We start from the raw sequence: 72089 nt of genomic DNA, 5'->3' as shown, positions 1-72089 counted from the left end.
GCAAAGCAGAAATTCATCTAAGAACACAGGTAATCCAAATTACCATGCATTGTTAGGATCGTCATCTTTGCAAAATGCAGGAGTCGGTTTTTGACGAGAACGATAACATGAGGAATTCGTGGGTTTGACCCAAACAGCTGTTTTATCTTCAGTAGTGACCTTTACATAACACATGTCTTCAGTTATAAGTTCCTGCAGAGCCTCAAACTCTTTCTCTTTGCCATCAAAATTGACTGGAGGGCCTGATAATACAAAATATCCACCAGGTCGCAATAGCCGATCCATCTCAATAAAGTAAGAACCATCTGCCCAAATTTGTTTGTTAGTAATCTGCAGTAATTCTAACATATCAAAACACCCATCTATAAAGTTCTGGTAGGAGCAAACATATCAGTCAGCTGAGGCTGCTCTTCACATGATTTGGACAATTATAACAAGAATTTCTTTCAAATAAAAGAATGATGGCACCAAAAATAGACAAAACAATCACAAGCACAAGGTTGTAATTGACTTGGGGATAAATTGAGTAAACGTTGAAAATGCCACACATGCAAAACAAAAGGTAAGACAGGGAGACATACTGAAGGAAGAAAATGAAATTCGGCAACGCGAGCAGTGGATAAGGTCAAATGATGAGGCAGGAAAGGGAAGACGTTGTGTCCCGAGCATGCCAACGAATGCTGGTAAGCCTCTTTCTAGAGCAAACTGAATTTGCGCTTTATATGAATCACGTGGAGCAACCGACATTGTAAGAACCTCCTTATCAAGCAAATAAGCTCCAAAGCTAGCCACCTGCATATTGACAACCTTGTTTTATGAATGAAGTGAAGAAAGTACAACCGAATAACAGAAGATGTTTCCGAACTAGTGGTACTGCACACACGATTTAGTGCTTCAGGAAGGGAACTGCTAACTAGTACACATGAGCAATCAGCTTCATAACTGCACACAAGATTACTGCGTAGATATCGAGTCACACGAGACCAAGCAGAACCTAGCACGTTAAGGACTAAGATGCAATGTTCGCAACCAACCGTGGTTACTTGTACATTTTTCGGTGTAGCAACATTGACGGCCCGAGTTAATTATGCTATCTTTTTAAAGTTGTGTCAAACGTGAAAAAGAGAGAGATGATAAAAAGACCATACCCCGCAGCCTAGATCCAACGCAGTGCGAATGGCACTAGTCCCAAAAGGAATGTGCTTTTCCAGCTTCTGCACGTAACCTTCCGCTCCTTCTGGAAACATGGTCCCACCACCTGGAAACACGAAATAATCACCCTCTTGTATCATCCAGCCTTGATCTGATTTAAGCTCCGCTATCTTGTTGTGTGGCGTATTATTGAACCAGATCTGACAAAAAACCAACAGAGGACAATTCTTTCAGTTGCTGCAATCTGCACCGATACTTCATAAAACGCTCTTGTCTGAACTAAGAAGACACACCGATAGCCCTGAGTTCAGCAGATGCATCAATGCACAAATTAATCACAAGATGAACTAGAACCTTACTCTATGTAGACTTTCCGGCCATCTGACAGGGATTTGGTAGTCAGGGGGAGGAGGGATAAGGCATCTCAATCTTTCTTCAGCAGGAGGACAGTGGCGCTCCCTATAATGGTTACGCTCCTTTGTGAAAGCTCTTGCTCGCTTAGGGTCATGACAGGGCATGATATCGGCAAGTCGAACGGGACAGGATTCAACTAAAAGACCGGTTTCCACCTGCTGCCAAAAACCTGAATGTAAAACATCAGTCAAGGGAATTGGTTACTACGTTTTAAATTTCTGAAACGCCAAAACAACCGAAGCAAGTGATTTCATCTGGTAAACGTTTGCGTAGCCCATCTCATGATGGATATGTAATGTACGTGTGGTGGTGATAACAATCCACGTTAGAGAGTGGTGAATCTTAAATAGCATACTGACTACGCTTTCGATCTCACATGGACCTAGACTACTCTGAATGGATGAATTTGCGATTAAAACATTGAAGATTCCGTGGAAATGCTGACATCCCAAAATGTTTTCCACCACAACCAGATGTCTTGATGCGTCACCAGAAAGCTAGGAATTGCTGGTTGTGTGTCAGGAAAAAGAGCTTTCGCCAATGCAGATACTCTAATGAGCTTTGATTCTAATATCTTGTCCGAGACGGATGAATTCGGGAAATAAAGCTCGGGTTTAAACAAAGCTCACCAGAGCTGGTAGGGTCAGCTCGTAATGCGGCATCCAGATATTGCTGCCCCCCAGCGGCTAAGGAGTCTCCAAGGGATGTGAAGATGAGAAGGAAAAGAAGAATCAACGAGGCCATCATTGCGAAGCTGACAATATCTAGTAACGTCCATTGCTGTCCCAACGGTTTCTCCTTCTTCTCATACTCAGTGGTACCCATATTCCGACGTCACGAAATTTACTCTTCTCAATGTTACCACGCCAATCCAGGTGATTCACCCTCGTAGCTTACTATGGGTCCAACGATTGAAATACATGCTGGATCCCCCAGTTTATCCACCTACACGGTAAGCAGCACGCTTGATTCACCTCAACTTTACACTTGCCACTCCTATCTTTTCGGCAGCTTACGACTTATTCCCCGCGCAACGTGATCCACCTTATTGATGTCAGAAGACAAAAGCCACCATGTCAGAATAGCCTTACAAAGATGGCTTCTGCCAGAGTAAGTTTGTGTGAGTGAAGCCAAATCTGTGCAAGTACGCAACAGTCATCTACCACAAAAATGCATTGCCTCACCCATGAAGGCAGCTATGAGCACTTCCTGTACCCTACTAATTTCTTATGTTCGTGACAAAGAGAATGGCCAGAAATGGGTAGCAAGAATGAACCTCCGGGACCAACATACCATGAAGTCAGAGAAAAAAAAGACAGCAATTCACAACCCCCTGAACATTCGCAACGCCCATTCCCTCCAAACAGCAAAGAAATAACAACTTCAAGTCCACAATCTGCAACCGAAATGACCAGAGTCAAGAAACAACCCAGGAGCTTGATGTCCCTCGGAGTCACTCTCAAACCACGCCACAGAAAAATAAAAATAAAAATAAAAAATGCACTTCAGTGTCACACACACACACACATCTCGACAGACCCATTGTCGACGACCAAATTAAAACCAGCGGAACCCATACGACCCACATTACCTGCAAAACCCACAGATCCTCCTCCTACTCCAACACTCCAGCCCAAAAAGAAACATACACCCCAACAAACTACCCACGAATCCACCCAATCCAAGCTACCCCTCACGCAGCCAATCAGAACACAACCCACACACATTCTATCACACATCATCCAACCCGCGATCCGTGGACACCAAACTCTCCACCACGACTTAGGGTTCCTAATCACGCACCTCACCACAGGCAAAAAGCTTTGAAGATCACCTGCAAAAGCACAAGTCAACGTCACCTCGACAACAACAACAGCCCCGAGTCCTCGCCATGAGGCTGAAACTACCCTTCACGGCGTCCAAAAATGGACTGAAAATACCCCCCTCACAGACTCACGAACTTTCCACACCGACGCAGCACAAGCTCAAAGTTCGAAGAGATGGGTCCCAATGCACTGAGATGTGATCACAAACATCACACTCTGAGGAAAACCCACCTGAGAAGAAGAGCAGCAACAGCATCAGAGAGGTCGGTGATGCCACTACGGGAGTGGGCATCGGCAGCAGCAGCAGCTTGGCATATAATTCCAAGAGCAAAAGCAACGACTGACTAACTGACTCGCTCAACTGATGAATGATTGCGGATTCACAGCGCCCAGGTGGAGATTGGGTGCCCTCAAAGTTGACGCCGCACGCTGGATGTCTATCTATCTATCTATCTCCCTGGTGATGTGGGTTTCACTGCTGTTGTTTTTTTCTTTTTCGATTTTCTCATATGCATATGTATATATATATATATATATATATATATGTATAGAAATGTGTGTATGATTTTGAGATCTGTTATGCTGATATATGCCACCATGTTTCAAGCTTTCTTCACATCTGGCACCACCGTGTCAGAGTCTTCGGCGTTTCTCCAAACATGGCCTTGAATTCCGTTGAGGTGGTCAGTTTTTAGAAATGTCTCAGAGAACGATCTTCGAAGTTTCTATTTGACTGTGGGATGAGTGACTTGTTTTTGGGTTTCAACCAGGTGCTGCTTGTGTTGTTGTTTTATTTATTTATTTATTTATTTGTGTGTGTGAGTATATTAATATATGTGTATATAGATAGTTAGTTAGTTGTTTGTTTGGTTGGACCTCTTTTTGGGTGCAGGGTTTGTTCGCTTGAGAATATGTTTGAAATATATGTTTGGTTTTAAGGTTGTGGAACATGCTTCATTTATAGGTTTTTGTTTTGTTTTGTTTTTGCACATGTATGTATGTATGTATGTATGTATATTTATTTATTTATTTTACAGTGCAGTGTTGATTTTGCTTGTTATATCTTATTTCAGGTGATGTTTGTGACTTAGTTCGTTTTGATTGATTAGAAAAAAAACATCCTTAGATATTTGAAAGTCTTTGTAATTGGTCTTGTATTTTTGGTGTGGTGATCATGCATTTATTGACCAGATTTGTATGGTGTATTTTTCTTGCTTTAGGTTTTTAGAACAAATCACCTCCATTACATACTTGAGTTAAGTCACAAATTAATATGTAATTGTTGATTCTGAATTGTTAAGTGGTTTAGAGAAAAAATAAGTAAAAAAATGAAAGAAACAATTCAAAGTGCTATCAGTTTTTTGATATACTTATATTTTAAAAATAAAAATAGCGACCTTAGTGAATTAAAAAAATTGTAGGACATGGTTTATCATATTGCTCAATAAGCATCACCAGTACATTAATAATATTCAGTTGAATATATATATATATATATATATATATATACTTAACGTTACAAAACAACTAATCAATCTCACGAATAATATCTATGAAAAGATAGAATATTTATTTCTCAAACACCATTATTTAACAAAGTTTCAGAATAATTTTAATAAATACTGTCTTTTTAGGTATGTCATAATATATGTATATATATATATATATATATATATATTAATAATAAAATCAAGATGTAAATAAACGTTTTATCTAATAAATAAAATATATATCAAGAGACTAATTTATTTTATGGCTCTAAGCTAATTTTTATATGTTATACCATTTTACGTTACAATAGCGCACAATTGTGTTGCTAGTCTTTACATGCACAATTATCACCAATTGTTCATCATGCTCATAAAAGATATTTGTCTACTCTTGCACAAATTGTGGTTTGGTGACTTGTTGTTAGATAGAACAAGACAAGAACATTTATTAGCAAGTGTTTTTGTTTGCATAAAGCGTTTTCATTTACATGGTGGATTTTTTTCCACTCTTTGTTCTTTTTTTCTTCCCTTCTTTGTTTTTTTGTGTTTTCATTATTCTTTTGATTTTCTTCGTTAGTAAATTTTCAACATGAGCATTAAGCTTCTTAAGTTGGATACACTTGCTTTAGTAATGAATCTTGGATAGGGTTTTCTTTAAGGTCTTTCAATGGGACAATCTTTCGGTTTGGATGGTGATGTTTAGAAGGTTGTAGATAGTGAATATGTAGATTGTTATAACTTGGGGTTGCATCTTTTGGTAAAAATATACATATTACATAAGATGGTTGTTATATTATAGATTGGAATTCTTTCATTGTTTGAGCATCATGTATTTATTTATATACATTGTTAGCTTTGACTTATGATTTTTTTATTTTTGGTTTTGTTTGAATTGTCAAGATTGTGCTGAAGCTTATCATTTAAGCATTGTGGAAGGTTTAAATTAAAGATTGAACTAAAAGAGGTGGTAAAGTTGTAATCTCCATGATTTAAGATTTTTCATTGTTGTTGAAGAATAATAAATCTATCATATTTTAATTTTGATAGAATAAAGATGTATCAAGTTAAAGCAAAACTAGACTAAGTCATTATAGTAGTGTGGACAAACCTTCTTCTTAAAAGAAATTGCATATTGCACTTCTTCTTCTTCTTCTTTTTTGTTTGTTTGTTTGTTTGTTTGTTTGTTTCTTTCTTTCTTTCAAGAAACAAATGTTGCATTATTTTGTATTTTGAAATGTGCAGAACTATAAATTGGAACTCAAATTATAAAATTATATATATATATATATATATATATATATTCTCAAGAATCATGAGCAAATGCTTGTATTAAAATATGTTGTAGATATGGTTAGAAACAAATGTGCCAAATAAAAATCCTTGAAGTAATAATTATGATTGAGTGACTTTTTAAATATTAATGCTATGTGTTTTTATTATTTTATATTGTTATAAGAGGGAAGTAAAAATACTGTTATTTAATAGAATAACTTTCATCTAGTTAGAATGATAATATTTCTAATATTTTAGATAAAATCAGAATACTGCTAATGTTAATTTGAATGAAATTAGGCAATTATCTTAAATATGAATCATTACTATTATCAATAATAAAAATATGATGTATTGTTGATTATATAGTTTTGGTATTATAAAAAGAAAAAAACTGAGTTCATAAAGTAGAATGGTAATTATGATGTTTTTAGTGGTTTCAAATTGTACTGATATTGTTTCAGTTTGATTGCTCAGGTTTTATAATTTGTCAATATTGGAAGGATACAGAGTGTTATTGTGATAATATATTATATGTTGAACTGCAAAATAAACTTTAGATACTTTTAAAGAATCCATCATGGTCAATCTTATGGAATTATTCATAAAATACATATCAATAATTTGGTGGACTTTGGTTGGTTATGGAACAAATAGATTTTATACATTGCTGTGATGCAACAATCTTATTTAAGGTATTGAAGTAGCATCACAAACTAAAAATGTTTGATATATCAAACATATTTTGGATCAAATCTACATCAACAATATGGAGGTCTTATTGAAAATTAAAAACATATTAAAAAGAAATCAATGTATAGAACTTTGCAAAGATGTTTTATATGTTATATAAATATTTCAAAATTTAATGACCAATAGTAATAATTATGCAAAACGGAAGATTTTATTTATTTTTAATTCTATTTTATAATGAGGAAAGTTTATGCATTTGTAAGATATTGTGGAAGAAATAATTAGTGTCATGCAGCCATCTTTTAGTTGAAAAACAAAGAAGTACTTTTAGAATTAAGTTTAGGTTTAAAGTATTGTTATGCTGTAGCATACATCATTTGTTCAATATATTATTCAACTAACTTTGAAGTTAGTACATATATTATTTTTACCGTTGCTAAAATTGAAAAAGTTAAAGTTAATGATCAGATTTTACATAAAAGATTAAATAATATGATTTGAGATATGCATTGTAAAGAATATAAATTAGCAAATTATCTAGTAAAAAAAATTAAAAGACTTGTGTTGTTGAGAAGGTAGAAAGAATTTGTTTTTAGTGCCATTGCATGATATTAAAGCTTGCAACTTTTAGTAGTAATAAAATCTTACATTAGATCCAATAAGCGGAGAATTTTATTTGACAATGGAATTGATGTAAATAATTTTAAATTATATTTTTAAAGAAAAAAATCAATGTTATATTAATCTGAGTATTTTTTAATAGTTAAAAATAATATTTAAAAGTTAAATTATTATGTTTCCAGAAGTATATAATACTAAAATATTATCTTTTTTAGTCACAAAAAATAATTTTTTAACATTAAAGATTATTACACTTAATTATAATGACATTCTAATTTAAACATCATGATATTCTATTTATAATAGTATAATAAATCAATAAGTTTTATGAAAAAATCAATATCTTAAAAAAATTAATTGCAATATATTTTATCAGTATTGTTTTAGATGAAGATAGTTCAAATTAATATTCTTTTAAAAATTCTATTAAAAATAAATTTATTAAATATAATTATCTAATTAAATAAATAGAATAAAAAACTTTAAGTCAATTGTATAATCTTATTTTGGTTTTCCTATATAAAAAAATTGTGGTCTAAATATTATATTATATTATTTTTATTATAGATTACTAAATATATCATAGTTTAATAAAAATCATCTTATAGTATATTAAATTAAAAAAATCTTGTTTTTAATAGAAGTATTTTAAATTCTAATTCTTAGTAAAATTATCTAAATTAATAAATTATAATAATAGAAAATTATATATATATATATATATATATATCTAGTGGATGATTTATGTTAAACTTATATGTGGATTCATAATATGATTTATTTATAAAGAAAAACAAATTTATCAAAATTTTTAAAAACCATTTGATTAGAAAGATAATATAATTGAAATAAAATTAGAATTATTTATGTTATTATTTTAATAAATATATATCTATATTTAAGAACTATTATTATTAATTTTAGTTTCTATATTCAAATAAAGAAAAATAAACTTCTATAATATAAACATAAAATACTAAAGCATATTTCAAAAAATTTGATTTAAAAAAATATATTTTTAAGTTCTAAAATTACAGTTGCATCATCATTTGAAACATATACTACTTGATGCATTCTTAGAAGATGAATGGCCAAACAAATAACATTTGGGATTTCTTCATGGATCTATATGCCAAAAAATCTCCAAACAGCCTTAGAAGCTCTTATGTATCTTGCATCTAATTATTATTTGATTTCATCTTGTTAGTTTTTGAATTACATTATAATGCAATCATAGCCCTTATAGGTGTACTAGTGGATATACTTCACAATAAAAATAGATGCACACATCTTAATATTTATATGACAATTATACTTTCAAGATAATTTTGTACAAAATAAAACAACATCACTGTTGTCAACAACCATTTGTCAAACATCAAATATTCTTTTCTTATTTCTTTTTTAATATTAGAGATATTCATTGGCATCTATTGTTATTTTTTTCACAAACACCTTTGGATATTTTTTTGTACAATGATTGTCTTCCATGTAAGGTGCTTGAGGATACTACATTTTGCATGGATTATATATCATGCATTGTGAAATAACTTCAAATAGCTCTCAATTATTATCTTTATCAAGAAATTTTGTAGAAACCATATAATCTATATTTAAAATGCATTTAATTTTTCTTTTTCTATCCAAAAAAATAAAGATAAGTATAGTGATTTAAAAAATTATTTCAATATTGGCATATTTTGGAAAGAATGGTATATTTACAGATGAATTGTAGTGAATAATGATACGTGGTTTGTATAGAAAATACAATATACTTTTACAACTACCAAATGAGCCTATGTTGAAAAGAATCCATCACGTAATTGTGGAGCTATGACCAATCTAATTTGAAACAATACTGAAATATTTTTTTGAGTGTAGTATCCAATTACATATCAATACTTTGTAGGACCTCTTCTGCCCTTGATAATTGCTTCCAACCTCCTAGGCATACTTTCTATTAACTTTTGGTATAAAATTTCTTCAATATTATTCTATTTTGTAGCTATTTTTTTCTATAATTTCTAAACTTCTTTTGGTTTTATCTTCTAAGTGTTGAATTGGCATTTGAGGTGCTTCCAAAGATGTTCAATGGGATTAAGCTTAGCAGACTAAGCAGGCCAATCTATTACTTTAATTCCATGATGATCAAATGACATCCATGCTAGTTTTGAATTATGCTTGAGATTGTTATTTTGCTGAAAAATCATGTCCTTAGAAATACCAGATTCTTCAATGTTAGGAAGTAGGTTTTTTTCAAGAATTTCTACAAATTGTTTGGCATCTATTTTTCCTTCAATCTCTACCATCCTCTTAATCCCATTCAATTCCATATAATCTCATACTATTATATTTCTACTTCCATGCTTAATTGTTTCTTAGATCATCTTGTTAAATGAGGATTGACCCTTTTGTTTCTACACCTGTTTTTTGCCATCTGATCCAAATCTATTGATTTTTTTCTCATTTGTCTAAATAGCCCTCTTTCAATTCTCTACAATTCATTCCTTCTATTTTATAGCAAAATCTAAGTATTATTTCAAATGACAAGTCAATAGTAGAGACTTTTTCTTTTTCACCATGACTTTCATATTTCATTTCTTAAGAACTTTTTGAATGTTTTGAGTTGACAAAATATTATTGATAATATTGTTAAGGTTTTTAGCAACCTCAACAATTTTTTTAGCCTTCTTAGTGTTGATTTGGTAAATAATTATCATTTCATCTACTATAGTGAGCTTCTTTGATCTACCTAATTTAAGATTCTTTTAATTTAAAGTAAGCTTTCTTACTTGCTTAGAGATAGTAGCTTTACTACAACCAAGTTTAGAAGCAATTTTGCCATAAGATTTTTAAGAATAAAGAAGAGTAGAAGTGATGTTATTTTGGAGAAAGTGAGGAAATGGATCTCATAGTTGTTCAAGGAATTGTCAAGAATATAAGAATCTAATAAAGAAATATGTCAAGATTAAAAACAAAGAATGAAATTAATAGAAAAAGTAGTTCCAAAGATATTTATACTATAATGAAGGTTATAGAAGTCTATGGTACTTTCTATGGAAGTTTCTAGAAGTCTATAGAACTTTCTAAAAGATTATAGAAGATTCTATAAATATCTAGAAGGTTCTAAAAATTTGTAGAAGATTCTAGAAGGTCCTAAAATGTGATAATTTGGAATATGTCCATGCCAAGAATTGTGATTAAGAATGGTACTTTTACAGCTACTAGTAAAAATTAATGATATTATTAGATTAGAAATAATATTGTTATAGTAAATTTGATGATAATAAAATATTATAATGTTGAGTAATTAATAGAATCCAAAAACTAGACACCACATTCAAAAAAATTGTTTCAATACTACTTCAAATTAGATTGGTCATAGCTGTGCAATTACTTAATAGATTCTTTTCAACTTGGGCTCATTCGGTAGGTGTAAAGAAATAATTTATTTGCTATATAAACCATGTGCCATTATTGACTACAATTCATCTATTATACACCATTCTTTTCAAAATATGTCAACATTGAATTAGTTTTTTTAATCACTGTATATGAAGTAGACCTCTCTTTTGAAACTCAATGGTATAAATATGTGCAATATGATTAAAGACAATTCTTTTCTTTATATCCTCCATAATTGCATGTCTTTTTATGTCAAATATATGAGCAATCAAATCTGGTTGGTTACTTGTTTATTGTCTTTAAAACAGTTCATTCTAAATTTGAGACCATTGTGGATTTATTGTCATTGTCATGTAGATTTATTATCATTGTCAAATATCAAAATATTCATAAAACCTTGTGATTGCCATAGAAGCCTAAAGTATCTCTATCATATGTCTTGCACTTTCAATATATAATGATGGAAGTAAGATCATGTATCTTAGATTACTTAATTTGTAATGTCCTTCTTTAAGCCAAATACTTTGATGAGTTACAATAGCATCCACCAATCCTTGGTACAAATCAGAATATAGATTTTTTTTAATTATAATATAGATATCAGAAACATGATAACTTAGTTGTTGCCAATTTGTCAATTATAAATTCTTGCAATAGCTTTCTTCCATGCAAAAGTGTAAAATATTTGGTAGACCTTAAAAAAAAATTAATAAGAAAAATAATCTATTTGTATAAGACTATTGCTTCTCTAATCCTCTTGTCCAACATCTTCTTTTTCTTTAATAATATCCATCATTATATTTTGTATTCTTAGGCCAAGATACCATTCAAAGGTTCTATGTAGAAAAAAGAGAACATAGTGATCTAATAAGTAGGATGAGTTTTATGAATTCTTTCCAATAGTCCATTACTACATAGGCAAATACTAATATTGCAAAGTAAATTAGGCTTTGATCCAACTCCAAGCAATATAATAGCAATTTCTTCAAAAGCAATGGAAAGATTATATCAACATTTATCTTTTTTATTCATGAAGTATAAAGAAACTGCAAGATTCACTTCTATTATTCTTTTATTTTATGTTAGAGATAGTATTTCATGTATATGTTTATATAATCCAATTAACAAATTATTCTCTCTCCAAACTTCTCCAATTTCTCACATATTTTGGCTCAATAAATCACAATTATATGTCATTTTTCTATCTTGTGCAAATAATGTATCATGGATGTAGAATTGGACTTAAGTTAGGTTGATACCTTCTTCTGGCAATAATGTTTTTGCCAAATGATACAATTCTCTATTTACTCTAAAATTGTATAGAGCATTTTTCTTAAACATAGATTATTTGAATCTAAGGATACAAATGGATGTGCAACATTCTACTAATAGATATTTTATTGGAACTTCCTTGCTCTTATATCTTGGTCTTCAAATAAGTCTCTCAAAAGTAATAGTAGAGAAAATAGAAATGATAGAAAAATATTTCGTTAAGAACAACAATGTCCAAATAATTATAAATCCCTTGAAGACTGAGTGAAGCATTTGTCAAACTAATATAATGCGTTACAATGAAAATAAAAAATATTTATCCTTCTTAGATTATGTATGGCTTCAGTACTTGTCATTACAACCTCTTTTTGATCCCTTTTCCTTTAATTATTTGTAATTGTTTCAACTTATCTTTGTACTCTTTCATGTTTCCTATATAGTCGTTGAACAATCATTCTTTGATTCTTTCCAATCATTGCTAAAGCTGGACTATTCACAATGGTATGGATTTTACCAAATAATTGGAATCAACTTGTAAGTATCAAAATTGTAGGTCCATAAAATTCTAATAAAATCTTGTTACTCAAGTATTTTAGGAAGATTATATAATTCCTATAAAATAAAAATGAGTGCATACATCTTAATTAGTGAAAATATAATGACACAATGCTTCAAATTTTTTTTGTATCTATACATTCCTATTAATTATGATTATACATGTTTTTACAATGACTTGCTACAACAAAAAGCTCAATTTTTTCAAAGCATTATATTTTATAAATCAAAATGAATAAATAAAATAATAATTATTAATTTCATTATTTATTTAAAAATATATTAATATTTATTTATTATTTATATATAAAAAATATATATATATATTTATACATATGAAGTTGAATATAAAAAATTTCACATAAAAGCAAAAAAATGAAATTCTTACAACTAAACTTTTACACAATAGTTCTTATTGTGGTTGACAATATTTTTTAAATTCCAGTAAAACTTTATTGTTCAATAATTTTATTTATAATGAAGATATAAAAAATATAAAAATAAATAAATTTAATAAATTTAATATGAAAACTATAAAAATATAAAAATTATAAATATTACTATAAATATAAAACTATAAATTGATAAAGTAATTTTATTTCTTATAAAATTCTATTTCTTTTAAAATTTTAAATTTATAAAACCATAAAACTATAAAATGATTTTATTTCTTATAAAATTCTATCTCTTATAAAACTTTAAAACTATAAAAATATAAAGATTGAAAAAGAAAATTAAAACTAATTTCTTCATCTGAATTTCTTCAACAGATTCTAATTCCAGGTCTTAGGAGGCTGATAGCAAGTGCAAAGGAATTTTCTGGATTATACAATAAGTCCCCGAAAAAGCTACAGAATAAGAACCTAATCGGAACCCAATGAGTGAATGAATCGGAACCCAAAGAAAATCGACGTCAATAGTAATAAAATGAATTTGAGTAGGCTGTCTTCCCAAGTAGGTATTTCAAATCAAAATAACTGTTTTTTTAAAAAATATTTGTCACCGAAAGATCACTATCAAAGTAGGATTTCTTTTTATTCCAAAACTTCAATACAATACTGCAAATCGTCTGGCTCGAAGTTTGTTCAATTGTAAGCCTGGATCAATTAGAACCCGTGTTGGTCCGAAAATGTATGTCCAAAAACAAATGGAATGAGTGTCCCAAATTCACTAGGCAAAGACCGCGAGAACATCACCCTCCTTGAGACCAAAAGAGAGTCCACCGACGTAGATATACACAGAATCCCTCAATGCATGCCCTTCTTGACGCTCCAATGTGAAAGTCTTTGTGATTAACTGTGATCGCCTTGTGATCAACGGTAAAACACCTTGTAGACTCCAAACAATGTTAAGTTTTTCGATGGAAACAAAGATCCATGAATTGTAAAATGGGTTGTGAATTCCACAAAACGTACACTTTTTAGATAAAAACAAAGACAGATTCATGCAACAAATGAGAACCACTACTTTTTTGCATTGAGCATTCTTAAATTTATAGATTCACATGTCTGAATTAAGGTTAACAAATGCGATTGGATGAAGGATTCTAAAAATGGATATATTCTAAAAATGAATATATCTTTGGATTAATGAATGAAAAGCCATGAGTTATGTTGCTGCTCCAACTCATTCTTTGTTGCACAGGCATCTCTCAGAACTAAAGTTCGAGCACTGGAACTCTGCCCTATTGCCACCCAAAATGGAAGCATGTGTAAATAGAACAACTTCTCACAGCAAGAGAAAGAAAGAAAGAGAGAGGGCATAGGATCCAATATTTTGTAGTCTTACTACCAGAACAAGAGCCAAAATTCTTAGCTACGCCGTCCAAGCGTCCGCTTTCCACAGCGAAACAAGAAACAAAATCCGAAATGAAGGAACCAATCTACGACTGCAATACACTCCAAACAAGAACAATATACATATACAGACACATATGTATACACATACTAGCAAGGAGTCTAGCTCTCCACTGGAAGCTCACTGATAAAACCACACACAAGAGAGCGGTTACTTAAGTTTTTAATATTTGCACAGGCTTTTTCTTTTGGCCCAGTTGTGTGCAGCATGTAAGTACTTGTTTTTCTGTTCTTGCCAGTTCTATCTTATTTTGCTATACGGAGTTTGCCGACGCTCCTACAAGACAACGTAATTATAGATCCAACAAATTTGTATTTTGTGTGATTATACTCTAGAATCGTCCGAGCGTTGCTGAAGATGAAGTCAGCATTGCTCTTGATGTAGCAGTCCTAAAAATACTGCCAAAATATGTTGTGTCATGCCAAGCAAAGAAGCGACACTTATAGATTTCCACACTTGTTGGATATGATATTTATTGCCTAGGCTTTGCCAGAGGCTTCAGGTGCAACATTCTCAAAGAGATTGTTGTGAGCAATGAAATCTCCTTCTTTTCAAAGTTTTGGTACCAGATCAATTGCCTTTCCACCGAGAATATTAGTCATACCGGGGAATATTAGATCTACCCGAAGAGGGAAGTGCATCCAAGCATGAATCTAACGAGAGTCACAAGAGTGGTGAGGATCATTTTCGTTGTCTAGAATATCCGATGCTAATTGTTTTACTGCATATGGCTTAAGCTTGTTTGTTCTTTCACTGCCAATCCTGCATCTATGCTGCGCTTTGAACGTGGATCTCTATTGCGAATCCGATTTTATTTAAAAGAAGAAATTTTCATGTCAGTCTTGGGGATGGACAGTACCTGCACATTGCGCAGACTCAAACCAGCTGTTCTTCCAGTTCTCAAGTGTTGATCCTTTTCCTGTGGGTATTGGAGAATGGAAATGCCAACTTTGTTGTCGACAATCATCGTAATCTAAGCACAGATGAAAGGAGACTTGGCTTTCCAACTTGTGTGTCAGAAAGATTGTGCTGGTGACACCGCCATTGTCATCAACTGAAGCGCCAGCTTGAACAGTTAGGCGCTACTGCAATTCCTCAGCTACTGCAAAGGGTTCAAAAAAAGCTCGGTGACTGGACTCATGCGGCCTGTTTACTTACATTGAGGCCTTGCTGCATTATTTCTCTAGTAGTCAAATTTTCTGCCAGAGATGTCAACCTCTGTAGTAATGTTCTACTTGACTGACATGGACAGCTACAAGACCTTACGTTGAAGAGACAAGGTTTCGCTAAATAATCAACTAGGAGCCCATAACATCCCATTTGGCTATATAAATCAATATAATTGACTATAAAGTCAGAATATGTCCTCCTCCGGGTCCATCTTAGAGTTGATTCACGATTCAACAAGGTAAACAAAGAACTGACACAGATTACTCTTCTTCAGGTCAACAGAAGTTCGACACTGTTAGTTTGACATTATACTTTTGACTATTCCGTCTTCTTAACGAAAAAGGTTGGATAAATCAAAAGGGAGTACAAGTTTTGCCGTGGTGATCTATTGCATTTCAGTTTAGATTGATAATAATTCATGCATGGACATTTCACTGTTGTGTTCTTTGTATCTTGGCTTGACTTCACGATTGCATTGACAAATCGATGCCATTCCAGCGGCTATGAAGACCTGTAGCTTAAACATGATTGTTAGTCTTCTACTGTCGAGCACTTGCACGTCAGATTGGGATCACATGACTCTGGAAGAAATGTGTTCGAGTGTTGGGGTATCTTGATTGAGTTTATGCTGACTTGAAGGCATTTTTTTTATTCTGCTATCCATGGCCCTTGCCTGTAATGGGCCTGGTTGGTTCCTAATTTCGCTTCAGACTGTTCGAAGATCTTCAAACAACTTCGGGCAGTGTTATACCCGTGTTCTGGAAAAAAAATCGCATGAGTCTGCTACTGATCTAGGATGGATTTAAACAAACAGCCTTGTCAACCACACACAATTCCGTATCAATCTTTGGCCCTGCCTTGGCTTCTGGATGGTAGGTCAGGCTCGTGCAATTTAAAGTAGCCGTCTTTGCTATGTAATCACAAAACAATAGTGCCGGGAAATTTCAGATGAACTGCTGATCCCTATCTCTTGACCAGTCGGAGCAATTGCAATTGGTTGCCAATTTCTGTGGCGCTGATGTGGTTCAATTGATCACTCCCGTTGAGTTTTGAAAGTTCCTCAGAGGATCTTTCCGGTGAGACAAGACATCATCTTGGGCGAATGTTATATTGTACACCCTAAGAATTATGCACACAACCTTTGCTCAAGCTGCAAAAGCATGCAGCAGTGCAAAACCTCCAAAAACATATGCTTGTGCTAGTTCAAACCGAGGTAACGGCTGCTGCTTTGAGCGGTCTTCAACTCTAATGTGCATTCGTCTGCAGAAGTTCGAATCCATCCAAGCCTAAGTTCGTTTCATTGACTGGACTCGGTAAACACAGGTTTCGGAACGCTTAGAATAATGGATCCACCACTTATGATCCTATAATCGCATGCACAATTCTATCAATTCCACCACAGGTCTATACTGTAGACCAACTTAGCTTAGGGTAATGCATCATGACATCCTACAGTCCATGCAACCATAGATTCAACCGTGGTATGTTGCATCGAATCGCACTGAATTCCCATATAGTTTCGAGCTCATCAACTCGAATGCAGCTCTCCTAGCAGCGTGACATTGAGTAGCTGGGTTCATCCCGTCTTGTACCACTTGACCTTAATCCTGCACCGCTATCAAGCAACAACTTAGGACGGACTGCAGAAGGGTGCTTCGGGAGTCACAACCATCCACGTAGTTCTTTTCGATGACTAGACCTTTTCGGCTTCTGACAGATGCGATGGGGAGTTGTCGCAATTTGAGTCAATGCGTGGGGTCGCATGTGCGAGGATATCATTCCCGTGGACAACACAACTGTAACTGCACACTTTTGTCGGTGCAGCTTTGGCGGCTTCTCGGCGTTCTTCATGGTGGGGCTTGACCGTCGACGTTGCATAGTGTCCGACTGCAACACTTCGACGCAGCCTCTAGCCATGTCAGACACAGTTTCAATTCATCTTCAGTTTGTAGACATGAAGATGATGGTGTATTATGCCAAATCAAATCTGCAGCGCCGACACACCTATCATAGAGCCGATGTACTGATTTCCTTCAAGTGAGAGATCATGAAGACAATAAGTTGTTAGTGTCCAGTGTATTAGAATTCAACTGATTCCACCCACAACCAAACTATTAGGAGCCTGTTGTTGTTGTTGTTGTTGTTATTTTATTTTATTTTTGTTTTCACTTCTGTGTAGTATTTGTAGGAATGTTATGTAGGGTATGTTCCACTGAAGGCTATGTGATTCAGTTTTAGAGCACCAATTCTTGATTTTATTCTGTATTTTTAAAGGATGTGCATTTCTCGTAGTTTTTAAGTTCTAATTGCATGTTTGTAATCTTTTTGGAAGGAATTGGTTGATATAACCTTCAAAAGTTGAATTTTATATTACTACATCTTTTTAGAAACTATTAATTAAATGCTTAATAAACAAAAATAGTTTATTTTCAACCAATAAATTAAATTTGTATTTTAAGTAATTAAAAAGAATATATATTTTTATAAAGAAATTTTATACTTTAATATAAACAAAGTGCAATAAATATTTTTAAGTACATGAAGATTAAAGAATCTTTAAGCAAGAACAAAAAAGAATGAATACACTAAAGAAACAAAGAAATGACATTTCTTACAACTTCACATTTATCTTTTTACACATATTATAACTTATAAAAATATATAAAAACTTCTTAAAAGGTAAAATACTTATGAAATAAAATTTTATAATTTATTTATAATTTATTTTCAATCCTATAATTATGATTTTAAATTTTTTTAAGATAATTTTATTATTATATTTATATATTTTTTTAAATAAAAAATATATTATAACTAATTCAATTATAAAATAATTTTAAAATTAAAATTTGTCAAAAATTTAAGTTGTATAACTTCTTTAGCAATGATTTATTATTAAGTATTTATTGACAAAAAATTTTAAAATAAAATATTACCTATTTTTATCAAAAATATTATTAAAAAAAATTAGCAATAATTTAAATTAAAACTTATCAAAATTTTAATATTTCTTGATTTTTTTAAATATAAATTAATCTTAAGTACTTATTTGTATCAAATAATGCCAAAGATGTAAGGTTGTTTAATTCTTTTGGCAATTATATCAAGCTTAAATAATCCATTATAAAAACTATGTCAAGAATATAAGATTGTTTAATTCTATTTCTATGTCTTTCAAGCTTGTGCATCTATTTATATTATAAAAAAAATTAAAGTTACAAATTTTTCTAATTTCTTTAGTATTGATGTTAAATTTGAGCAACCATTTATATAAAGTATGAATATTTAAGATATAGTCTTTTTAAATTTTTCAGTAATAATGTAAAATTTGATTATAGATTTATAATAAAATATGATAAGAATTATAAATTGTCTAAAATATTTTGGCAATAATGTCAAACTATTGCAATAATGAATATTAAAATATATAAAAAATATAAGTTTGTAAAATTCTTGTGGCAATGATAGCAAGTTTGTATATCCATTCATATATAAATATATCAAAGATATAAGATTATTTAATTCTTTAATAATAATATAAATTTTAACTAATTATTCAAATATAAATATATCAAAGATATAAGATTATTTAATTCTTTAATAATAATATAAATTTTAACTAATTATTCAAATAAAAATATATCAAAGGTTTAAGATTTTTAATTCTTTGGCAATTAAGTCAAATTTAAGCAATCACATATATCAAATTGTATCAAAAATTTGAAATTATCCAAAGTTATTTTCTATTGATGTCAAGCTTGAAGATCTACTTACATTAAAATTAGACTATATTCAATCAACATTGGCAATCTCCTATCACCATTTACTATCAAGACAGAGAGGTACAAGAACAAGGTGTTGTCAATATCAACAAAAGAGAGGTGCATCTACTATGACTACTTTGCTTCTAAGCATTACTTAGTATTAATAAGAACAGTTGAGCAATATCATATTGTAACATGGCCATTAGATAAAAGAAAAAAAGAAAGATTATATTATAGAGGAATTTAAATGAAAATATTTTTAAAAATTATCTTAAAAATATATATAATAGAAAAGGAAGTAGTAAAAATTAATAAGTATTAATGTTGCTTTCTTTTGAAAGAGGCTTCTACTTACTTTGTAAGACCATAAATAATTCAAAATAAATTAAAATAAGAAAATAAATCATATAATCATCTTTAAAAAAGAGTTAAGAATATGATTTAGTAAAAATTATCCCAAAATACTAAGAATTGATACTCAAAGAGGACCGGTTGTGAACCATGGTCAAAATCAAACCCTCAAGCATAAAACCATACATCTATAGCAATTCCAAGTTTTTTTTTCATTGATCAAAGAATAGAATTTGAGAGCAGAGGAGTAAGAGGTTTTTTGAGAGTTAGATTTATATGATTTGAAGACATATTGAACAATTCAACAAGAAGAAATTGCTCCTGAACGATCAATATCTAGGTTAGAAAAAGAGAGCAACTAACATCTAAGAGGTTTACGAGCTTTTTCTTTTGATTAGTGGTTTTAATTTTTCTCAATTTTTTGTGCTTTTTAATTACTTGTGAATTGAAATGTGGAAGAAATTTGAGTTGAGATCAATGTTCAATTAGTATTTATTGATATTTTAAAATAATTATAGGAATTGCTTAAATTTTATTTTAAATTTTTTAAGATTTCGCTAGGATTGGATTAGAGTTTTATTAAGATTTTTTTAAGATTGGTTTATAATTATATTAGGATTTGGTTAAGATTTGATTAAGATTGGTTTAGAATTTCATTAAAATTTGATTAGAATTTGATTACAATTGGTTTAGGATTTTATTAAGATTTGTTTATGATTGATTTAGGATTATATTAGCATTTGGCTAGAATTGATTTAGCATTATATTAGAAATTTTTTAGGATTGGTTTAGAATTATATTAAGATTTGGCTAGTATTGTTTTAGAATTTCATTAGAATTTGGCTAGGATTGGTTTAGAGTTTCATAGAATTTGGCTAAGATTAGTTAAAAATTTGGTTAAGATTTAAAATTTGATTAGGATTTAATTAGGATTTAATTTAAGTTTCATTAGGATTTGTTTAAGATTATATTAAAATATGGTTAAGATTAATTTAAGTTTTTTATTTTTTGTATTTTTAAAATATTTCTTTGATATTTCTTTAGATTTTTTTATTATATATATTATTTTAAGATTAATATATAATTTCTTTATTTTTCTTTTATAATTTTTTAAAGACTTCTTTTGGATTTGATTAAAGATAGATTAACATTGTTAAGATTTAATAAAAAAAAATTAAGATTCTATTAGAGTTGTTAGGACTTTCTGGATCCAAATTCTATTTTATATTTGATAGCTAGGTGCCCAATGCATCCTAAAGCACATTTCATGGTATACAACAATAATTATTGTTCATGTCATGTGCATTAAAGAACATCATTTTGTTATGAAGAAGTATGTACATGAAGTCATATAATTGTCTAATTATTAAGAATTCCAGAATATTAATCCAAATCAAAAGCAACAAAACAAAATGACAACATTATTTGTTGAATGAAAAGATTACTATGTGCATGTTAGTTAAAGAAGTAGATGTACTAGCAACCATGCATGAGTACACATTTGTAATGTTGGGGCATTTATATGAATCATATTGAATAGACAAACCAACTTATATAAATTGGTTAAAATCTCCAAATTTATGGCTAATTTAAGAATTAAACTTATTATAATAAATATATTTGTAAAAATAAAAACATAAGATTTAAGGATGTTTTAAAAGGTTTCCAAATTACTTTGACAATTATGTCACTCTTGACCAATCACTTATATCAAAGTATATTAAAAATACAAGGTTGTATAATTCTTGTAGCAATGATGTCAAACTTCAACATCTACTCATATAAAAATATATCAAAGATTTAATGTTACTCAATTCCTTTAGCAATGATTTTAAATTTGAACGTCTACTGATAATAGACTAAACAACCACTTTTATTCCTTGATATTCTAAATTTCCTAATACACAATCAATAAATAAATAATTATACATATATATAACAATCTTTGTTAGAAACAATACAACTAGAGAGAGAGATGGATGAAGACTGTTTTCTTAGTTGGAATGGTAGCTCTTGTAACTGAAAAAATCAAACCCAGGCAGTTATCTGAATGGTTTATATCTGCCAAAACACGTAACTGCGGAAGTTCCAGGGAGCAATGAAACCACGAAGCAATAATCAGTTTTACTCTAAAATATGCAGCATCATACAATGGTCGTGCCAACACCTTGTGTAACACTTACACATTACAATTAGCTTGTCATGGAGGCTTCAAAATGTGAGGTTTACACATCTCTTGTTCAGCCCTCAATTAGAACAATCCATAGTGATCATATCAAAATTTTAACGCAGCTATTCCCTACAACTAGGGAGGAAATTGGACCAAAACATGAACTTAACAAGGTAATTACTCTTCGATACGATGAACACCTGATTATCAGTAGAGTATGGACAACCAAATCAAAACTGCTGGAAAACGTTCTCGATTGTAAAAGAAAATACCTCTAAAAGATGAAATGGAACTCGGTCAGAATACGAAAGTGTTTACAAGTTGCAACAAATTACCTCACTGTAGGATGCAGTCCGTTCGATGAATGTCACAAGGTTCAAGTCAAGTTGGCCAAGTGGCACGACCTTCATAAGAAAATTGTTCGGGCAGAGGAGATTGAAAATAACGGGGTATTACCATTCAGATCAATTAGAGGACAGCAGATGAGCAGCCTAATGACAATTGTAGACATCGGGTGCCCTTCTGGCTGAAGTTGCTCTAAACAGGAGTTTAATCTGGCTTTCCCTCTTCCTCCACACTTTGAGATGAGGTATTACCCAAAGATGTTACAGCAAAGACGTTGTGATGCCGGCTTCGAGTCGATGATGCTTATCCAAACCTGAATAACAAGACGGATTGTTCTCACGCACAAAATTAGCAGTTTCACCAGTCAGATGGACCTCGGTTTGATTATATCTGAATTGACATCGTATATTTTTGGTGACATTGTCAGCGACAAGGAGAGGGAGAGTGCTGGGTCAAATTGCACGGCTGGTGAGCATTGTTCTGGATTTCTGGCTGTACTTATGCTGATCCTTGCAGCCGGCACGGTTCCCATGGTCATGAGAGGCAGAATAGGCAATGAAAGATGTGGGGGTTCGGTGACCTTAATTTCGGGCTTCTGCTGCAGGGAATTGAGAGTCAAGCGACAAGTGGGACTGACTGAGGTTGCTTTTTGCAATTTTGTTTCCTGGGATTGATCGATATGTAAACGACTCCAAGATTCTGGAGATGCGCTCAAGTCTACTCCAGTGCTTCCCGAATGGCCGCTGGTTAAAACTTTGCAGCTTGATTGCTGTGAACCTTGACATATCGAGTAAGGAGCCGGATTGATGGCTTTGACAGTGTCTAGAGGTCCTTGCATTTCCAGCTTGGCAACTTCGTGAACCGCCGTGTGCCCAAGCATTCCCGCCATAGTCGCAGCTATTTGAGACTCCGTAATAGACTTAGGAGAATAGATCAGATTCTTCACAGAGACCATGTGTGGAGAGAGTAGTTCTCCCGATATTGAACTATGACCAGCTTCATCTTCAACGCGCACCTCTGCATCCTCTTGCATGGTCATTGTAGGAAAGGTGCTAGGAAATCTAGTGTAACTCAACATGCTAGGCCAAATGAGACTACCTGGTGGGCGACAGATTCTGAATCCGGTCGATTTGCTTTGAAGCATCGGTTGGAAATTCTGTGCGTTGAAAACATTAACTCTTTTCTCCTTGTTATCCCCCATCAAAGATAAGGAATCTTGTGTAGTCACGATGCTTCCCGTGGAATTCTCCTCTTGATTAAATTGAACATGAACCCCTGGTTTACCAGATTGTTCCACAAGTTTGTAGCAGGTGACAGCCTGCGAAAGCCCCTCTGTGTGAGGTTCAACATTGTTCGCTGTGTTACAGCCACTACTGCTGCTGAGCGCACCGTCCAAAGTTGTGCACTGTCTTATTGGAGCATCGAGCTTTGGGATTACGTCAAAGTCGTAAAGCACTGGCCCCGAAGTTCCTGGAGATTGAGGTCGAGCTTTTACATGTTTGACAGAGGTATCTTCACTCCTTGAGAGTACTAAGGACAAGGCGTTTTCAGGTGCACTTGGTTCGAAAGGATATCTTATGGGTTGCACGATACCGAGGATGTTCATGATGCAGCTGACATCTGCCTGCAGTTAATCCACCAGCCACACGAGAATGTGTTTAACGGAAACACTGAACGCTTCAGATAATCCTCGGTTGCATTGGTTCTTGATGTCAGGTTAGTTATAACACTGAAAATATTATTGAAGGATCTTGTCCACTATTTTTCTTACTGGCAGAGACCTCCTTTACTGGTTGGAAATAGAATAGGCGACCAAAACTGGCAGTAAAACAACAAATACCTGCATCACCGCAACGGTCCTGCGAACATCTTGTAGCTGCCCTTCAAGATCAAGTTGGTTGTCACATGGAATATCTTCTTGTGCTTTTCGACTCTGCTGACATGGTGGTGTAGTCATTACCATGTCACGAATACTAAGGTAAATTTTTAGTTCTAAATTTTCTGAAACTTTGGGTATTACCAGAAACTGTTGCTCCGATAATTTTCACTTTGTACGTATACTGAGAAGGTCAAGGCGAGGAATTGTACATTGACCCACCTTGAACATCTGTAGCGATTCATTTTCAAGTTTTTGAAATCTGTGCGAGGAAATGGTTGGATTGGCGCTGCTATATTTCGATAACAAAAAAATTTACATGGTGTATCAGGATACAATACAGTGAGTGAGGTAAGCATATTTTAAACGAAACACGTTGCAGCTCTATCAAGCGATTGCTCAAAATCAAGGATTTACGACCAAAATTCATGGAAGAGTAATCAAAATCAAGGAAGAGTAAACAAAATCTCGAGGCTTCCTGATGAAGATAGCACACCGATTCATGGATTCAGTGCAACTTTTTGTACTCATCACTAACATCTTGCAGTTGGTGCCTCTTCTACAAACTATATACGAAGTTCGACATATCTTACCATGATTTGTGTTCCTCGTGAAATTGCTGTTGTATATTAGTCAATTCGGTTTTAAAATGAGTCATGTCCTTTCTAATGCCCTGCCAAGAAATTAGATGATGACGATGTCATTTCATCTCAGCATGAACATGGAATCTGGGAACTAGTGTTATCTACAAGGACGATACATTTTTCTACAATATTTAATAAATTGAAGCTATCTTATTTGAAATAGCTAACAGATTCAAGCTTGTCGAAAGAGATTTTACTGCACAATGTTATTGGTCAAGATAAACGAAATCTGATGCGAAACTATTGCTCACAGAGTAGAACAAAAAAACCAGGGTATGAAGCAAGAGTAACATTCAATTAGTGCTACTGGGATTAACAAGATCACCTTTATCGAATCATCTTCAGTTTCTGTTCCGAAAGGTACACTTTCCAACCTTTTTTCGTGAAACAGACTTGGACAGATCAACGTACCATGTTGGTTGGACACTTTGATGCTCCCACATAAAATCTTCATTTCACTGGTAATAACACGTCATCAGTATATTCGAAGTTCAAATATTCATTTGGAACGATATGCAGATGTAGATTTTGGAAAAATTTAGAGCAGGCTCAACAGATGTTCAGGGTTGCAAAAATGTAATAGCCCAGTCCAGGAGAAAAGCTTCACCAAAGGAAATCAAGATTGCAGAGTGGAAATTGAGCCATCTCACAAGATCTAAAAGTAATGCGTCATGATCCCTGAAACAGTCGGTGCGTCTAACAGAAGACATGATTAGTAAGCTTTTCTATTAATTCTGGCAACACTTGGGGGAAAATACGTTCAAGGCTCGAGTACCTATTCAGCCTCTCAACCGTCTCTTTCAGGCTTCTCATCTCAGCAGCTTCGGATGAAGTCATGCCATGATTTATTCTCCAATTCCTGTTAAGGAGCTTATCACCAGGCTTCCACTCTGGTGGAGGAATCCATGACGGATCTTCAACACCAGCTTCTTTTCTCAATTCCATCAGGCTTGCATGCTCCAGCCAATATTCCATTGCTCCCTCTGAGTTGTGCCTGCGACGGAATCGTTCACCTGTACTCACTATCGTATCTGTCATGTGTTTCAGCAGGTGGTCAAGCAGTCCAGTGTCGCCAATATGTTTTCTGGCTTCCTCCCGTAGTACAGGCCTCAGAATAGGTTTCCCCGGTACAGCTTTTCGAGCATGCATAATATCAATGAGCTTAAGCTGAGCCGACTTGTACCTGCGAATTTGCATGGTTAAAGAAAATCTAAGTCGAAACTCAAAGTCAGGTTGTCCTGGTGAAGATTGGGCTCAACGGTGCAGCAAATATTGTTATGGAACGTAATTTCACAGAAACCTTTGAGTAATATTTTCAATGGAGGGATTATTTTAAGAGAAAGATAATTCTTTCCGAACGTTAATAAGAGTCACGATCTCAACATTCGGAGAAGATACGTAGGTGAACCTCCTGTGATAATGTCCACATCGCAATACTATGTTCTCTTCTATAGACGGAAGGTATAGAGAATCATCTCAAACACGCTACTATTGATGAAGTCGTACAACACGTCTCGAGGCAAACGACAAGAAAACCTAAGAAACGCACAAAATGATTGACGTAAGGCACACTTAGACATTTCACGAACCTCTCACTGGACCACCGGCCCTGCATTTCTTTAGGTAACTTAAGAATATTTCCTGAGACTGTCCGGCTAGTCAAAGATGTTTTGTTCTGCTGCTGATCTCTTGCGACTTGAGTAGCCCCCGAAAGCAAATTGAGCGCTGAATTCGATATATTCTGATCTCCTGATGGCTCCAACCGTCTGTTATGCCGTGAAGAGACTAGAGAATTTGGAGAGGACTGCATCCATTTTTTTGCAGAACTATTTGAGTTTTGATTCCGGCAGTAGAATTTTTTCTCGAATTTCTGGTCGGGTCCGGCATGACCTGGAGGAACAGAAGTAGCCTTCTCCTCATCGGGCACATTGTTTGTCAAGCCGGTGCACAAGCCAAGATCGCAAGAGTCCATGCTTCTTCTGGTCTCATACGATACCTTCTTCTTGACTCCCCATCGAATTGGTTGATCCGAAGATTTCCCAGTGTACGGTGAATACGTGAGACAGGATGTAGCTTCTGTAGACTGACGATTTGTGTCCATATTTCGACCGCATGTGAGCTGCGTCAACAGCTCAGCCGCAGTTATAACAGTAGCTAAAGCAGAGTCGTTTGGAGCGTTACCTTCGTCATCTTCTTCAGAAGTGAAACCGCTCCGGTGCATATTCATCCTATCCGAGGAATTACTGGTACTCCTCCGAGGCACGACGTCAGAATTAGGAAGTTCTGTTGATTCTTCGTTCTGGAACGTGTGATAAAGATCCCTTGTGACTTGCTCTTCTCCTTTCATTCCTCCTCCCTGAAGGCCATAAATTTTCCTTTTCTTGCGAACTGGTTCGTTGAAGGCTTCAGAATCCTGTCTCGATGAACAATCCAAAGCCACTGCAGCAACTTCGTAAAGTGTACTCAAGCAGTTCGACGCAGAATCTGGTGTTGTATGCCAGTATCTCTCCTTCGGATGTCGTATCTGCTGCCGCAGGGTGCCTTTACTCCAAACTGACCCTTCCAACAACCTTCTCGAGCTTCTTGGACTCATTGCAAGGTTTTCAACGGACTTTGGCCTTGTCTTCCACAGCGCTTCCACAAACTCTAGTTGCAACGTCGTACACCTCACTTGATATCCTTGAATTGAACATGCCCCATTCATAGCGTTATATTCGTGCAATCTGCACATAGCAACTGGGACGAACATACCAGGACAGAGAGCCAGAGGATCTAGCTTGCTCTGAAACAACACTACAAATGGAAGAGAGTGGCCAGCACGAAGGCTCTCCAACGTGTGACGGAAGATCACTGTATATCTTTGGTTCCAAAACTAACGAGCCAAAGCTTTCTTAACACAACGAAATCATGATTGCATAGTGAACCAGCATTGCTAAAACTAAATACAACCTCAGATGATCTTTAGTAAATGTACAGCACTACGCAGGCTACAGAAGCCATTGTCAAGTTTGCGAAGCCACGACTCCGATAACGTTAGTGCGAAACAGAGGCGTGCGGAGAGTTAAGACAAATCTCACTACCCTCTGCCAATCAAATCAGGTTTCAGTAAATCAAAAATCTCAATCCAACTGTCTGCAAACAGGTAGGTGAAAGCAGACCTCCCGCGTCTGCCGCCAGAAACAGCTGCGGAAGAGTCTCCTACGGTAGGTCCGTGGAACTGCTCCTGGCTGGGGATCCAACCCCAGTGCTCCGATTCTCGCAAGGACGACGACATCAACGACGGCGACAACGGCAGAGGATTGTCTCAAAAACATCCCAGGAACTAAATGGAAGGGGTTTCTCAGATATAGTTTGGTTTGTATGTCATATCATCCTGACATGAACATTTCAGAGTGAATAAGTTTTGAGGAAGCTGCATGCCATGGATGAACGTGGATGAATATTGGGATCCTTGGGCCCCTCCAGAAGTACTCTCTATTTCTAGACGTGAAGCATTTGTCATTGTCATTTGAATCTTTAAGTTTCAAGCAACTATACCCAAGAGTAGATTTCATGTCGTTACATGTAACGGCCAGCGACATCTTCAGATACGAAGGTGCACTCTGAAACCATAGAAAATTAGGCAATCCGAACACGTTATTTCGCCAGGAACTTCATGAAAACCTTTGAAAAGGAAAAATAAAAAATATACTTCATAAAACCCTGTTGTAAAATGGAACGTCCATGTGGCATGATTCTGCTTGATACAGGATAACTGTGAACTAAATTTTGAAATGAATATTGTAATTATTACTCAATTGGTGTTGAATTATAAATGGTTACTCTCTTCTTCTGTGTTTATGTGTGTTTGAACACACACACACACACACACACACACACATATATATATATATATATATATATTTGTTTATGTAAAACTTTGATAATGCACACAAAAATGTATATGCTTCAAATTTGTACTTAAAATTACACCAAATAAAGGTGTTAAAAAAAAGTATATGTATATTCATATACTGAAAGGTAAAACAAGTTCTCAAGTAACAACCAATTCTCAATGTAGATGAGTTTTCTACATGCTACAAACCACTACAGTTTCATCAGCCCACAATTTCGAAGAGCTCATGGCTCATTCGAATGATAAAATCTTAGTATCTAATTTCCAATTGCCACATGGCAATTTTGGCAACCTTTGACTATTTAAATACATCAACAACATTTGTTTTGGCAAAAGTACATCCACCAATCAGATTCTCCCTTTGAGTCACCAGAGCACAATAACAATATAGTTATTATTATTATTATTATTATTATGTATATTATTATTTATTCCCATTCTTAAGTTATTTATTGTGCTGACAGAAAAATAACCATAACACTGTGGTGAGCAAGTTGGGGCCACAGTTGGGGTCTGTGGGGGGAGGGGGGGGGACAATTTGGTGTACAGACAAAGCACATCCAGGTGGTGTAGATTTGTTGCCCTCACTATTCAATATAACAACTTTCAGTACAACTAAATCAATTCTAGCTTAGAAATGTAATGTAGAGACCACTGTGGGAGCAGTTGACACAGAAGGGCTTGACGATGACTTGCCTTTACTTAACTCCTGCTTTTTCTCTAAACCCAGTGTATCATTTTATTTGTTTGGAAATGCAAAACAAAGAATAGTAATAAATAAGTCGAGGGAAAGTCCAAAAAGTTTATGTGCATGTACATGAAATAGTGTGGGGGAAGGCAACTCAGGAAAATCTACATATCCTCAACAATACAGATATGCTCTGATATGGGCCAAGTCCTTGCTGATCAAGATATGCCAACAAACTCCCATCATCACCAACAGCTTTTGGCTGCTGCTGAGGTTTCTCTATGCTCATTGCAGGGTCTATGACCATTTTGTGCATATCTCATGTTGAAGTTTTACTGTTTTGTGCAAGTGGAATATTGAAGCTTGCAGCAAAGCATGAATGAGCTGAGCTTTTGATTGAATGGGATGTAATATTTGAGAATTTAGAACAGTGCCACTTGTATTATGGAGACATTTAGTCTCATTCATTTTATACACTACGACACAACAAAACTTAAAGTATACCTTGAAAGAAAATCACAATGTCAGCAAGAAAAGTATGCTAACAAGGGAATAATACTCGGTAGATACAACAAAACTATATATTTAAGAATGAACAAAAACTATGATGAAATATAGTTGATGTACTTAATTAGTAATTGGATAAGAATATAAAAATATGAAAATAAGCCATAAAAATTGATTTTGATGTTTGAAAATAGTTTTTGAAATAATGTACTAGTTTGCTGATTGATGATTTTTATATTTCAAAACCATGGAGTAAATTAATCAGAGTAACCAACAAAGGATAAAAAATAAATTCAATTAAATTTGGATCAATATATAATCAAATAAATAAATTTATGTCAGATAAACATGAATAGGGTTCTTATGATCACCAAAGGGTACTGTTGTGTGATATCAACATTTGGCAAAGAACTATATCCAATGCACAACGAAATATGCCACTTGAAATTTCTTGCTCTGCACTTGTCTACATGAAGTATCAAGTATATGAAATTTGTTGAACATTTAGTGAGACTCAAATTTTGTTTTGGCAAAATTGGCACTTACTGTAATGTCATTGTTGGTTAATCCATCTGGGCGACCTTGAACCCTAAGTTGCAAATTTTGTAAGTAAACATAAAATAAAAATTGTTAAAATTGCCTGTTGTTCATTTTTGGATGAATAAAAAAATTACCATAGTATGAGCTCAACCCCCCTTTCCTCCCTGGCAGGAAATTTATTCAATTCCACAAATATTAAAATTTGAAACAAGATATGTTAAATGCGGTTTTCAAATTATAAAGTGAAGAATTGGTGCAATTTAAGAACATGTTCATGCAAGTAGATTTGTAAATGAGAATATCACACAAAAGAAACGACCCAGAATATTCATCCTTAATTCTACACACACACACACAGAGAGAGACATATATATATATATATATATATTTATATTCTTTGATTGAAAATTAAAGGACAAACAATTTCAGACCACACAACCATCAATTAAATTGTACTCTCCTCTGAAATTCCACATCATGTGATCACGACATCAAAACTTTGAATTCAATGAGCCAAATAACAAAAGGAGGTAAAAACATGATTTTATTATTGATATCCAATACAATAGATAATAACCTGGTTAACAAATAAGAAAATAATTGTGTAAAAGATATTTTTTAACTTGAAGAATTTTGAATATTAATTGGTGCTTTACCACAGTACTACATACTAACCTTCAAATATATTCTATTCTATTTCTACAACTATTACATCAATCTGCAAACATCAAGAATACCTCATTTTGTGTTCACTTAACATTCCAGTGTCCGCATGCCTACTCCTGCTTCATACAAGCATAATATTAAATAATTTGCACTGTCTATTTCTAACACTTAGTTTTTTTACTACAAAAAATACTTCAATAAAAAGATGAATGAGGATGTTTCGAAGGCACTGTTGAACGTTAACCTGAAACCCCAAGTTTTATTCAGACAAGACATGGGCATCCGTGTATAAAATAGGGTTTCATCCGATAATTGAGAGAGGGAGAGATAATTATGTGCGTAGATCTCCCTTCCCACCCACCCACGCACCCTTTGAAAGATGCCGTCTGCAGGTTGGGTTTGAACTCATGATCAGTCAGATTGGGTACAAACTCTCCTTCGGTGTAAATAAGCCCACAACCTCCGTTAAAAACCTTAGCTCTCACTTTACCTCATGGCTGTACACACACACATCCTTTGCCCCAGTACAACACACTTACTTATGCTGAAAGGATACCAATTTGACTGCGAATAAGAGCCAAAGTTGTCAAGGTTGCCACGTTGGACAGAATCCGTAGATGAATGTTCCTCCGGTGGGTACGCCATCCATCACCTCAAGTGGCGGCCGTCTAGTTGGGATTTATTGTTGGGCAAGGACCTCACACTTTTGGGGCTTGGTAGACTAAGTTAACACTCTCGGTTTTAGCAGGAAATTCAGCTTCAATCGACGCCTTTGTTGTTGTACTAGATGCTTGGATGATCATTTGGGGGTTGAATGTGTCCTGCTTTCATTCTTATTTATTTTGAAGGTGAGTAATTGTAAAAATTTAGAAGCACCCATGTCATGTTAAATCCATCATGTGGGTATTGTATTATATCATATTTTTAACATTATTGGTTTTGGAATTATTTTGATAATTTGATTTGCTAATTTCTAAGATATTTGTGGTAATGAACAGGTTATATTTATTTGATTATAAAGACTAATAAAAGAAACCAGTACTTGAGAGAAGATATAAATATTATTGTCATGATTATTGCTTTAGCAATAAATAAATAAATAAAAAGTAGTTATAATTTCCTACATTTGGAAACGGATTAAATAATTGTAAGAATGTAGATGTGTACATGAAAACAGTGTTTTGACTGTTTTTGGTAAATTGGTTAAATTACTGTAAAATGGATTACCAAAGTCAAATTACACACACACACACACACACACATATATATATATATATATATATATATATCTTAAGAAATTAATATCATGTAATTTAATTTTTTTAACAACTAATATCAATCCAAAACATTTGTTGTTAGGAATGAAGTTCTTTTAGTTTGATTTATTTGTATTTATATAATAATAATGATAATAATAATAATTAGATCCACTGAACATTCAAAAAGAATAAAGAAGTGTATTAAATTTTCACTAAATGAACTTTTTTTTTTTTTTTTTTTTTTTTTTGATAAACATTTACAAAGATTGATTAAAATACTAAATTTATTTTAAATGGATTAAATACTTATAGATGCTTGAATCTATATTGCATTGTGTATTTGTGACATAAATGTTTTGAAGAGAAATTATATGAAGATTTTAATATATTTTTTTAATAATTCTATGAAATAAAAAATTGTATGAAGAAATTTGTGATAATTTTAAAATAGATATCTATATTTCTATATAATTGATACATTGGTTTATTCAAAAAATGAATAAGGTCACTACTAATTGGTTTGAATAACCTCATTCTAATAACTCAGTTTAAGTTTAGACCTTCACAATATTCTTAAATAAAAACATGTCAATTGCCAACTTAAATACAACCAATTTGTAGTAGTATAACAATTTTTTTAATATTCTCCTGAGTATTTTTTATATCAAAGCTTCTTAAAGAGAGGTTTTACTCAATACCTTGCTTTAGCTCGAAGACATTTATCAGATGTGAAGGTTGCAAGAATTATTATAATTGGTTAAATAATTAGCAAAAAAATCAATAATTTTTAAATCTTAAAGATATTTTTTATTATAAAATTATGATTTAAAAAAAATAGTTGTATTTGTTTTTTAAAAAAAGGACCAATATTTTTTTTTATCAATTTTTTTTTTTTATTATGCATGTCTTTATAATTTTTTTTATGCAACTTTGATGATGATATTTCAACTATATAACACATAATTATTTAATAATTTTTTTTTATTTGAATATTTTATTGATTAATTATTTAATTATTCTAAGACATTGATAGAATTAAATGATGCCTATTGCATATATTTTTGTGACATCATGTCTTTTACAATATACAAATACTCTAAGATTTTGTAATCAAATCTAGAAATAAAGATAAAATTAAATTATTAATTATTAATTATTTTATTAAATATAATTAAATTTTGTGATAAAACAAATTATCTTTGAAAACGTGATATGTAATAACTAATTTAAAATAAAAAATATTAAATTATTTAGACTTACATAACAGATGAGAATCCAATGCAATAACTTAAAAAAATCATTTGATAAGTAATTGTATCTAAATTCAATCTTGTGTAATCTAACTTCTTGGACAATTTTATTTATGTATTTATTTATTTTTAATATTTTTTTGAAGAATTAATATTTTCTTTATTATTCTAGAGTTTTGAATTGAGATTCTAAACCATGACTTGGATAAATATTTGCATTTAGTTTTTATTTTTTTTTAATTTAAAAACATAATTTTACAAAGTTGGTAGCTGTGATTATTATTAATATATTATCATTTTAGTGAAAGTATGTTATGGTTTTAAGCAAATTTTTCAAGAACAAGAAATTAATTGTATTATTATGTTGAGGGCTTAAATTTTAGTAAAAACAAAACAAAAAAAAAATAATAATAATCTATAATTTGTTGCTTTAAGAGTTTAAAAACATTTAAAAAAAATTATAAAGTGACTATAGTAAAAAAGTATTTTAAAGTTAAATAAAAGCCATTTAGTGAAGAAATCTATAATTACCAAATTTGAATCTTCACTATCATGAATTAAGAGATCTATTGTTAAAAAGGAATGTGGTGTGGATAAAAATATATATGGGCTTTTTTTTTGTAAGGTAAGCCTTTCTATCAATGTTTAAGTTAGTTATTTATATGGTTTTATTTTATATATGATTTATATATGATTTTTTCTTCCAAAGTTACTACCTACAATTCAAATACATATCGCTCCCTCTTTCTCTATATACATGTTGATATATATATATATATATATATATATATAAAATATAAATATATATATATTTTGGTTTTTTATAATTAATTAATTAATTAATTCTATAGATTATTTTAATAAATTTTCAAAAAATTTCATTTATCTAAAAATACAAAAATAAAATTTTATATGTTCATCAAAGGTTATTTTTATTTTATTTTATTTTTTCGTGATCAATTTTTTTTTGTTGTCCAACAGACTTGTTTGCAATCAACCCACCAACTACTCTTCTAAGTAAAAAGCTTGAGCTATGAATCTGGCAACCTTAATATTTAGTGACTAAAAAGATATCCAGTCTTGTATTGTATTCAAAATATCTCATAATCATATTCTTTATAGGTGATGGAATTTGACCATGTAAAGTTATTGCCCTTTAATTACAAGAGTGTTATATCGTTGTGATTTTAATGCTTTATTATCCTTAATTTAATTTAAAAATTAATCTTGATTTCTTTATCAACGATAATTTATTTTTATTTTTAATTTTATGAATCAAAGTATTAAATAGAATTAATACACCAAGCACAATTTTTTACTTGTCACCTCATTACTTGTAAAACACTTCAAGGACTTAGAAGATCTGAAAATTTATCACTTTCATTCTCAAACTTTCAAACCATGTTATTTAAATTTTACAACTTTAAGTTGTCTTCTTTTTATGCCCTTTTGTGACTATAAAGTTTTTGGAGTTAATGTTTATGAGAACCCTCAATAACTAACATTTTTTAGTTGTTTCTACTTACTCTAATTATCTCTAATCTAAGTCCTTCTCTTTTACCTTCTTTGTCTTCAATGTACAAAACTAATTCTTAACAAATTTAGTAAATAACTCATAAATTTGAATATAAATCAAAATAAGAATAAAAAATAACATTATATTAATATCATAATAAGCACATGTTAATACGATAATAGCATCAATATAAAATCACATCTTAGAAGTACAATGACATTTAAATATCTAGATTCTAACTACTAATTTTATTATATCATAACTATGTAATAAAAACTAAGGTGGTAGTAATCACAAATTTTAAAATAAAAAGTAGGTTGGGCAATAAATATAATTTATGACTTAGAATCTTGATTCTTAAACATGTATTATGATACAAAATAAATCCCTACTCAAAATTTAGCATTAAAAACCACCAATAGTTTTTAGACATCAACTACATTATTTATTGAGACCAAAATGTCTCATAGTAAAAAAATTGTAACATGTTTGAATAACACAAAAATGTGCAATTCTTAAGTATACATTCTACATTTTTTAAAAGTTAAGTGATCATTTCTTAAATATAAAATCACCATCAAAATAACCATTAGAATGTTATTTTTATTATTTTAACTTACTTGATATTTTCTAATACTTTTAATGTTTTTTGGGTGATATTTCATGAAATTTTGACACTAATGTTGTATAAATATTTAATTTAATTTAATTTAATTTTTTAATTTAACAATACAACTTCTTCTTTAAGCTATAAATGTTATTTTGTAAGAAATATTCTTTAATTTTATTTAATTTATTTTTAGACAAATACACAATCACAAAGTCAAATCAACAGTGTATCATTTTCTGTATAATTTATTTTAAAATTAAATTCTTGTGCACTTGTACCATAATCTAGTTCTTGAGATTTCTATATATTATTATTCCATGTTGATTTCTTTTAAGTAAATTATAACATTCTTTAAAAAAATGAATTATTATCAAAAGAATTTAGAAGTAGATTTTATGATTGATTTCTTATAACAAATCGCTTTCAAGTAATTTATACAGTATGAAGAAGAAAAAAAACTACTTATTGTTGCCACATTGTGAAAGTATTCTCTCTCTCTCTCTCTCTCTCTATATATATATATATATATACACACACAGTAGATTCTCACTAAAAATATATTTATATTGTATATATATATATATATAAATATTTTGTGCATATTTATATTGTATATATATATATATATATATATAAATATTTTGTGCATATTTGACTAATATTTGTATTTGTTTATTTATATTCGTGAAGTTTATTAATAATTTAAAATTTCTCCAAAATTATTTTAAGATTAGATGTTATTCCATCAAAGCTTTTAGAAGACCAACTTATGGTTTTGTATATACAAGTACACATCTATAAGTGTTTTTAGAAAAGACTTACAAAATATCATTGTACTTACTAAAACATTTTATTTTATGCCATTTTTATTCATTTTAAAAGAAATACAATTTAATAATAGAGAAATGGATTTATACTATTCTATTGCTACTAATAAATTTCAAAGAAAGAACGAATATGGTGTGGGCGTAAGTTTGTGTGGAGAAGACAAGGCATTGAATCATACACGCACTAAACAAGTTTAGGGCTTGGAGAGAGAGACGAAGCACACAATGAAGAGCGACGGAGGGATCCGCGTGGCGATGGGGATGGCGAGGGGAACTTACAATGATGCGAGGCTGAATGATGCCGTGGAGAGGCCATGCAGACGGGGCTGCGAGCCCCTTGTGTCAGTATCAATCCCCCTTTGCTGCAGCGCATTCCATCATCCTTTCTCACAATTCCTCTAGGTAGGTTGATCATTGCACAAGGGTGAGCTTCAGATTGCTTCACCTGTCCTTCTGGGTGAGAGCTTCAGTTTGTGTCGTCTTCGAAGTCGAGTTACGTATCGATAGATTCAGCCTCCAATACAGTCAGTTTTCCTGAATACAATGGTTGTTGTATTTGGGTCAAATACCGTTGCGAACCGTGGAGCTTTCTTGAAGTATCTTCTCTGGTTTGCTATAACATAGGGGGTGTTGTGATTCGTCGGAGTTTAGCGCTGATTTGGTAGCAAAACATGTCTTGTTCAAGTTTTGAAGCTATTCCAAGTGCTTGTAGAGATGGACTTGAATTTTCTACAAAGTGCGTGGTTACAAACACATTAGTCCTAAACAATTGGATATGACGATTGTTGAACAGGTCCCGAGTGTGACAATGGCGGGTGTAGATCACTGTCTTGAAGGAGAACCAGGCGCGTTAGCTTCTACGTGGTTTACTGTCATGCGCTCAGTGAGGCAAAATACGAGAAGCACTTGTAAATAAATTTTCTCGTTGAAGTGACTTCAAATGAACAATTAGTTAAATATTTCTTATGAAAAGTAGGGTTCAGATTCTAGCGCAGTTGGTACAGCCAACCGCCTGAAGCTCCTGAGCACCGCCTTGATGTGTTCCATCTCAAGGCCCAACGACTGACACCTTCAACTAGAGCTGCCAACCTCTTCATTCGCCGTACATCCTGGCATCTCCGCGGCGTTGTAGCTCTGTTAATTAGAGATTACTAAGGCCAATTCACGATACCACTGCTTTTCCCAGCTGGATTGTGCTACAATTTGTGCCGTATCGTTGGTGCAATGTAATGCCATTTTCGGTTGAAACTTCAAAGTTACTCAGTTCTGAAATTAAACCAACTGCAGTGATTGTGAAGCTCGGACGTGTGATTTGCTCTTGGCTGCTCAAACACTTAATGGGCATGGTGAATGTTTCTTAGTCTCTACAGACCCTCAAGCTTTATCATGCGGTAGCCGTTAAGGGTTAGATCGGTGAAGCCTTGGGAGCCTTGCGTTAGGCCACATGTCGGTAGTACACATGCAACGGTTAGAGATGGCAATTCGCAAGTTGGATGTGACGGCCGGATCCTTAGAGGAGTATATTGTGCAGTAGCACCCTTTTGCAATTCCGCCAGAGAATGTACTCCAATAAAGTGCTAATGATTTTCAAAGCATTGTTGGGGAGCTTTCTTTGTGAATATATCTGCTCTAAGGATGTGAAAATAACTTTCTTTATGTTGCAGTTCAGTGATGACATATTTAAATGAAATTTCTCCCTAAAGAATTATTTCTTGCACAAAATGATGTTTTACCTTGATATGCTTAGTTTTAGTTCTAGTGTAAAATATTGGATTTTTAGCAAGTCAAATGGAACCCATATTATCACAATTGAGATGAAAATTGAGATGAAAATTGTATACACTTGGAATATGAGCTTTGGTTAAGATCAAATTGAATTGATTTATTAGATAAATGTTTTGGTATTTTGGATGGAAATAAAATGTATATTACAATGAGTAGCTTCCATAGATACACAACCTTTTTAGTTGTTTCTAAGAGCGTCTTATACTTAGCTTCTATAATATTGCAAAAAATTGTTAATTGTCACTTGCTAGAATATAAAATTAGCCTAGAAGCTAGTTTCAATATGTAGTCGGTAGTAGAATATTTGATCTCAAGACAATCAAGATAATTTACATCCATGAATTTTTCAAATATAAGGTCTAAAGATTGTTGATAATTATCAAAATTGACTATCTTCTTTATATAGTTTAGAATGTGTTTCACTATTTCTACATATTGCTGCTATTGTTTGGCCATAAACCTAGCAACAATATCCAATATATAAAATAAGTTGAGTCTTATATTAGTAAAATACTTAAAAATATCTACTATTTTATAATATTGGATAGTATCAACTAATGAGGTATTATCACGGACATACAACTAAAGAAGTTTCTAAAAGGTTTTAGAAGATTCTAAAAGGTCCTAGAAGGTTCAAGGAGGTTCCAGAAGGTTCTAGTAGATTCTAAAAAAGTTCTAGAAGGTCACAGGAGGCTTTAGATGATTTAGGAAGTTGCCAAAGAAGGATCTTAGGCTTGCTTTGTTTTCAAGCCTCATAGAAACTTTTCAAGAAGCTTCCTTAGACCTAGTATATATAGGAGTCAAGATTGAGAGATCTTCACTCTCGACAACTCACTTCTTGTAGTTTAGCTAGGATCTTCTTGTCTTGTATCTAGTTGTTGTTCTAATGTCTAGCTAACTCCATTTCTTGGTCTTGAATCCTTGTCTTGTATATGGTCTATAAAAATTTGTCGAGACTGCCATAAAATAATATTAGGAGCTTGATCTTTCTTGACAAAGAGTGGACTACACCTCTTCTTGGAAGTACTATAGCATTTTAGAGGTTGCAAATTACCCTCCCGTAGATTAATATTGTTCTTTACTTAATATTCTTTTGATTTCTTTTCTTTATATCATAGATCAAGTTTTTTTCTTTTAAAGTTGTGTGTTTCTTTATTTTTTTATAGCAAAAGGTAGAAAAGTCAATATAACAGGCTCTAAAGAAATCAAATTAGATTCTATTATTAATATTCTTGAAGTATTGAGAATTAAGACAGAGACTTTGTTAAAGCAAAATGATCAAAGAATACATAATGGTCAAGTAGTTGGAGTGCCTCAACCACCACATCAAATTGCAATAGAGGTTTAAATTCTCAAACAATTATATCTACTTCAAACATAGGAGATGCATCCACTTAAAGCAATGATCTAACAATAATAACAACAAAAGTACTAAAAATCAGCCTTCCAAAAAAGTTTGATGGCACTCGCTTAAAATTTCATGGCTTTGTAAACCAAGTATGATTAATCACCTTGCTTCAACCTCAACGATATTCTACTAAAGCATCTTGTGTTGATTTGGTTGAAACCTTATTCTCAGGTCAAGATTTATCATGATTTATTCCATTATTTAAAAAGAATTCTCATATATTGTATAATTTTGAAGCATTTTTGATAGTATTTGTGGAAGCATTTGGTAAATATGATAAGATTCATTCTTCAACAATTAAAATTTAAAGTTTTTGATAAAGAATGCACTGTGCATCAACATATGCCTTAGATTTTTGATAATTAGTATATGATATAAATTAGGAAAAAGATGCATTGATGAGCCAATTTTATTGGAGATTAAGAGACAATATCAAGGACTTATTGTTGTCTATGCTAGATCTTCTAACACTCAATAAAGCCAATAGTGAAGCTGTAAAGTGCGATAACCATTTATTTCAATAACAACAAAATAAACGTTCTTTAATTATGCTACATATATATACTAATTATTTTGTAACTTATTCACCACCTAATTCCAATGAGTAGTTGGAAGCAAAAGATATGCATATTGATGTAGTTTGCTTCAAATCTCTTTTTGAGCAAGAAAAAAAGTGTCAAAAGAAATTTGGTCTATGCTTATATTGTGAAAAACCTAGCCATAAGATTAATAATTTTTCAAAAAAATGCCAGCATACATATTGAATGAGAAGTGTTGCCACATCATCAAAAGCATTGGAAGAAAACAAAAGTGTCTAGCCACAGTAGGGATCGTGTGGTTGGATTCTTTACTATCACAAACCAAAAAAGGTCTTGTACTCTCTGCCAGCCCTTCTTGTTGTTTTACTATACTTGTATGATTAAGAGCCACAAAATTAGATTGTTATGCATTACTTGACTCTGAAGCCTTTGCATGTTTTATTGATAAAGAATTTTTTAGATCATACAAAATCTATATGGTCAAAAAATCCAAAGCTATACATGTAGAAGTAATAGATGCTTGACCTTTATCTTTTGGAGACATCATTCATGAAATGATTCCATTAGAAATAACCTTTGACAACTATAGCAGCCAAGTAGTATTCAACGTTATTAGATCACCATCAAATCTAGTCATTTTAGGACTCTCATGGCTTGAAAAATACAATCCATAGATAGATTGGGTATCACGAAAGTTATAATTTCTTCTAATAGATTATGGAACCTCTAGATCAATGAAAAAGCTTCTAATACTTGACAAGTCAAAACTTAAACAACATTTATTTATTGGAGCTAGAGTATTTGTGAGGGCGACGAAACAAGGTACTACGTTTGTTGTCTATGCAAATCCACAATTAGAACCTATGGTTGCTACAACAATAATTCGAGAGGCGTTTAAGGATTTTGTAGATGTATTTGAAAAGAAAAATATGGATATCCTGACAAAGCATCACCCTTACAATTGTATAATTAACCTTCAAAAAGGTGCTCAACCATTGTTTGGACTTATCTACAATTTATCCCAGAATGAGCTTACAACTTTAAAAGAATACATTGAGGAAATTTATTCGATATTCCAAGTCACCAATCTGATATTATTTATAAAGAAGAAAGATAGATCCTTACAAATGTGTGTCGATTATCGTAGTTTCAATAAAATCATGATAAATAATCAATATCCATTGCTATTGATATCTGGACTTCTTGATCAACTTAGCCAAGCAAAGATCTTTACAAAAATTGATCTACAAGTCATATATAACTTCATACGTATTAAGGAGGGAGATGAATAGAAGACAACATCTTGCACCAAGTATGGATATTTTGAATACAATGTCATGCCAATATCAATGCTCTAGCAAATATTCCAACAATTAATGAATGACATATTTTGCAAGTATCTCAATGACTTTTTTGTGATCTATTTGGATGATATTTTGATCTTTTGTAAGAATCCAAAAGATCACAAAAAACATGTCCGTTTTATGCTGAAAAAGCGACAAAGTGCTAGGCTATATACAAAACTGGAGAAGTGTATATTTCATGTACCTCAAGTTTAATTTGTTGGATAAATTATTTCCAACAAAAGTCTTTTTATAGATCCAAAGAAAATACAAGCAATCATCAATTGGGCAAAGCCAAAAACTATATGTGATATCCAATGCTTTCTTGGATTTGTAAACTTCTATATGATTTTTGTTAAGAATTACTCCAAGATTGCTCCTCCACTTATGTGGTTGACATGCAAGGATAAATTAGATTGGAGCCTTGAAGTAGAAAAAGATTTTCAAAGCTTAATAGATGCTTTCACAACAACTCCAATTTTGATACATCTAGATTTTAACAAGCCCTATTTTATGGAGACTAATGCTTAAGACTTTGTATTAAGAGCAGTTTTATCTTAATATAGAGAAGATGGAAAACTTCATCTAATTACATTCCATTATAAAAATTTTTCAATGGAAAAAATTAATTATGAAATCTATGATAAAAAACTATCTGTTATTGTAGATTCTTTCTAAGAATAGTCCCACTTTTTTAAAGGTGCCTCTCATTAAGTGACTACATATACAGATCATAAAAATCTTGAATACTTCATATCAGTCTAAATATTGAATCGTTGCCAAGCATGTATCACGGATATATATATTTATTTCAATAGTTACTTATATGATTAAGTAGAAGTAGGTAAATATAGAATAATTTCATAAAGTCTTCTAGAAAAGCTTTCTAGAAGCTTCATAGATGCGGTTTTGACTTTAGATGTATTTGTAGGTTAGAAACTTGGCCAAAAAGCTAACCATATATTAGTAGCTTGTAGAAGAAGTTATCTTGTGTAGTAACTTGTGGAACAAGCCAACTATGTGGTGCATACATAGATAACTTGCCTTATAAGATAAGACATGTGGCTAGCAAAGTCAACATATGTTGGAGGTCCTATAGGACATCGCCACATAGCTCTTAGTTAGATAGTATATATGGAGGCAAGAGTAAAGCCTTCTTCACTCTTGTCAACGCTTTTTTAGTCTTAGTCTTGTTTCAAGACTTTCTAGTCTTCTTATTTTTGATAATAGCCATTCTAGTTAATATTACATCACTTTTGGAAAGACTTTCTAGTTCTATTCAATGATAGAAGAGTGTATTGAAGATTCTCTTTCTTCGAGATTCATGTCCTTGACAATTTGATAAGAGTGCTAATATATTATTTTTGTCTTATTTTAGAAGTGAGTGGATTGGTCTACTTCTATTGTTGTATTTTGAAGGTTGCGGACTACCTACCTTTAAACAAAAAATCTTATTTCTAACACTGATCTTTTCTTTAAAGAGAGTGGATCATTTGTTAGGGACATAGTCCTTAGAACCTTCTAGAGATAAGTTTCTAGAACCTTCTAGAAGCAAGTCTCTGGAACCTTCTAGAAGCTTCCTAGTTAGTGGAAGTTGCTTGAGAAACTTCCTAGTTAGTGGAAGTTGCTTGAGAAGCTTCTTAGTTGGTGGAAGTTACTTGAGAAGCTTCCTAGTTGGTAGAAGTTGCTTGAGAAGCTTCTTAGTTGGTGGAAGTTGCTTGAGAAGCTTCCTAGTTGGTAGAAGTTGCTTGAAAAGCTTCCTAGTTGGTAGAAGTTGCTTGAAAAGCTTCCTAGTTGGTAGAAGTTGCTTGAAAAGCTTCTTAAATAGGAGTATATATTGGAATCGAGGTTGAAGAGTTCTTCAGTCTTGTCAACACATCTCTTAGAGCTCTAACTCACCTCTCTAGTGTTGTTCTTGTATTCATCTGATTAATCTAGTTCTTGCCAGTTCTTCTTGAACTTCTTGTTAGATCTCGAGCCTGTATTTCTGTATCCGTGGCAGTTTGTCGAGACTGAACTCACCTCAGATATCAGAGCTAGTTTCTTCCTCGTTAGAGTGTGGATTATCCCTCTGCTTGAAGGTGTACTAGCATTTTAGAGGTTGCCGATTACCCTCCTCTAAACTGATACTTCTTTTGTTCCAATATTGGAGTCTTATTTTTCTTGGAGAGAGTGGATTACCCCTTTTCTTGAAGCTCAAGGCATTTTAGAGGTTGCGGAGTACCCTCTTCTAAACCAATATTGTCTTCTTGTAGAGTCATTTCTGTCCTTCTCTTAGAATGGCTGGAGGCCAAGACATTAGTATGACAGAAAGTTTGGAGTCCAAGTTGGATGCTATCATGAATGCCCTCGATACGTTATCGCTAAGAACTGCAGAAATTGAAGGAGTCGTGGCAAGGCTTCATAATGATGGAGCATCTGGGATGGCACAATCTAGGTTGCACCAGCCTCAAACTTCTACACTTGGAGAAGCAACTTTGCCTCAGGTTCGACAAGCACCATTAGTTCTACAACATAAAGAGCCTCGAGTTAGCCTTCCAGACAAGTTCAATGGTACGCGTTCCAAGTTTTGAGGATTTGTCAATCAAATCAGGTTGATAACAGTTTTACAGCTCGAACGCTATCCAATGGAAGAGTCAAGTGTTGGGCTTGTTGGAACCTTACTTACAGGGCAAGCTCTATCATGGTTTGCTCCTTTGTTTGAGAAACGATCATCCACACTAAACAACTTTGAAACCTTTTTGGAGGCATTTCCGGAAGCATTTGGTGAACACGACAAGGTTCGATGGGCTACAGCAAAGATCCGATCACTACGACAAGGGATGCACTCTACATCAGTCTATACATCGGATTTCAGGCAACTAGCATGCGACATCAATTGGGACAAAGAAGCATTGATGAGTCAATTCTATTGGGATTTAAGGGACGATATGAAGGATTTACTGCTAATTCTTCCTGATCCGTGAATGCTCAACAAAGCTATTAGCCAAGCTGTGAAGTACGATAACCGCCTATTCCAACATCGCCAAGACGAATGCTCAAGACAACATATGATTTGTCACGCCTCAACTATGTCGGCAAGCAGCGTGAATTCACATTCAGAGGTAGAAGACATGCAAATTGATGCGGTACGTGTCAAATCCCTTACTTTAGAAGAAAAAAAGCAGCGTATGGAGGAAGGTCTATGCTTATATTGCGATGAAGAAGGGCACAAAGTTGGAAACTGCCCCAAGAAGCAAAATCAACGCATTGTCAGGACTAGGGGCGTGTTTGTTCAGGAAAACGAAGATACCCAGTGTCATGGACATACATTGGAAGATTCTTCAAATATTCTTCTAGAATATTCTCTAAAGATTCTCTAAAGATTCTCTTTAGAAGGTTCTAAAAGATTCTTAGAATATTCCCTAAAGATTCTCTTAGAAGGTTCTAGAATATTCTTAGAAGGTTCTAGAATATTTTGATAGATTCTAGGAAGTTGCTCGAGAAGTTTCCTAATTAGTAGAAGTTGTTGGAGAAGCGTCCTAGTTAGCGGAAGTAGCTCGAGAAGCTTCCTATTCAGTAGTATATATAGGAGTCGAGGCTGAAGGGTTCTTCAGTCTCGACAACACATCTCTTGGAGTTCTAGCTCACCTTTCTGGTGTTGTTCTTGTACTCATCTGTTTAATCTAGTTCTGCCACTTCTTCTTGAACTTCTTGTTAGATTTCAAGTCTGTATTTTGTGTCCGTGACAGTTTGTCGAGACTACATTTTCATTGGTATCAGAGCTAGTTCCTTCTTGTTAGAGAGTGGATTACCCCTCTTCTTGAAGGTGTGCTAGTGTTTTAGAGGTTGCGGATTACCCTCCTCTAAACTGATATCTCTTCTTTCTCAATATTGGAGCCTTATTCTTCTTGGAGAGAGTGGATTACCCCTCATCTTGGAGTCTTAAGGCGTTTTAGAGGTTGCGGAGTACTCTCCTCTGAACCAATATTGTCCTCTTGTCAAAACTCTTTTTTCTTCTTTCTGAAGGTTAGCCGAAGGTTAAGACGTTAAAATGGCTCAAAGTTTGGAATCCAAACTAGACGCCATCATAAATGCTCTTGCCTCGTTGTCACATAGGACAACAGAGATCGAAGGAGTCATGGTAGGACTCCATAACAATGGAGCATCTGGGATAGCGCCATCTAAAGCATATCAGCCTCAAACTTCTGCGCCAGAAGAAGCAGTTCTACCTCCATTTCAACAAGATCGAGTAGTCCTACAACGAAAGGAGCCTCGAGTTAGTCTTCCGGATAAGTTTGATGGAACTCGTTCCAAGTTTCGAGGTTTTGTCAACCAAATCAGGTTGATAACAATTTTACAGCCCGAACGTTATCCGACGGAGGAAGCGCGTGTTGGGCTTGTTGGAACCTTGCTTACAGCACAAGCTCTGTCTTGGTTTACGCCCTTGTTCGAGAAGCGATCGCCAATCCTGAGCAACTTTGAAACGTTCTTGGAGGCGTTTGCAGAAGCATTTGGCGAGCATGATAAAGTTCGATGGCCTACAACAAAGATCCGATCGCTACGACAAGGAACACGCTCTGCATCAGTCTATGCCTCGGATTTCAGACAATTGGCAAGTGACATTAATTGGGGTGAAGAGGCGTTGGTGAGTCAGTTTTATTGGGGCTTGAAGGATGATGTGAAGGACTTGCTGTTATCTCTTCCTGATCTTCAAACGCTCAACGAAGCTATTAGCCAAGCTGTAAAGTGTGACAACCGCCTATTTCAGCGTCGCCAAGACCAATGTCCAAGACACCAAATGACTCATTACGACGTGACTATGTCTGCAAATAGCTTAAACTCACATTCGGAGACAACAGACATGCAAATCGATACGGCGCGTGTCCGATCTCTTACTCCAACAGAGAAGAAACGGCGTATGGAGGAAGGGTTATGTTTGTACTGTGGAGAAGAAGGTCACAAGGTTGGAAATTACCCAAAGAAGCAAAATTGGCACCCTGTCAAGACTAGAAGTGCGATGATTCCGGAAAACGACGCCCAGCCACAGTAGGAACCGTGCGGCTGGACAATCTAATATCACGACAATAATCAGGTTCCTCCTTCTCTGTCCAACCTGCCCGTTGTTTTACAATTCCTTTGTTTTTAGGCCCTCAAAAACAAAAAACTTTAGCTTTATTGGATTCGGAGGCATCTACTTGTTTTTTAGATGAAGGGTTTGCTAAACGCCACAAGATCCGTTTAGTACAGAAGTCCAAACCTGTTCACGTAGAGGTGATAGATGGACGACCCTTATTGTCAGGCAACGTTACCCACGAATCAGAACCTATAGAAGTGGTGTTTAAGGACCATAGTAGTCACGTTATTTTTAATATTATTAGAACCCCATCAAGCCCTGTTATCCTTGGTCTTTCTTGGTTTAAAGATCATAATCCGTCCATTGATTGGAGGCTACGAAGGATAACATTTCCTGAAAAAAATAATAATAAACCTGTTGGTAGAACCTACATGAAGAAATCCATGTTTATTGGAGCGAGAGCGTTGTCGTATTACGTGCTTTCCTGCTCGAGAACGCGCAGGGTGTCTGGCTGTAGAAGGTAGTATGGAGATTCGCCGATAGTCAAGCAGTCTATCAGTTTTTGACTGCTAAAATATAAATGACTGCAACAATGTACCGTAAATCTATACGGGTGCTCTTCGACTGCTTGTCGAAGTCCTTTTTGCCCCAGCCGGTAGGTCTCTAGACGTTACAGAGAACCCCGTACAACCCAAACTGTTAACCTTCAATACTGCTTTGTACTTACGATCTTGTATCCACTGACTGTCTTGTTAGATTAACCCAATAAATTTCATTCACTCCGCATACTCAATCCTATAGACACCCTTTTAATCCTTCAATCACAGACGTAACTCGATTTCACAAAACAGTCAAGAGTATTCAAACCCACTTCATTTAAAAATCCCGATTCACCATTACAACACTGACTTCAGCAGCGATTGCCTCAGTCTTCCCCAAAACTCTACGAAGAAGAAAAATCCAAATTCTATGTCTTTCCTTCCCCGACCCGAAGCATGAAGCTCTTCTCTCTAATTCCCTTGATCTTCCAAAAACCTCCAATGAAAACCGAACTAGTAACCTTGTAGAAGCTTGAAAACTCGCTCCCCCCGATTCCCCGAACAAAAAAAACCCCCCCCTTCAAAACTATATCCTCCCTAACCTTATCCTCTGAATTTCTTCAATCTTCCTTCTTAGATCCGAAATTGGCTCCCACCTCAAGCTTGGATCCGAAATTGACTCTCACCTCAACTTGGATTCAAAATTGGCTCTCGCCGCCAAGCTTTCTCCTCTGTTTTTACCTTTAAGAAATCCATTTACCGAAAACAACGTTCCCTGAGACGGCACAGAGAACAGGACAGCCTGAAACAGAATCGAACCCCGTAATCGGGACCACATTGAGTCGCCCGACCAATTCAGGTCCTATATTGGTAAAGATGCCCGTAGTAACCTGGATGTTCCCGTAATTGGGTCAAATTGGTCCTCGCATCAGATTGGCTAAGACCCGTAGTAAGACCTGGATTTTTCGTAACTAGACTGCATTGGGTTGCCCCACCAATACAGGTCTCATATTGGGTAAGAGGACCCGGATTGGATTATCGAAATTCGATCCAATTGGCTCCTCGAACCCGTCGTGTGAATTGGTCCTTCTCTTCTTGCTGACTCCCGTTATTGGAATCGAATGGGGCATTTCAGTATGCCCCGGCTGACTGTAACGGAGTCACTAAACTTGTCCACTCAGTATTTGTACTGGAGTTGGTCGATGCTCCCAATATTCGAGGTAACTGAATATTAATAAAATTCCCCTTTCTTTTTATTTTCACTGTATACTCGTGTTACAACACGACATCCACCCCCTCTGAACCTGTGCATCCTCCGGTATGCACCAATTTACCCAATTGCTGTTTGATTCAGAATATATCCCCTACGTCTTTGTCCAATTCGTCTTCGTCACCTTCATTATCCATATCACTTTCATCTTCTTGCTGCGGAATCTCTGTACCTTCATTAAGGTCTTTCATATTCATCTCTGCGTGTCTTCGTTTAAATATTTTTACTCTCTTCCCTGCAATTGGTATTTTCAATTTTGTACCATCTAACTCCCGTAATGAGTAACTCGCATTATCATGAACAGTTGTTACAACATATGGTCCAAACCAACGTTTTGAAAATTTCCGCAAAGTACCATGTTGATTATCCAGACTATTGTCATAAATAAGTACCCAGTCACCTTCTTCGATTGCTTTTGGTCTCAATCGATGTTGCTTATTGAATCGCGCCTTGTTTTGTAACCTTGCTCTTTTTAACCTTTCCAATGCTATCTGGACATCTTCCGTTCTTTGCTCCAATTGTCGAATCCTAATAGCCAGAAGTTCTTCTCTTGTCAATCCATCTTCCCATGGTAGCATACTCCAAGTAAGTACCTTTTCTTCAATCGGCATAATTGGTTTTTGACATGTCATAAGTTCTACTGGCATATATCCTGTCACCGAACTATGTGTTGTTCGATCAGCCCATAATGCAAATGACAAAAGTCGTGGCCACTCTTTAACCTTCCCATTACAAGCTTTAACCAATGCTTTCACAATCGGCGGGTGACCGCGTTCGCTTTTCGCATTCCCTTCCGGATTATAAGCCGTAGTCAGTGATAGTTTAACTCCACATTTTTCAAAGAACTTACGAGCTTCTTGTGCATTTAATTCTCCACGATCTGCAGTGATTTTTGCTACGCACCCGTAACGGCAAATGACATCTTCAAGCAAAAACCTACAAATCCCCTCTGTAGATTTTGTCCTCAATGCTCTTCCTTCTACTTGATTTGATAAATCTTCATGAGCTAAAACCAAATATCTCATCTGCCATAACCCAACCGGCATAATAACCAAATCAACAATCCATTTAAAATGAATAGCCTGAGGATACGTAGGATGAAGACCATCTCGATGTCGGATATTAGAATACGATTGACAGATTTCACATGACTCTACAAATGAGAGCACATCTCGATACATATTTTTCCACCAATATCATTCCTTGAGTTTAGCAAAAGTAGCCCAGATTCCTCTATGCCCTGTCCATAAACTATCATGAAACTCCTTTAATAATTTTAGTTTTTCTTCCCTTTTGCCTATCACTCGTTGTGGCATCCCAATTCCTTTCTTCGGTCTCTTCCATAAGAATCCATCTCGAAGTAAAAATCCATATGCTTTTTTTCTTATTTGTTTGAATTTTTCTGTAGACCAATTCTCCTGCTTAGACAAGGTATTCAAATAATGACCAATATCCAATAATTCTCCTTCATAAGCTTCTTCAAGAAATAGCTTGTCTTCTCTGTTGAGATTTGATATTGAATAAAATTTCAATTCGACATCATCAATGTCTTCAACCATTTCGTCTTCCCTCTCGTATCTTGCTCGAGATAGCATGTCTGCTACTAAGTTGTCCTTTCCAGTGATATGCTTAAATTCTGGATTTAGTGACTTAATATAAGCAATCCATCTCAACATTGCAATATCTGGCGTTGAACAGTTAATAATCATTCCAAGCAATGGCAAGCAATCTGTTTCAATTACTACTACTGCCCCAATCAAATAGTCCTTTTCAGCTTTCATAGCCAAAACGACTCCCCAAAGTTCTCTTTTGACTTGCGAATATGCACGCTGACGAATACTTAAAACTTTAGCCCCAAATCGAACTGCAAATCTACTCCCATTCCAATCATCTTGACCCACAGCCCATCCAACGGCAATTGGACTAGCGTCCACAGTAAGAATCACTGGTCTATTGCACTTATAATCAACCTTCCTCAATATTGGAGGTGACATCAATAATTTCTTCAATCTTTGCATTGCCTGAATATGCCTTTCTTTCCATTCAAATCGGTAACCATTGCGTAACAGTTCATATAATGGATCTGCTATGTGAGTAAAATGAGGGATCCAGATTCGATAAAATACACATGCACCCAAAAACCTGCGAACCTCTGTTAAAGAACCACAATCCTCTTTCATCCTTCCAATTGCATCAACTTTAGTCGGATCTGGTTTTCTTCCGTAAGATCCGCATAAATGTCCAACAATTACAACCTCTCGCACTCCAAATACGGACTTCATACCCGATAATGTAAGATGAACTTCTCCAAGCCGAGTTAAAATCTTTTCACAATCTTGTATATGATCAACAACATATCTGCGACACCCCCTCGTATCTAAAGTTTCATCCTTGTCTCCTTCTCTGCACCCTTTTATAGGAACATCATCCAGAAAAGGCATAGTCTTTTCTGGAATAAAATCTCTCAATACCTTATTCATCCCATTCATCATATGCGCAACTGAGTTGGTCGCGCCTTGAGGAAGAGTGCACATTCTAACCAATCCCAGTGGTGTCTTCATTGTTGTCGTATCCTTTGTTTCCATCCGTGTTGCCGTGATATAAGGTTGTCCTAAAATCAACGGATAAGACGTTGTATCTTGAACAAAGAAATGTTGCTCCATCGCAACATCCCCAATCCGAATTTTGACATCTGGACAAGCTCCATATAATTCGCCTCGTGTGTTATTAGCTGCTCGTATTGCCCATCTATATTCCATATCAATTGGCCATTTTTGCTTCTTATAAAGATCTTTAGACATGAGATTTATTTCAGAACCATGGTCCACCAAAGCAACTATTGGTTCTTCTATATCTCCTACCTTCACCAATACCTCAGTAGTTGCCCTTGCCTAATGCTTTCGAGTATAATGGCTCAAAGTTTCCATTTCCTTGTCACTAGAATCTTCAAAACGTACTCGCTGATTATACCCATTCTTTTCATTTGTTGGTTGCTTGTAACCAATATCAACCTCTTCTTCATCTCTACATATTCTTGCATCAATAGCATGACTCATTCCAGTTTCGCTCATTAATTGCCTCTTTCGCTTAATGCTGTCAATAATAACATCATGAGACTCCTTCTTTGCAATTCCCAAGACTTCTTTCAATGTGAATTCCACCTTAGCGTTTAATATAGGTTCTTCCAACACCCCTTTCAAATTTGTTGCCGCTTCAATATCAGAAAGTAGCTTATAAGCAATTGATTTGCCCTTATCTTTTGTCTCCGTTGTTTTTTCTTCCAATGATGCTGAGATATCCTTTACAGGCAATTCTTGTGAAGCTGCCTCCCGAGCCTTGTCTCCTCGAGTTTGCCTCTTAAAAGAATTTCCTTCTCTAGTATCATCAAAATTTCCTCGTCTTTTTTCTTCCATCAAAGCTTCATGTTGGCTCTTAGCAATATATGCATGAACTGAAAGAGACTCAACAGGATCCTCCCAACCTGTTCTTCCTCGTATTGTAGCTGCAGTTCTCGATAACGCTTCTCGAGATAATTTCCCTTCTTACATTGTAGAAACGGCAGAAGCCCAAAACTCACTAGTTTTCGTACTACCACCAATCTCATCATCTAATCTAGCACCATAACTTGCACTTTCTCGTACTACTGTTTCATGCCCTTTTAAGTAATCTTGAACCAATGCTCTCATTCCTCCCTTGCCAAAATTGGTTTGAAGAAGATCCTCCCTATCTTTCAATGCTATCTTCCCATCTTTCCAGCAAATAATTCCCTGCCGTATCATATTATTAAATTCATTGCAATCTTTTCTAGTGTGTGAAGCATCATCACACCAAATGCATCTTTGTACATATCCTTGTTTTGAAACATTCTTCGAATTGTTTATAGAAGTATTCTCTTCAAGTCTTGCCAATTTGATTTGAAGATCTCGCATTCCTCGTATAATTTCTTCCATTTCCATATCTGCTTTCTTTGACAAGGATGTCGAAGGTTGAACTGTAGGCATTGTCGGTGGTGTTGTACGTACGGGAGCTTTGGGTGCTTGTACTGTTTTCGGAATATTGCTCCTATCCTTCCTCCTTTCTTTTTTTGTAAGCAATCCCACCGCATCTTCAACGTTCTTCCACTTCGTTGTCAATCCTTCATCTTCTTCTTTGTCTTCAAGAAGGGGTTCTAATTTCTCTTGCAATTCTCCATCAGCAGCTTGAAGAAATAGATCAACTTTGTTCGGCTCCAATGTCAATTTTTCTACCTTCGATAATTGAGAGTACTGCCTCTCAAATTCCCTTAGTAGCTCTGTTGCTTGCAAATTCTTATTGGGCCGTTCAATCCATCCCAGAAACAGCTTCTTAGTAACGCGATCAGCATCTTCTAAGAAATATTCGTCTTTCAATGCATGTGAAAAATCCTCCCATGAATTCCCACAACGATCCGTAATCGATGTAATGTGGTCCCTTATCTCCGGTATCGTGGCAAGTCCAAATAGTGCAACCATTTTTTTCTCAGAAACCCGATTTAATTCCATTTCACGAACATAATATCTTAAATACCTTGAAATATTCCTTCCATCAAATTGATCAATTTTATTGACCACTGCTTGCAATGCTTTAGTTGCCAAAGCTTCCTTTCGATCATTGCTTTGTTGTTGTTGCATTGACAATGAGAAGGCTTGAAACAAACTAGCAATAGATGGATCCATGTGCATACCTTGTCCTTTAGAAGACTCCCCACCAGAAACTTCTCCCAAAAATCCTTCAAAATTTTTATTTTTGTTTTCCATAAAAATAAAGATAAAATCAACCGAAATCCAATACCTTCTACCTCAAGCTTTCACGTCGGGTTCACCACTTATGTCGTATTACGTGCTTTCCTGCTCGAGAATGCGTCGGGCGTCTGGCTGTAGAAGGTAGTATGGAGATTCGCCGATAGTCAAGCAGTCTATCAGTTTTTGAGTGCTGGAATATAAACGACTACAAGAATACACCATAAATCTTTACTGATGCCCTTCGACTGCTTGTCGAAGTCCTTTTTTTGCCCCAGTCAGTAGGTCTCTAGACGTTACAGAGAACCCGGAACAATCCAAACTGTTAATCTTCAATACCCCTTTGTACTTACGATCTTGTATCCACTGACTGTCCTGTTAGATTAATCCAATAAATTTCATTCACTCCGCATACTCAATCCTATAGACACCCTTTTAATCCTTCAATCACAGACGTAACTCGATTTCACAAAACAGTCAAGAGTATTCAAACCCACTTCATTTAAAAATCCCGATTCACCATTACAACACTGACTTCAGCAGTGATTGCCTCAGTCTTCCTCAAAACTCTACGAAGAAGAAAAATCCAAATTCTATGTCTTTCCTTCCCCGACCCGAAGCATGAAGCTCTTCTCTCTAATTCCCTTGATCTTCCAAAAACCTCCAATGAAAACCGAACTAGTAACCTTGTAGAAGCTTGAAAACTCGCTCCCCCCGATTCCCCGAAAAAAAAAAACCCCCCCTTCAAAACTATATCCTCCCTAACCTTATCCTCTGAATTTCTTCAATCTTCCTTCTTAGATCCGAAATTGGCTCCCACCTCAAGCTTGGATCCGAAATTGACTCTCACCTCAACTTGGATTCAAAATTGGCTCTCGCCGCCAAGCTTTCTCCTCTGTTTTTACCTTTAAGAAATCCATTTACCGAAAACAACGTTCCCTGAGACGGCACAGAGAACAGGACAGCCTGAAACAGAATCGAACCCCGTAATCGGGACCACATTGAGTCGCCCGACCAATTCAGGTCCTATATTGGTAAAGATGCCCGTAGTAACCTGGATGTTCCCGTAATTGGGTCAAATTGGTCTTCACGTCAGATTGGCTAAGACCCGTAGTAAGACCTGGATTTCTCGTAACTAGACTGCATTGGGTTGCCCCACCAATACAGGTCTCATATTGGGTAAGAGGACCCGGATTGGATTATCAAAATTCGATCCAATTGGCTCTTCGAACCCGTCGTGTGAATTGGTCCTTCTCTTCTTGCTGACTCCCGTTATTGGAATCGAACGGGGCATTTCAGTATGCCCCGGCTGACTGTATCGGAGTTACTAAACCTGACCACTCAGTATTTGTACTGGAGTTGGTCGATGCTCCCAATATTCGAGGTAATTGAATATTAATAAAATTCCCCTTTCTTTTTATTTTCACTGTATACTCGTGTTACAACACGACAGCGTTCCTAAGATCATCCAAGGAAGGCGCACCATTTGTCATTTATGCAGCTCCAACTAGCGGCGAGAATATCTCAACATCGAATATACCAGAGCAATATAGGGATTTTGAAGACGTGTTTCAAAAGAAGAACGCCGATATACTGCCGGAACGTCGACCATATGATTGCATCATAGACTTAGAGGAAGGAGCGCAACCACCTTTTGGTCCAATATACAACCTATCGCAGACGGAGTTGGTAGAATTGCGGAAGTACATCGATGAGAATCTAGCCAAGAATTTTATTCGACATTCAAAGTCGCGAGCTGGAGCACCAATCCTATTCGTGAAGAATAAAGGATGGCTCACTGCGGATGTGCGTGGACTACCGAGGACTCAACAAGGTGACCAAGAAAAATCGCTATCCCTTACCTTTGATCTCTGGCCTCTTAGATCAACTTGGACGTGCAAGGATTTTTACAAAGATTGATTTAAGAAGAGCCTACAACCTTGTGCGAATCAAAGAAGGAGATGAATGGAAGACAGCCTTTCGTACAAGGTATGGCCATTTTGAGTACAATGTCATGCCTTTTGGTCTTACCAATGCTCGAGCGGTCTTTCAGCATATGATGAACGACATCTTTCGGGAGTACCTCGATGACTTTGTTGTCATCTATCTGGATGATATTTTGATATTTTCCAAGAATGAAAAAGAACATGAGAAGCACGTTTGTTTGGTTCTTGAAAAACTACGCGAACGAGGACTCTACGCCAAGTTGGAGAAGTGTCAATTTCACCAGAATGAGATAGAATTTTTGGGCTTCATTGCGACTACAGAGGGCTTGAAGATGGATCCAAAAAAGGTAGAAGCAATTATATCTTGGGAAGTTCCGAAGACGGTTAGAGATGTTCAGTGTTTTCTTGGATTTGCTAACTTCTATCGGATCTTCATCAAGAATTATTCTCAAGTTGCTGCACCACTCACGCGTCTAACAAGCAAAGACAAGCTCGAATGGGGATCACAAGCAGCAAAAGCATTTCAAGATCTCAAGACGGCATTCACTACGGCTCCAATCTTGGTACACCCTGACTTTGCAAAGGCTTTCTATTTAGAGACCGATGCTTCAGATTTTGCTTTTGGAGTTGTGCTTTCACAGATGGGCATAGACAAGAAGCTTCATCCAGTTGCATTCTATTCACGGAAGTTCTCTGCTGCTGATATCAACTACGAGATCCACGACAAAGAGCTGCTTGCTATAGTGGATGCCTTCCAAGAGTGGCGTCACTTCCTCGAAGGAGTTGCACATCCAGTGACTGTTTATACGGACCAGAAGAATTTGGAGTACTTCATGACAACTCGAATTTTGAATCGTCGTCAAGCTCGATGGAATAAGTCTCTATCACGATTTGACTTTATTATCACCTACCGCCTTGGAAAACAACAAGGATTATCTGACGCATTATCGAGGAGATCGTATCTTGCGTCAAAGGCTGGAGAAGCAGCGTTTGATCAACAATGTACAACATTGTTGAAACCAGAAAAATTCAGGATTTTTGCTACTGTTGCAACTATCGATGACGGCTTCCTCAGTGAGGTACGTACTGCGACCATTGAGGATTCTATAGCTCTTGACATCAAACAACGTGTCGATAATGACAAGTTTAAGGTGGAGGGAGATCTTCTGTATTTTGAGGAGCGGTTGTATATCCCAAAAGGACCAACTCGACTCCGAGTACTTCAATCTCGCCATGACTTTCCAGCTGCAGGACATTTTGGATTCAACAAGACTTTGGAGCTCATTTCACGAGATTTTTGGTGGCCTCAAATGTGGAAGGATGTGAAGGAATTTGTCCTTTCTTGTGATGTTTGTTCAAGATCCAAGATCCCTCGACATCGTCCGTATGGACTTCTCCAGCCATTGCCTATTCCGCACCGACCATGGTCTTCAGTTTCTATGGACTTCATTACGGACCTACCGCCATCGAATTCATTTGTCAGCATCTTTGTTGTGGTGGATCGATTTACAAAGATGGCGCATTTCGTGCCTTGCAAGAAAACATCGTCAAGTGAAGACACCGCAAGACTCTTTCTTGATAACATATATCGTTATCATGGCCTACCAGATGATATCGTGTCGGATCGAGGTACTCAGTTTGTATCCAAGTTTTGGAGGTCCCTCTTTGAGATATTGAAGGTGGATATTAAGCTCTCTTCGGCTTTTCATCCTCAAACTGACGGTCAAACGGAGCGGGTGAATCAAGTTTTGGAGCAATATTTACGATGCAGCATCAACTATCAACAAGATGATTGGACTGCATATCTACCGCTTGCTGAGTTCGCATACAACAACACTCTTCATGCGTCAACTCAACAAACACCATTCTTCTCCAACTACGGATACCACCCCAAGCTCGATTTATTGAGTTCTTCAGCAAATAACAACCCAGCAGCTGAAGGATTTGTGAAGCAACTATCGGAGCTTCAAGCGACGTTGAAGCTTCAATTGCAATCTGCCCAAGAGAGTTACAAGGCATCTGCAGATAAATATCGAAATAAGGCGCCTACTTTTAAAGTTGGAAGTAAAGTATGGCTTCTTCGACGGAATATCAAGACCAAGCGGCCATATGACAAATTGGACTATCGGAGATTAGGGCCATTTGTTATCGGGAAGCAGATCAATCCAGTGGCATATCGTCTGGAGTTACCAGCTACTATGAAGATACATCCAGTCTTTCACGTGTCTTTGTTGGAACCTTATCGAGAGTCAGCTTTTCCCCAAAGAGTACAAAGTCCGCCACCAAGTATCGAAATTGAAAACCATGAGGAATACGAGGTGGAAAAGGTACTAGATTCACGGCGTAATAAGAGAAAATTGGAGTATTTAGTGCATTGGAGTGGATACGACATCAATGAACGAACGTGGGAGCGTGCCGAAAATCTTGCCAATGCACCAAAAAAGGTATAAGAATTTCATCAACGATATCCTCATAAACCTAAGCCGATTCAACGATAGCTTCTTGCTGAAGCTTGCTCATCAAGTAGCATAAAAAGGGGGGAGGGCACCTCCAAAACCCATAGTTCGATAGTGTAGAACTTTGTTAGCAACTATAGTTTGCTCTCATCATTTTAGCCTTTGGACATGGATAGTCAAGATACTACACTTGTTATGTCATCTCAAGCGACTAGCTCACGAAGACGACCGCAAGATGAAGAACCGCCTGCACCACGACGACGTCGGAGGATACCGAGCAACAGATCGCTAGTAATTGTATTTGAGGTCGAGCCTGCCTACGACGGTCAGCCAGAAGGTGTGTTTGGAGGACAGTTTCACAATGAAGACACAGAAGTCCACGCTTGGTCAGAGGTTGAAGGTGTTGGTCACTACCGTTGGCTCCAAGGGCCGATGAATCATTTGTCTCGCGAACAACAATTGGAATTCATAGCGGATGTGATGCGACAGATTTTCATTTTCTTGCGTTGGTATTGACTGATAACAACATTGCTTCTCGGAGACCTCGAAGTTAGAAGAGGAGGTGATGTCATGGACATACATTGGAAGATTCTTCGAATATTCTTCTAGAATATTCTCTAAAGATTCTCTAAAGATTCCTTTAGAAGGTTCTAAAAGATTCTTAGAATATTCCCTAAAGATTCTCTTAGAAGGTTCTAGAATATTCTTAGAAGGTTCTAGAATATTTTGATAGATTCTAGGAAGTTGCTTGAGAAGTTTCCTAATTAGTAGAAGTTGTTGGAGAAGCGTCCTAGTTAGCGGAAGTAGCTCGAGAAGCTTCCTATTCAGTAGTATATATAGGAGTCGAGGCTGAAGGGTTCTTCAGTCTCGACAACACATCTCTTGGAGTTCTAGCTCACCTTTCTGGTGTTGTTCTTGTACTCATCTGTTTAATCTAGTTCTGCCACTTCTTCTTGAACTTCTTGTTAGATTTCAAGTCTGTATTTTGTGTCCGTGAGACCCAGCCACAATAGGAACCATGCGGCTGGACAGTGAAATATCGCAATAACAATCAGGTTCCTTTCTTTCCGCTCAACTTGCCCTTTGTTTTACAATCCCTTTGTTTATTGGCCCTCAAAAACTGAGAACTTTAGCATTATTAGATTCAGGAGCATCTGCTTGTTTCTTAGACGAAGAATTTGCGAAGTGTCATAAGATCCCTTTAGTACAAAAATCCAAACCTGTTCACGTTGAGGTCATAGATAGGCGACTTTTATTGTCTGGTAGTGTCACCCATGAATCAGAACCTATAGAAGTGACGTTTAAGGGCCATAGTAGCCATATTATTTTCAATATTATTAGAACCCCATCAAATCCTATTATTCTTGGTCTTTCTTGGTTGGAAAAGCATAACCCATCCATAGATTGGAGGTTGCGAAAGATGACCTTTCCCACAAAATCATCCAAGAGCAAGCCTAGTAGAAAACCCTGAATAGAGAAATCCTTATTCATTGGAGCAAGAGTGTTTATAAGATTGTCCAAGGAAGGTACACCATTTGTCATTTATGCGGCTCCAACTACCGGAGAGAAGATCTCGACAGCAAGTATACCAGAGCAATATAAGGATTTTAAAGACGTGTTTCAAAAGAAGAATGCCGACATGCTACCGGAACACCGACCATATGATTGCGCCATAGACTTGCAGGAAAGAGCAGAACCGCCTTTTGGCCCAATCTACAATCTATTGCAGATGGAGTTGGTAGACTTGCGGAAGTACATTGACGAGAATCTAGCCAAGAACTTCATCCGTCATTCAAAATCTTCAACTGGGGCACCCATCTTATTTGTGAAGAAGAAAGATGGCTCGTTGTGGATGTGCGTGGACTATCGAGGCCTCAACAAGATAGCAAAGAAGAATCGTTATCCGTTACTCTTGATTTCTGGTCTCTTAGAACAACTTGGACGTACAAAGATCTTTATAAAAATTGATCTAAGGGGAGCTTACAACCTCGTACGAATCAAAGAAGGAGATGAGTGGAAGACAACATTCCGTACAAGGTATGGCCATTTTGAATATAATATCATGCCCTTTGGTCTTACCAATGCTCCAGCAATCTTCCAACATATAATGAACAATATTTTTTGGGAGCACCTTGATGATTTTGTTGTCATCTACTTGGATGATATTATGATATTCTCCAAAAACGAGGAAGAGTATGAAAAGCACGTTCATTTGGTCTTGGAGAAACTACGCAAGCGAGGACTATATGCCAAGTTGGAGAAGTGTTTATTTCACCAAATAGAGATGGAATTTTTGGAGTTCGTTGCGACTACGAAAGGCTTGAAGATGGACTCCAAGAAGGTCGAAGCAATCGTGTCTTGGGAGGTTCCGAAGACACTTAGAGATGTACAATGCTTCCTTGGCTTTGCTAACTTCTATCGAATCTTCATCAAGAATTATTCTCTAGTTGCTGCTTTTCTCACTCGATTGACATGTAAGGATAAGCTGGAATGGGGACCTCTAGCAGAGAAGGTGTTTCAAGACCTAAAGACGACATTAACTACGGCTCCAATCTTGGTACATCTAGACTTTACAAAGGCCTTCTATTTAGAAACTGATGCTTCGGATTTTGCTTTGAGAGCTGTACTTTCACAAATGAAAGAAGACAAGAAGCTCCATCCGGTTGCATTTTATTCTCGAAAGTTCTCTGTTGTTGAAATCAATTATGAGATCCACGATAAGGAACTTCTTGCTATAGTGGATTCTTTCCAAGAATGGCGTCACTTTCTTGAAGGAGCTGCACACCCAGTGATCATATACATTGATCACAAGAATTTGGAGTATTTCATGTCGGCTCGAATTCTAAATCGACATCAAGCTCGGTGGAGTATGTTGCTATCTAAATTCGATTTTGTTATCACTTATCGACCTGGAAAGCAGCAAGGACTATTCGATGCGTTCTCGAGGAGATCGTATTTTGTACCAAAGGCTGGAGAAGTAGCGTTTGATCAACAATGTACGACATTGTTGAAGCCAGAGCAATTTTGGCTTTGCGCTGCTATTGTGCCAATTGATGCTAACTTCCTGAACCACGTACGTGCCGTAACCATTGAAGATCCAATAGCCATTGATATCAAGCAGTATAGCAATGACGACAAGTTCAAGGTGGAGAGAGATCTTTTATACTTTGAAGAGCGGTTGTATATTCCAAAACGACTAACACGACTTTGAGTTCTTCAATCTCGCCATAATTTTCCAACTGCGGGACATTTTGGATTCAACAAGACCTTGGAGCTTATTTCTCGAGATTTTTGGTGGCTCCAAATGTGGAAGGATGTGAAAGATTTTGTCCTCTCCTGCGATACTTGTTCAAGATCCACGAATCCTCGACGTTGCCCTTATGGACTTCTACAACCATTACCGATTCCACGTTGACCATGGTCTTTAGTTTCCATGGACTTCATCACGGACCTGCCATCATCGAACTCATTTAATAGCATCTTTGTCATGGTAGATCGGGTTACAAAGATAGCACATTTTGTTCTTTGCAAGAAGACATCATCCAGTGAAGTCACAGCAAGGCTCTTTCTCGATAATGTGTATCGATATCATGGACTACCAGATGATATCGTATCAAATCGAGGAACCCAGTTCGTATCAAAGTTTTGGAGATCTCTTTTTGAGATACTGAAGGTGGATATCAAGCTTTCTTTGGCTTTTCATCCTCAAACTGACGGCCAAACGGAACATGTGAAGTAAGTCTTGGAACAATACTTATGATGCAGCATCAACTATCAGTAAGACAATTGGACCGCATATCTGTCGCTAGCCGAGTTTGCATATAACAACACCCTCCATGCTTTGACTCAATACACACCATTCTTTACTAACTATGGGTATCATCCAAAGCTTGATTTATTGAGTCCGTCAACAAATAACAATCGAGCAGCTGAAGGATTTGCGAAGCAACTATTAGAGCTTCAAACTATGTTGAAGCTTCAATTACAATCCGCTCAAGAATCCTATAAGGTGTCTGCAGATAGATTTCGAAATCAAGCACCTACTTTCAAAATTAGAGATAAAGCATGGCTTCTTCGATGGAATATCAAGACCAAGCGACTATGTGATAAGTTGGACTATCGAAGATTGAGACCATTTATCATCTAGAAGCAAATCAATCCAGTAGCGTACCGTTTGGAATTACCGGCTTCTATGAAGGTATATCCAGTCTTTCATGTTTTTTGTTGGAGCCTTATTGAGAGTCATCCTTTCCTAGAAGAAAACAATGTCTACCACCTAGTATTGAGATCGAGAATCATGAGGAATACGAGGTCGAAAAGGTGTTGGATTTACAGCAAAGGTGGAGCAAGTTGGAGTATCTTGTTCATTAGTGCGGCTACGATATTAATGAGCAAACATGGGAACCAGCTGAAAATCTTGCCAATGCGCCACAAAAGATACAGGAGTTTCATCAACTACATTCTCATAAACCTAAGCCGGTTTGACGATAGCTTCTTTCTGAAGCTTGCTCATCTAAGAATATAAGAAAGGAAGAAAGCACCACCAAAACTCGTAGTTGATAAAGTAGAATTTTTTCAATAGCCTTCTGATATGGATAGCCAAGAAATAGATACTATGCCAGTGAGATTATCTCAATCAATTAGCTCACGAAGGCAACCCCGAGATGAAGAACTGCCTATACTATGATGACGACGGAGGATACCGAATAACCGATCACTGGTGATTATATTTGAACTCGAGCCTGCTTACGATGGTCAGCCAGAAGGCGTGTTTATAAGACAATTTTACAATGAAGACACGGAAGTTCATCCTTAGTCAGAAGTCGAAGGCGTGGGCTTCTATCGTTGGCTTCAAGGGCAAATGAACCACTTACCTCGTGAACAATAGTTAGAGTTCATAACAGACGTTATGCGATAGATCTTCATTTTCTTGCGTTGGTACTGATTAATAATAATATTGCTTCTCAGAGACCTCGAAGCTAAAGGAAGGGGTGATGTTAGGGACATAGTCCTTAGAACCTTCTAGAGTCAAGTTTCTAGAACCTTCTAGAAGCAAGTCTCTGAAACCTTCTAGAAGCTTCTTAGTTATTAGAAGTTGCTTGAGAAGCTTCCTAGTTGGTGGAAGTTGCTTGAGAAGCTTCCTAGTTGGTGGAAGTTGCTTGAAAAGCTTCCTAGTTGGTGGAAGTTGCTTGAGAAGCTTCCTAGTTGATAGAAGTTGCTTGAAAAGCTTCCTAAATAGGAGTATATATTGGAATCGAGGCTGAAGAGTTCTTTAGTCTTGACAACACATCTCTTGGAGTTCTAGCTCACATTTCTAGTGTTGTTCTTGTATTCATCTGATTAATCTAATTCTTGCCAGTTCTTCTTGAACTTCTTCTTAGATCTCGAGCATGTATTTCTGTGTCCATGACATCATCCTTTTTTGTAGCATTTATTTTTAGAGGTTGCGGATTACCCTCCTCTAATTTAACTTTTGAATTCATTTGAGTTGTCTATGGAAGGAAAGATTATGGATGCTTCTCTCAACAGAAGTGAGAATAGATTTGTAACTATGACAAATCTTCATGAGTTTGTCAACACTCTAAGAGTAGAAATCTCTTGTATTTCCAACGTGAATCATGGGAGTACTATACCTATGCATATGGAAGAAGTTCAGAGTCTGTGGCAAGAAGTTGTACAGTTGAAAGAAGCAAGTAGATCAACGTCACAACCAAATCTAGAGAATTTTGCTTTTACAAATATGACATGGATAAGGATTAGTATGCCTGAGAAGTTTGATGGAATAAGATCAAAATTTTGAGGATTTTTACAACAAGTCAAGATTTATCTAAAGTTGCACCTTTTCCAATATCTTGATGGATTTATCCAAGTCAGATTTATAGAGGCACTACTATCAGGAAGTGCTCTCTCTTGGTTTGCACCTTTAATAGAAAAAGATTCATGACTCTTTTATGATTTGAATTCATTTTTAGAAGTGTTTACGGCCACATTCAGAAAAAGTGATCAAGAATAAGTAGCAAAGATCAAACTTTTATTCTTACAGCAAGGATCACAATCAGCCACTATATATGCTGTCGAATTCTAAAATCTTACTTGCGACATGGATTGGAACGACAAAATACTTATCAACCAATTTCCATATGGATTGAAAGATAGCATCAAGAATTTATTATTAACAATGCCAAAAGTAGAATCTTTGGAATAATTTATTATTCAAGCCATTGCATGCAACAATCATTTATTTAAAAGGAGTCAAGAACAAAGATTTGATTGGAGAGGAACAAGACAAGTAATGGCGACAGATTCTAAGTTTTCTAAAATATATTTGTCAAAGTCAGAACCAATGCAATTTGATATAATACGTTTTAAACCTCTCACGAAGCAGGAAAAGACTCGACGTCACCAAAAGGAGTTATGTTTATATTGTAGAGAAACTAAGTACACTGCTCAATATTGTCCAAAGAAGCAACACAATTACAAAATGAGGAGCACAATTACCAAAGAAGATAATGTGTTAGAAAATGAGTTTTTTCAACTACAATAGGGACTGTGCGGCTAGAATCATGTGCAATATCTAGTAAAGGTCCTATCTTCTCTTCAGACCCATCACTTTATTTTATAATAGAAGTATATTTAGGACCTAATAATCACAAAGTCTTTGCCTTGTTAGATTCAAGAGCTTCAGCATATTTTATAGATGAAGATTTTGCCAAAAATCAAAAAATATCTTTAGTGAAGAAAGTTAAATCCATACATGTAGAAGTCATAGATGGTCGTTCGTTGTCTTTTAGAAATGTTATCCATAAAACTATTCTTTTAGATATAGCAATTAAAGATCATAACAGCATAGTAGTATTTAATATAATAAAATTCCCCTCTAATCCAATTATTTTAGGATTATCATGGTTGGAAAAATATAACCCTCAAATAAATTGGATTTTTCGTAACCTTAACTTTTATGATAGTATAATCCAAGATTGCATTGACAAAGTAGAAGTACATAAGTCTAGTACGTCCAAACTTTTACTAATAGGTGCAAAAGCTTCCATGCATGCTGCAAAAGAAGAATCATCTTTTGTTATATATGCTACATCCATTTCTAATGGTAAAACAATGTCAAGTGGTATTCCTAAGCAATATCAAAAATTCCAAGATATTTTTGAAGAGAAGAATGTAGATATTCTCCCCGAACATTGACCTTATGATTGTTCAATTGATCTATGAGAAAGAGTTCAACCACCATTCAGACCAATCTATAGCTTATTGCAGAATGAGTTGGCTGTATTAAAGCAGTACATTGATGAGAATTTGGCAAAGAACTTCATATGCCATTCTAAATCTCCAGCCGAGGCTCCTATCTTATTTGTAATGAAGAAAGATGGATCTCTGCAAATGTGTGTGGATTATCGAGGAATCAACAAGATCACCATCAAAAATAGGTATCCTTTGCCTTTGATTTCAGGACTTCTTGACCAACTCAATCAAGCAAAGATCTATACCAAAATAGATCTATGAAGAATATACAACTTAGTTTGTATCAAAGAAAGAGATAAATAGAAGACTGCTTTTCAAACTAGGTATGGACATTTTGAATATAATGTCATGCCTTTTGGATTCACGAATGTACCAGCCGCTTTTCAACATCTTATGAATGATGATTTTTGTGAGTTTTTAGATGATTTTATTGTTTGCTATTTAGAAAATATTCTAATTTATTCTAAGAACATAGAAGAACATGAGCTACATGTTCGTCGCGTATTATAGAAACTTAGAGATACAAGATTATATGTCAAGTTGAAAAAGTGTGTATTCCATACTATTCAAGTTGACTTTTTAGGGTACATCATTTTCAACGAAGGCCTTATGATGGATCTCAAGAAGGTTCAAACTATCATAGATTGGAAGATTCCAAGAACAGTATAAGATGTGCAATACTTTTTGGGCTTTGCTAATTACTATCGAATCTTTATCAAGAATTTTTCTCAAGTTACAGCTCCAGTTACACATTTGACTTGTAAAGACAAATTTGAGTGGAATAAAGAAGCAAAAGCATCATTTGATATTTTAAAAAAAGAATTTATTTTTACAGCAATCTTGTGTTGACTTTTTTAAGGTATTTTTTTTTATAAAAATAGACGCATCAAATTTTGCCATAGGTGTCGTATTATCACAAATGGCAACAGATGACAAACTCCATCTAATAGCTTTCCATTCCAGGAAATTTTTAGCAGTTGAGATTAATTATGAGATCCATGACAAAGAGCTCCTTGCAATAGTGGATTCATTTTAAGAATGACATCATTATCTAGAAGGCACCTCAAGTCCAGTTACCATGTATACAAACCATAAGAACCTTAAGTACTTCATGTCACCACGTGTCTTGAATCATTGTTAAGCCCATTGGAGCATGTCTTTATTTAGATTCAATTTCAAGATCACTTATCAACCCAGAAAATAACAAGGTCGATTGAACATTCTTTCTAGACGTTCTTATCTTGCACCAAAAGAAGGAGATGCATCTTTTGATCAAGAAAGATCAATTCTCTTGAAGCCTAAGCATTTTCATCTTTGAACTATAAAATCAACATTGACTGTTGATTCAACATTCATGAAGCAAATTCAATCAAGCATGTCCTCTGATCTTCTTATTTAAGATATTAATGATACTTCCTCTAAGCCTCATGATACTTCTTCTAAGCCTCATGATACTTCCAAGTTTGAATTCAAGAATAATCTATTATATTTCAAAAGATGCCTATATGTTCCAGAAGATGAAGCTCGATTACGTGTTCTTCAAGCTCGTCATGATTTTTTAGCAGCAAGATATTTTGGATACAATAAAACTTCGGAACTAATATCCAAGGATTTTTGGTGGCTGAAAATGTGGAAAGTAGTTAAAGATTTTGTATAATCTTGTGATATTTGTTCAAGATCAAAAATCCCTCGTCATCAACCTTACTAACTTTTTCAGCTCTTATTCATTCAAGAACAACCATGGTCTTCTATTTCTATGGATTTCATCACGGATCTTCCAATCTCAAGTTCTTATGACTCTATATTCATGATATTAGATCATTTTATGAAGATAATACATTTTATACCATGTACAAAATCTATCACAGGTCAAGAAATGACTAAGCTTTTCATTGGCAATATCTATCGCTATGATGGATTGCCAAAGGATATTATATCGGATATGGGGACTCAATTTGTATCAAGATTTAGAAAAATCCTATTAAAGATTTTAAAGGTGGATATAAAGCTTTCTTCAACTTTTCATCCTCAAACTGATGCACAAACAAAATGGATAAATGAAGTTTTGGAGTAGTATTTGAGATGTACCATCAACTATCATCAAGATGATTGAACAACTTTTTTATCATTGACAGAGTTTACATATAATAATTTAGTATATTCTTCTATTCAACAAATACCTTTCTTTACCAATTATGGTTATCATCCACATCTTCATACTTTTGACTTTTCAAAAGTTGATAATCATGTGGCAAAAGATTTAAGAAATTGCTTATCAGAGCTACATACAACAATGAAGATATAATTAAAGGAAGCTCAAGAATGACAAAAGGCCAATGCAGATGCCTATCACAAGGAGCAACCACAATATAATATGGGTGACAAAGTATGGTTACTTTATCGTAATATCAAGACTACTTGTCTTTGTAATAAATTAGATTATTGTAGGCTAGAACCTTTTCCTATTTGTAAATAAATCAATCCTGTTGCCTATCGATTACATCTATATGAGTCTATGAAGATCCACCTTATATTTCTTGTGTCTCTTCTGGAGTCGTATAAGACAGTGAAAATCTTAGGAAGAAGACAAATGCCACCTCTTCCTATAGAAGTGAATAATAACCAAGAGTTTGAGGTAGAAGAAGTCTTAGACTCAAGGTGGCGCCAAAATAGGTTGGAATATCTTGTTCATTGGCATAGATATGATATTAGTGAATGCACATGGAAGCCATTAAAGAATCTTGCAAATGTAGTAGAAAAAGTTGAAGACTTTCATCAATGACATCCATCAAAACTAAGATGAAGAATAACAAATCTTTGCTATAAAAGAAACAAGATCAAAGGAAAATAACATTCTACTTTCTATCTTTCATTGTAGCTTCTGTATATTTGTGATGAGATGGAACACCAACAACCAAGAGTTATCATGGTAGAACTTGCTAAAATGAAGAGTGCCATCATACAAATGCAAGAGCAATTCACGGAGTTAATGCTTGCAATGCATCAACTCAATTTACCACCACAAAAAGCAACAAGATTGGCAGGAAGTGATGATATAGAAATGATTGGAGTTGCTTCAATATCTGTACCAAATCATGTCCCTTCTCCTATGGTAGAACGCACTTCCAGTGTTAGAGAATCAAGAATTGTCCTATCCAAGAAGTTTGATGGCATCAGATCCAAGTTTCAAGGATTTATCAATCAAGTACAACTTGTGATTGAACTTCAATCCCAAAGCTATCCAAGTCTAGGATCGCAAGTTAGATTCATTAATATGCTTCTTTTAGGTTCAGCACTATCGTAGTTTTCATCTTTTTTTGAATGAAGAGATCCAATATTGGATAATCTAGAGACTTTTCTGGCAAAGTTTTGATCCATGTATGGAGAACATGATGCAATTCGTATTGCAACCAATAAGATCCATATTTTACGACAAAGCAATCAATTAGTAATGTTGTATGCTTCACAATTTTAATAACTTGCAACTGATATCAAGTGAGATGATCCTACACTTATTAGCCAATTTTTCTACGGATTACAATGTGAGGTAAAAAAATTAATGCTCAACTTACCTTATCCTGAAACATTGAGTCAAGCTATTAACTTTGTTGTGAAGTGTGACAATCGTCTTTTTAAATTTCGATCTGAGAATTGTACAAGTGGACCTCAATGTTACTATAATTCAATAGCAACAATAACATCTCTTCAACACATACATTCGGAAGTAGAGGATATGTAAATTGATGCAGTATGTTTCAAACCTCTTACTGAGCAAGAAAAGTTTTATCGTCGTTAGAAAGGATTGTGCTTATATTGTGGAGAACCTAAGCACACTGCTCAACATTGTCCAAAGAAGCGATGCAACTATAAAATGAGGAGTATGGCGATCAAAGGAGATATCATGTTGGAAAACAAATTTATCTAGCTATTATAGGAACCGTGCAGCTGGAACCTTCTACAACGCCTAGTGAAGGTCATATCTTCTCCTCAAAACCTTATCTATGTTTTATGATAAATGTTATTCTAGGACCTAAATATCTCAAAGCCTCTGCTTTATTAGATTCAAGAGCCTTAGCATGTTTCTTAGATGAAAAATTTACTAAAAGATATAGCATATTTTTAGTATAAAAAACTAAACCTGTTCATGTAGAAGTCATAGATAGTCATCCGTTGTCTTCAGGAGATATTACTCATGAAACCCTTCCTATGGAAATAGTAACTAATGGTCATAGTAGCTTTATAATATTTAATATCATTAGATCTCTTTCTAATCCAATCATTTTAGGTTTATCATGGGTAGAAAAATATAATCCTAAAATAGATTAAACTTCTCATAGTCTAGACTTTTTTGAAAGTATAACTAAGTGTATAGTTAACGAAGTAGAAAGTCATAAGTCTAGTATAATTAAACCTATATTTGTAAGTGCAAAGTACTTTCTTACATGTTGCAAAAAAAGGATCACTTTGTGTCATTTATGCCACACCTGTTTCTATTGGTGGAAAGACTTTAAGTGGCATTCCAAGCCGATATCAAGATTTTCAAGATATATTTGAGAAAAAGAATGCAGATATTCTTTCAAAATATTGTTCCTATGACTGCTCACTTGACCTTCAAGAAGGAGTACAACTGCCATTTGGACCAATATACAATTTATCTAAAAATGAGTTAGATGAACTCAAGGAGTATATTTAAGAGAATTTGGCCAAGAACTTCATACGCCATTCCAAATCTCCAATAGGAGCTCCAATTTTATTTGTGAAGAAAAAAGATGGATCATTGCGGATGTGTGTTGATTATCAAGGACTCAAGAAAATCACTATCAAAAATAGGTACTTGCTACCTTTGATATCTAGACTTTTTGATCAGTTGAATCAAGCTAAGATCTATACAAAAATAGATCTATGGGGAGCATACAATTTGATATGCATCAAAAAAGGAGATGAATGGAAGACTACATTTCGAACAAGGTATGGATATTTTGATTACAACGTCATACCTTTTGGACATTTAAATGCACCAGCAGTATTCCAACATCTAATGAATGATATCTTTTAGGAGTTTTTAGATGATTTTGTTATCTATTATGTAAACGACATCTTAATCTATTCTAAAAACCTAGAAGAATATGAACTTCATATTCACCAAGTATTACAAAAACTAAGAGATGTAGGACTCTATGTCAAAATAGAAAAATGTGTATTTTACACTACTCAAGTCGAATTCTTAGGATACAACATTTCAAATGCTAGACTTATGATAGATCCTAAGAAAGTTCAAACTATTATGGATTGGAAGATCCCAAAAATGGTAAGAGATGTCCAATGCTTTTTGAGATTTGCCAACTACTATTGGATCTTCATCAAAAACTTTTCTCAAGTTACAGCTCCACTTATACGTTTGACTTTCAAAGACAAACTTCAATGGAATCAAGAAGCAGAAGTAGCATTTGAAGCTTTGAAGACAGCCTTTGTTTCTACACCAATCTTGTATCGCATCGATTTTTCTAAGCCATTTTTTTATGGAAATAGACGCATTATACTTTGCTTTGGATGCCGTATTGTCACAAATGAAAACAGATGATAAACTTCACCCAATAACTTTTCATTCCAAAAAATTTTCAACAGCCGATATCAACTACAAGATCCATGATAAAGAACTTCTTGCAATCGGGATTCATTTGAAGAATGGCGCCATTATCTAAAAGGTGCTTCTAGCCCAGTCATAGTATATACAGATCACAAGAACTTTAAATATTTTATATCAATACGTATTTTGAATCGTCGCCAAGCCCGTTAGAGTATGTCTTTGTCAAGATTTGATTTCAAGATCACTTATCGACCAAGAAAATAACAAGGTTTGTCAGATGCACTCTCTAGATGATCTTATCTTGCACTAGAGGAAGGAAGTGCTGCTTTTGATCAATAAAAAATAATTTTATTGAAGCTAGAGCATCTTCATCTTTAAGCAATGAAATCAACACTAATTGTTGATATAACTTTCATTAAGCAAGTTCAATCAAGTATGTCTTCTGATCCTCTTATTCGTGATATGAAGAGAAATCCTTCAAAGTCTTATGATTCTTCCAAGTTTAAATTCAAGAAGAATTTACTATATTTTGAGGGATGCCTATATATTCCAGAAGATAAAGCTCAATTACGTGTTCTTCAATCTCGTCATGACTTTGTAGCAGTATGACATTTTGGATACAATAAAACTTTAGAACTAATATCTAAGCACTTTTGGTGGCTACAAATATGAAAAGCAGTCAAAGATTTTGTACAATCTTGTAATAATTCCTCAAGATCAAAAACTCCTCGTCATCAATCTTATGAACTTCTTCAGCCATTATCCATTGCAGAACAACCATGGTCTTCTATTTTTGTAGATTTCATTATGGATCTTCCAATGTCATGTTCTTATGACTCTATATTCATGATAGTAGATCATTTTATCAAGATGGCATATTTTGTACCATGTACAAAATCTATCACAGGTGAAGAAACAACTAAGTTCTTTCTTGACAATATCTATCGCTTTCATGGATTACCCAAGGATATTATATCAGATAGGAAAACTCAATTTATATCAAGATTTTGGCAGATTCTTTTCAAGATTCTTAAAGTGGATATAAAACTATCTACGACATTCCATCCTCAAACTGATAGATAAATGGAGCGTGTTAATCAAGTAATGGAGCAGTATTTAAGATGTACGATTAACTACCAACAAGATGATTCGACAACTCTTTTGCCATTGATAGAGTTTGCTTACAATAATACGATACATTCTTCTACAAAATAAACACCTTTCTTTGCTAATTATGGTTATCATCCATGACTTGATACTTTTGACTTTTTAGAAGTTGATAATCCTGCTGCAAAAGATTTGGCAATTCATTTGTGAGAGCTACATGCAACAATGAAGGCGCAATTAAAAAAAGCTCAAGAGCAACAAAAAGTCAATGTAAATGTCTGTCAAAAGGAACAACCACCATTCTACATGGATGATAATGTATGGTTACTTCATCGCAATATCAAGACCACTCGTCTTTGTAACAAGTTGGACTATCGAAGGCTTAGACCATTTTCTATTTTTATACA

General features: G+C 34.9%; 2 protein-coding genes and 3 long non-coding RNA genes across 10 annotated transcripts in view; 2 read left to right on the top strand and 3 right to left on the bottom strand.

Moving 5' to 3' along the window:
• The window catches only part of LOC112276092 (putative pectin methyltransferase QUA3), a 6228-nt gene extending 2339 nt beyond the window's left edge, over positions 1–3889 (bottom strand). The window contains exons 1-7 of one of the 4 annotated variants that reach the window (XM_090246486.1): positions 3624–3721; positions 2860–2962; positions 2196–2610; positions 1512–1735; positions 1149–1352; positions 582–792; positions 44–305 (exon numbers count right to left, since the gene is read on the bottom strand). In XM_090246486.1, coding sequence (XP_090102612.1) covers positions 44–305; positions 582–792; positions 1149–1352; positions 1512–1735; positions 2196–2391 — 1097 coding nt within the window. In that variant the 5' untranslated portion in view covers positions 2392–2610; positions 2860–2962; positions 3624–3721. Of the gene's footprint in view, positions 1–43; positions 306–581; positions 793–1148; positions 1353–1511; positions 1736–2195; positions 2611–2859; positions 2963–3369 lie in introns of all 4 variants that reach the window. The other 3 variants (XM_024507092.2, XM_090246487.1, XM_090246485.1) reach the window with 3 other exon arrangements.
• A 17805-nt stretch (positions 3890–21694) lies between these two features.
• Positions 21695–28223, bottom strand: LOC112275601 (uncharacterized). 3 transcript variants are annotated; one of them, XM_024506097.3, is made up of 8 exons: positions 28036–28223; positions 26467–27556; positions 25653–26060; positions 25203–25335; positions 24827–24906; positions 24456–24525; positions 24198–24290; positions 21695–23981 (listed from the first exon to the last, which is right to left on the bottom strand). In XM_024506097.3, the coding sequence occupies exons 2-8, from the start codon at positions 27468–27470 to the stop codon at positions 22722–22724; spliced, it is 3048 nt and encodes a 1015-aa protein (XP_024361865.1). In that variant the 5' UTR covers positions 27471–27556; positions 28036–28223; the 3' UTR covers positions 21695–22721. The 3 variants fall into 3 exon arrangements, with proteins under 3 accessions (XP_024361865.1, XP_024361862.1, XP_024361863.1); XM_024506094.2 differs by lacking the exon at positions 28036–28223 and having other exon boundaries at positions 26467–28027; XM_024506095.2 differs by lacking the exon at positions 28036–28223 and having other exon boundaries at positions 24456–24522; positions 26467–28027.
• LOC149986524 (uncharacterized) lies at positions 24915–26559 on the top strand. The gene is made up of 2 exons (XR_016500296.1): positions 24915–25237; positions 25397–26559. It is a non-coding gene; the product is annotated as an uncharacterized LOC149986524 (long non-coding RNA).
• A 2802-nt stretch (positions 28224–31025) lies between the features above and the next one.
• Positions 31026–31552, bottom strand: LOC141044855 (uncharacterized). Its single transcript, XR_012216589.2, has 2 exons — positions 31418–31552; positions 31026–31289 (listed from the first exon to the last, which is right to left on the bottom strand). It is a non-coding gene; the product is annotated as an uncharacterized LOC141044855 (long non-coding RNA).
• Positions 31553–37048: 5496 nt separating this feature from the next.
• On the top strand, positions 37049–38356 carry LOC112276107 (uncharacterized). Its single transcript, XR_016500404.1, has 2 exons — positions 37049–37296; positions 37429–38356. It is a non-coding gene; the product is annotated as an uncharacterized LOC112276107 (long non-coding RNA).
• The last annotated feature ends 33733 nt before the right edge of the window (positions 38357–72089 follow it).

Source organism: Physcomitrium patens, chromosome 23, assembly GCF_059467195.1.
Source record: "Physcomitrium patens ecotype Gransden chromosome 23, ASM5946719v1, whole genome shotgun sequence".
Classification (NCBI taxonomy): Eukaryota; Viridiplantae; Streptophyta; class Bryopsida; order Funariales; family Funariaceae; genus Physcomitrium; species Physcomitrium patens.
Note: the sequence above shows the minus strand (reverse complement) of the source record. Positions and strands in the feature narration are given on the sequence as shown.

Coding starts and splice junctions, on each gene's coding strand:
- LOC112275601 (XM_024506094.2), bottom strand. CDS start 27,626: ATGTTCGTCCCAGTTGCTATGTGCAGATTGCACGAATATAACGCTATG. Junction 24,907..25,202: donor CTGAAGATGATTCGATAAAG/GTGATCTTGTTA, acceptor ATTTCTTGGCAG/GGCATTAGAAAGGACATGAC. Junction 23,982..24,197: donor GGACCGTTGCGGTGATGCAG/GTATTTGTTGTT, acceptor GATTAACTGCAG/GCAGATGTCAGCTGCATCAT.